The sequence below is a fragment of the Chiloscyllium plagiosum genome, unplaced genomic scaffold (assembly GCF_037043375.1).
Source record: "Chiloscyllium plagiosum isolate Xiang-an unplaced genomic scaffold, Cpla_swu_hap1 HiC_scaffold_5, whole genome shotgun sequence".
NCBI classification, from domain to species: Eukaryota; Metazoa; Chordata; class Chondrichthyes; order Orectolobiformes; family Hemiscylliidae; genus Chiloscyllium; species Chiloscyllium plagiosum.
The window spans coordinates 19,099,512-19,171,600 of record NW_028270143.1 but is presented as its reverse complement, the minus strand read 5'-3'; the positions used below and the strand labels follow the sequence as shown (position 1 = coordinate 19,171,600).

The following is a 72,089-nucleotide window of genomic DNA, read 5'->3' as shown; positions in this document are numbered from 1 at the left end:
TTTCTCTGAATTCTCGTTATCTCATTTCTAAAGGCTTCCCATTTTCCAGCCGTCCCTTTACCTGCGAACATCTGCCTCCAATCAGCTTTCGAAAGTTCTTGCCTAATACCGTCAAAATTGGCCTTTCTCCAATTTAGAACTTCAACTTTTAGATCTGGTCGATCCTTTTCCATCATTGTTTTAAATCTAATAGAATTATGGTCACAGGCCCCACTGACACCTCAGTCATCTGCCCTGCCTTATTTCCCAAGAGTAGGTCAAGTTTTGCACCTTCTCTAGTAGTTACATCCACATACTGAATCAGAAAATGTTCTTGTACACACTTAACAAATTCCTCTCCATCTAAACCCTTAACACTATGGCACTCCCAGTCTATGTTTGGAAAGTTAAAATCCCATACCATAACCATCCTATTATTCTTATAGATAGTTGAGAAAAATGCTGTTCTTTTAAAAGTCATTTTTAGAATCAAGCTGAACTCGAATCTTTTGTTTTCTAGCTTTCTCGCTGTAACACCAACTAAATCAGACATGGAATGTGGTTCTCACCTGTGTTATGTTGCTTCCCACCAATTTTGCCTTCCAGTCATTCTGCCGTTATGGCATTCGATTGATGGAATTCTGCAAATCAACTTGTGATTTAATCACAACAGTTGCCTGAAGGAGAGGTAGGAGAGTCTGAAACAACATGACTGTCTATTGACCAGCACAAAATATATAAACGTTTCAATTTTCATCTCTTCTTAGTTCTTTGTATTCCCTAAAATAATTGTTCAGAAAAATTTGTCTTTTTTGCAATTACAGATGTAAGTATTAGTTGTCTCAGTAGATATAAAATGTTCTTTTAAAATTTAATTGTTATTAATTAATAAGTCATCATTAGCTTCAGAGTCATAGAGTTGTATAGCACAGAAACAGACCCTTTAACCCATATAATTTTGGTCTTTCTGCTTAGAGAATCATCAGGCTGGCAGATGCAGTTTTACTGCTTGTTTTCATTGCCTCTCAAGAGATGAATCAAACTTGTAAAAATGCAGAGAGCTCCATTCATCAATATTTAAAGGTCTTTGCACCTAACTCCTGCATCTTCAAGAATAAGATTAATTCAAGATTAATTTTTCCTCAACTTTGCTGGCATACAAATAATGGAGCTGAAAATGTGTTGCTGGAAAAGCGCAGCCGGTCAGGCAGCATCCAAGGAACAGGAGAATCGACGTTTCGGGCATAAGCCCTTCTTCAGGAATGAGGAAAGTGTGTCCAGCAGGCTAAGATAAAAGGTAGGGAGGAGGGACTTGGGGGAGGGGCTTTGGAACTGCTATAGGTGGAGGGAGGTCAAGGTGAGGGTGATAGGCCGGAGTGGGGTGGGGGCGGAGAGGTCAGGAAGAAGATTGCAGGTTAGGAAGGCGGTGCTGAGTTCGAGGAATTTGACTGAGACAAGGTGGGGGGAGGGGAAATGAGGAAACCGGAGAAATCTGAGGTCATCCCTTGTGGTTGGAGGGTTCCCAGGCAGAAGATGAGGCGCTCTTCCACCAACCATCGTGTTGCCATGGTATGGCGATGGAGGAGTCCAAGGACCTGCATGTCCTTGGTGGAGTGGGAGGGGGAGTTAAAGTGTTGGGCTGCGGGGTGGTTGAGTTGGTTGGTCCGGGTGTTCCAGAGGTGTTCTCTGAACCGTTCCGCAAGTAGGCGGCCTGTCTCCCCAATATAGAGGAGGCCATATCGGGTGCAGCGGATGCAATAGATGATGTGTGTGGAGGTGCAGGAAGTGAGCCTCATCTTCTGCCTGGGAACCCTCCAACCATAAGGGATGACCTCAGATTTCTCCAGTTTCCTCATTTCCCCTCCCCCCACCTTGTCTCAGTCAAATAGCACCGCCTTCCCAACCTGCAATCTTCTTCCTGACCTCTCCGCCCCCACCCCACTCTGGCCTATCACCCTCACCTTGACCTCCCTCCACCTATCGCATTTCCAAAGCCCCTCCCCCAAGTCCCTCCTCCCCACCTTTTATCTTAGCCTGCTGGACACACTTTCCTCATTCTTGAAGAAGGGCTTATGCCCGAAACGTCGATTCTCCTATTCCTTGGATGCTGCCTGACCTGCTGCGCTTTTCCAGCAACACATTTTCAGCTCTGATCTCCAGCATCTGCAGCCCTCACTTTCTCCCATACAAATAATGGAATTTTCTTTGATTCCCTTAGTACTTTATGCACTTATCTTTGATTGCATTAATTTCCCTGGCAGATGCCTAATGCTGTCTCCAGTTGAGCTCAAATCCTAGTTGATGATATTCCCTCATAGCCATTGTGTTTGATGAGAGGAAGCTCTTCTGCTTATTGAACATCTCCTCACTGCAGCCCTACATTCCTTATGACTGCAAAAGTCTTAGTTCACCCATTTACGCCACAAAACTCAATTGCTCACACATCTTTCAGGTTGGTTTTCCTGCGCCCACAGAATTAATCCAAGGATATTGTACCTCTGTATTCAACCACATAAGACACTCTTGAAACTAGACTGGTTTCTAATGGAGGCTATCTCTAGCATTGTTTCACAATGCCAGTAACTAACATGTTATAGAGAGGGAACGTTACAACTGAGGCAGTCCTCCTACTACTCCATGGGTCACAATACAAAATCAAACTTCCTTTTTCTCCAAGACTGAGATGGCTAACCAAATCCCTTATTCATTGTGCTTTAAATACAAGGATCTGTCAACCAGATTTCTTGAAAAACACAATTATTGGTTTGTTATCAAACAAAACTGTTTACTGAAGATCCAACAGTCGGTTAACATCCACAGTTGATAATATAGAAGTTCAAACACTTATCCCTCTAAATATTCCCCCAAACACACACCCACACCGCTTAGGAAAAGAGAACAAAACCGACTTTCTCTGGAGAGATTGGCTTTCTGAATAAAAACCCCACTTTGTTCATGGTTATTCTTGAAGACACGCGTAAAATGTTCTGGAGTCTGTGCTGTGATGTTCTGACACATGTGGTCAAGTCTTAAGTTGTATGTAATTATCTATCGGATCTTGGCAGACCCAGCTTGCTCAGACAGTACAATATTGAGAAGTTCCCGCAGTCACTCTATCAGAAGAACGATTAAGCTTCACCTGAATTCAACATCAGAGTTTTATTTTCAGAAATTAGAGTGATCAATTGGGCAGTCCTTCCTTGCTGCTTCTTGTCCCCCAGTGGCAGATCAGATACAAACCAGAAACCTCGCACTCCAGTCACTATTCATAAATAGCTGCAGCAGAGGTCTACAGAAAAGCTAGCAGTTATATGATTTCTAGAAAGCTTTGTTTTTAAAAAATCTCCAATATTCAAAAATTCCCTGTTTTATAGTCTTAGCAATGGCTCAGTGGTGCCTCGTAGTGCCAGGGACCTGGGTTCAATTCCACCCTCAATTGATTGTCTGCTTGGAGTTTGCACATTCTGCCCGTGTCTGTGTGGGTTTCCTCTGGGTGCTCCAATTTCCTCCCACAGTCCAAAAAGATATGCAAGTTCGGTGGATTGGCCATGCCAAATTGCCTATAGTGTCCAGGGGTGTTTAGGCTAGGTGGATAAGTCATAGGAAATGCACAGTTAGAAGGATAGGGAGTGGATCTTGGTCAGATGTTCATCAGAGGGTTGATGTAGACTCAATGGGCCCAATAGTTTACTTTCACACTGTAGGGATTCTATGATAAATCATTTAAGGTATTTCCACAAAAATTGAAATAACTCAATTTTCCACACTAAGTCAATTTCCCTCAAAAGTCAAGTCCTTCAAGAAATACTAAATTTGAAGCACATGCCTATTTGATATTTGATTTGATTTGATTTATTATTGTCACATGTACCTAAGGACAGTGAAACATGTTGTTTTCTGTGCAATACAGGCAGATCATAACATACAAAGATTGGAAGATGATTGAACAGAGCGAGGAATACAAAGTTACAGATGCAGTAAAGGTGCACGAAAAACAAGATCAACATTAGGTTTGAAATTTAAAACGTTTAGCAGTCTAATAACTGCAAGGAAGAAGCTGTTCTTAAACTATTGGTATGTGTTTTTAAGCTTTTGACTCTTCTGCCTAAAGGGAGATTTTTTTTTAGATTAAATTAGATTCCCTACAGTGTGGAAACAGGCCCTTCAGCCCAACAAGTCCACACCAACCCTCCGAAGAGTAACCCACCCAGAACCATTTCCCTCTAACCAATGCACTTAATACTATGGGCAATTTAGAATGGCCAATTCACCTGACCTGCACAGCTTGGGACTGTGGGAGGAACCCGGAGCACCCGGAGGAAACCCACGCAGACACGGGGAGAATGTGCAAACTCCACACAGACAGTTGCCCAAGGCTGGAATTGAACCTGGGATCCTGGTGCTGTGAGGCAGCAGTGCTAACCACTAAGCCACTGTGCGGAAGAGGTGGAAAAGGCTATAACCAGGGTGGGAGGGGTCTTTGATGATGTTGGCTGCCTTTTCATGGCACTGAGAAATGTAGATGGAGTCAATGGATGGTTGGCTTGCGTGATGGTCTGGGTTGTGTTCACAACTTTCTGTTGTTTCTTACAGTCTTGGACAGAGGAGTTGCCGTGCCAAGCCATGATGCATCCAAATAGAATGCTTTGTATGGTGCATCTGAAAAGGTTTGTGAGAGTCCTTCTGGACATGCCAATTTCCTTCGCCTCCTGCAGAAGAAGGGGCATTGTTGTGCTTTTTTGACTGTCGCATCAATGTGGATGATCCAGGACAGATCGTTAGTGATCGTCACTCTAAGGAACTTGACATTCTTGACCATCTCCACCTCAGTTCCATTGATGTAGATTGTGGAGTGCTCTCCTCCTTGCTTCCTGAAGTTGATGATCAGCTCTTTAGTTTTTGCTGAAATTGAGGGAGAGATAGTTTTCTTTGCACCATGTCACCAAGTACTCTATCTCTTTCCTGCATTCTGTTTCATCATTGTTTGATACCTGGCCTACAAGGTCACGTCATCAGCAAACTTGCAGATGGAGTTCGGACAACATTTGGCCACAGATAAAACCTGAGTTATTCCTGGTCTCCACAGTTAAGCTATTCACTGGATTGTGTATCAGAGCCATTGTATGAGCAATTAAAAATATTTTAAATGATTATTTTCAAGTCTATTTTTCACTTTTACAGCTACTGATGTGAAAAAAAAGCAATATAAATTCACCTTTTCAACATGATTTCATTACGATTGTCTAGATTTGATTGAGGCGATTGCACATTCAAATTAACTGCACATTGTGCATCCCTCTGAAGCTAAAATCATTGGTTTTGATATATGTTCTACAAATGTCATATAAATGAATAATTCTAAATTATTGTTTGGGAAAATATATTTGCTGTTGCCCTTGGCCTCTTCCTAGAAGAATTGATGTCATGATATTGGCAATGCTTGCATTATGGTATTAATCATGGTGTAGGATTAACTTGAGATTATTTGATATAATTGTCTAAAAGTTAAACAATAAAGTTGTGATATGAAACAACCTTAAGTCAGGCAAGTATAATAAATCCTAAACCACCAAACCTGCCCAACCAACCCACTCCAAACCACACTAACAACCACCACTGCACCAAGTAAGCCTAGACACAACATTTTGATAGAATAATCAAAATTGGTTCTCTCGATGTAATTTGTAAGAAAGTATTATGGTGAAGTGGATAGCAACCTTACCTCTCAGCTAGAAGGTTTGGATTCATTACAGGATGTTGGTACCATTACAGGATTTAAAGCCAAGGAAACTGCATGCATAATGAGATCATCATAATCACCAGGTTGTAAATCTGTCAAATATAAGGGAAGTAGTAAGAGACTTCTGTTCAGCCATTGGATGGAGACAGATTGGAGCCTCTAATATTGCAATTGATATCCAGTGCTATGTGCTAGTGAGGCTAAGAACAGGACAATATAGCAGATGAATTCATGGCTGAAGAATTGGTGCAGGCGGCAGGAATTAGATTAGATTCGGCGGGTCGGTGTGGAAACAGGCCCTTCGGCCCAACAAGTCCACACCGACCCGCCGAAGCGCAACCCACCCATACCCCTACATTTACCCCTTACCTAACACTACGGGCAATTTAGCATGGCCAATTCGCCTGACCTGCACATCTTTGCATTGTGGGAGGAAACCGCAGCACCCGGAGGAAACCCACGCAGACACGGGGAGAATATGCAAACTCCACACAGTCAGTCGCCTGAGGCGGGAATTGAACCCGGGTCTCTGGCGCTGTGAGGCAGCAGTGCTAACCACTGTGCCGCCCACAAAGTTAGATTTTTTTTTAAGATTACTTACAGTGTGGAAATAGGCCCTTCGGCCCAACAAGTCCACACCGCCCCGCCGAAGCGCAACCCACCCATGCCCCTACATTTACCCCTTACCTACGGGCAATTTAGCATGGCCAATTCACCTGACCTGCACATCTTTGGACTGTGGGAGGAAACCGGAGCACCCGGAGGAAACCCACGCAGACACAGGGAGAACATGCAAACTCCACACAGTCAGTCGGGAATTGAACCCGGGTCTCCGGCGCTGTGAGGCAGCAGTGCTAACCACTGTGCCACCGTGCCGCCCACAAGTTCAATTCAGAATTTTAGATCATTGGATTTTTTTATGGGGCAGAGGTGACCTATTCAAGAGTTGCACCTGAACTGGAGGGGGACCAATATCTTGATGGCCAGGTTTGCTAATGTCACAAGATTGGCACGGGAATGGGATTCTCAAAAGCAGGTATCATGTGCCAGGCTGGAAGGAGATTTACATGGATGTTGCCAGGGTTGGAGGATTTGAGCTATAAGGAGAGGCTGAACAGGCTGGGGCTGTTTTCCCTGGAGCGTCGGAGGCTGAAGGGTGACTTTATAGAGGTTTACAAAATTATGAGGGGCATGGATAGGATAAATAGGCAAAGTCTTTTCCCTGGTTTCGGGGAGTCCAGAACTAGAGGACATAGATTTAGGGTGAGAGGGAAAAGATATAAAAGAGACCTAAGAGGCAACTTTTTCACACAGAGGGTGGTATGTGTATGGAATGAGCTGCCAGAGGATGTGGTGGAGGCTGGTACAATTGCAACATTTAAGAGGCATTTGGATGGGTATATGAATAGGAAGGGTTTGGAGGGATATTGGCCGGGTGCTGGCAGGTGGGACTAGATTGGGTTGGGATATCTGGTCAGCATGGACGGGTTGGACCAAAGGATCTGTTTCCATGCTGTACTTCTCTATGACTCTATGATTCTATGTCTTAACTGGGCAACCCTTTGTTTTTAAAAAGGTGACCCTTAATTCTACATACTTTCACAAGAAGAAACATATTATCCACATTGGCCCTGTCAAGACCCCTCAGAATCTTACCTTTTTAATCAAGTCACTTCTTACTGTGATAAAATCAATTTTCTCAAACTGAATATTAATCCTTGAGACTGTTCAATAAAATACCAGTAGCAGTCGTCAGTGTATTTCATCATAAACTAAATTAATTCACAACATGGAATCATGGAAACAATAGCACAGAAGAAAATAATTTGTCTCATCATATATAAACTGGTATTAGTTGTTCAACTTGAGCTACCTACTTTCATCTTGTTCCCTTCTCCTTTCCTTACATACCTGCATTTACATATTGATGGAAATATAACTGAGCAGCTGCCTGATTCAGTCAGCAATCCAGATCTAATAGAGATAATTATAAACTCGCTGACGTTGGGATAGAAATGCAGGTTTGATTCTTCTGTGCATTCTCCAACCTGCCAACTTTCTTTCCTCTATTTTGATGAATACTTGCTTTTCCCACCAAATGGGAACAAGGATGTGTTTTTGCCCTGTCTGACTTCACTTCCCTTTGAGTTAACAGCAGATAAACCCTGTCATACCACAAATGAATGTTTGCCAACCAAAACAAGCTAAAGATCCCTTAGTTTCAAAATAATTAGGGTCCCAGAGTGTTGTCTATTATTTAACAATGGATAAGCTATTATGGGTCTGTTCATGTGTAGAAATCTAAAACTTCAGTTGTGGAATTATTAGATTCAAGCCTCTGCAAATACCTTATAATTAAAAATTTACACCTTGAACATTTAACTGTTTTGTAAAGACTGAAATATTTTTACCATAGCCCTCTATTAATATGAAAACATCCTTTTTGCAATGAAATAATGTAATAGCTTACAGTGCAAATGGTTAAAAAATGATCAGGGTACAAGGGAGGAGAAAAGTGGAAGAAAAGGAAACCGAAATAAGTTAAAAACATGAATAGATACATTTGTTTTAGTAAACTTTTGAAGACCATAGAAAAGCAGAAGTTTAAAAGAGGGTTTCACAAACAGATGACAATTATGACTGAAAGATCAAACTTTGACAGTGGAATGAAGGGTGCAGAACGAACGGTAGTTGTGAGACAGCGAAGGAACAGCAAGCTAGTGGTTCTGGTCCAGGATTAAGGTGTTATATGTGTGCCACTTTATGAGGGAAGAATTAGCCAACCGGATGAATTATGTGAGGAGTAAAATTGCTGGAAGGATCCTTTAAGAAATTGCACTCAAAACAAAAAATGCTGGAAAGCAGAGTGGGTCAGGCAGCATTCATAGAAAGATAGCCAACTAATGTTTCAAATCTAGATGGCTTTTCATCAGAGTTCTGATGAAGAGACATCTAGATTTAGAATGTTAGTTTGCTGGCTCTCCACAGATGCTGCCTGACCTGCTCTGCTTTCCAGCATTTTTTGATTGCAGTACACGTTCCGACATCTGCAGAAATTTGGTCCTACTTTGGGAGATTGCCCTCTGTACAGAGGAATCTATGAACTTAGGATTTTCACAACAGAAAGAGTGGGGTACATGGTTAAGCAGACAATTATCTGGATTTAAAAAGAAAGTCCTGCTGTCAGATTACATGTGAGATAGGAAATGATAGTGAAGGGCAAGTTGCACATTGACATTACTTGCCACGATGCTCAGCCTGAGTGGGTAGCCATGGACATTGATGGAATTTGCACCAGCAGCATACAGATCTTGCCGAGAGCTAACCTAGGTAATTTCAATTTTGCTAACACTGACCAAGTCCAGAAAGTTACAACTGCATTCAGGACTTGAGGACAGGCAGATGAATTTGCTATGCAATGCTTATTCAAAAGCAAATGTATGTTTTATATATGATGTAATCTCATAAAAATGATAGCAAAACAGCATAGTCACAAATTCAACGTATAAGAAGGGAACACAAGAATGATGTGATTAATTGTCTGATAATAAGTTATTATTGCCCATTGATTTCCTTAAATATTTGGGTACCTAACTACTGTTCATTCATTCCCATAATCTTTACAGGTAAATCCTTTTTCTTATAATACTAAGGCCTTATTCTCCAAAAATAACCCACTTTAATTTAAAACAGCATGTTAGAATGAAATTCATTCCCATGATGACTATCAATAGCAAGCACATTGCAATAAATTCATTTAATAGGTTATTTTTTTAATGGTTGCAGCTGCTGGTTCTATGAAGTGTGGAAATAGCTAACATTTTTCACCGTGGTTTGTACGGCTCTAGTCAAGCATTATGCCCTTTCTAATGATCCCATCTAGGAAGCGTGCATAGAAGTGGCTGTGCCTTAGGTAGCTTTGGTCAGTATACAGTAAGGAAGCACTAGAGTACAGAGCAATAGGAGAATAATTGGACTAACTCACAGACTTAGGCATGAGAGCTTTTTATTTGAGGAAAAAACCAATTCATTATAAACAAAAAATGCATAACGGTAAGATGGTGTAGCACTGGTACATCTTGCTGTTGCAAATCATAGTTTGTCAATAGTTTCTTTTCTTAAACTTAACATTTTGATAAGTCTAATTGGCTACAGATATATATCAGAAATTACTAAATGTCATGAACAATCAAATATTCCAGTGTGACTATTAGCAGACATTAAAAGCTTGTTTTCCTTATAATTTCTTTATTTACCTTTAATTTAATCTATCAAATATTTGAGTGATTTTGCTTTTGGAATTTTAGAAATTTAATGGAACAATTTTTTTTTCCAAAATAAACAAGTTATTATAGCTATTTAAAAATCTTTGTAGTCATTAATATGCTTTGGGAGAAACAAAGGAAAAATAATTTTAGCGTTTAATTTGTTGTAATAATTTAATTGCAGTAATGCATTTAATTCCACAAGATTGCTTGCCATAAATTTGTTCTTTTATTATTTTAAAGCAAGTATTTGTAGACTAGAAATGATGCATTTTTTTTATGAATGCTATTTATTTATATAAAGTTAAGGCAATGATACCATTAACACCAAACGTTAGGTAATGCCATTAGCAAAGTCACAAAGCTAATTTAATGTCAGGATAAACAGATAGGGCTTGGTCTAGTCTGATATACTGCTTCACACTGCTGGTAGCTATCATGACCCTACATTATGATGGACTGTGTGATTTTCTACACTTTGTGTCAATGATGATGTATACTGTAGGAAAGCAGGTAATGCATATGTAACCTATGGACCTGATGAATATACATTGCAGGGAGCTAAACCTCTGAGTGAGTTTCTTCTTATCTGCATTTGCAGGTTGGTCAGATCCATCACACTCTGTAATGTAGAGATGCCATCCCATTTTGTTTTATGAAAAATAATAAAAATGGACTCGGCAGAAATACTGTCTATTGTGTAGTCAAACGGTAAAAGTTTCATTTAGAAGTATCTGTCCATAAGTATTCATGATAATTTTAAGTAGTTTTTCACACATTTATTTAGATAGACGTAGATAACAGTAAATTCTTAAACCTTGCTACAGATAGCTGTTTTTTTATTAATGACCTGCCATATGCACTGGCTGGATAATTAAAGTCCTTCAGGAAGAGGAGAGTGGACAAATTTATTTGATCATTTGATAGCACAGTATGTTAGCAAACTATCAGTATCATCAAACTCTCTTCAATTTGTTCACTGCAGCCACTCCTATCAGCTAATTGCACCTGTTAATGTTTAATTGTCCATTTAATGCATAGTGCCAAGTCATTAATAAACTGCACCCATATCATTGGTTTTATCAGGGAGAAGTGATGCACGTGTCCTGAGGTGGAATTTATCTTAAGAAATCAGGTTTAACATTAAAAACACTGATGTAACTATGTAGAAATTCTTGTTTTAGTAGTCTGGGCGAATGTGTTTCATGCATTAAAGATCTAGCCAATTCTTCCCACAGTCCACAGAGAAATTAATCAGGAGTTTAAGTATAGGGGTTTGGTATAACTACAATGAACAATAAGACATCTGAATTACAGAAGTTTTGTGTGACTTATATTTATTATTAATTCACTTAAATCCTTGAATGACACCGTACATATAAATCCTTTAATCTGAACCACTGCACAGATTATTTCGTAAACATGTGGTTAATGTTTCCATATAATTTAAAAAGGATGGAAAAATGTGTTCCTCTCTAAAGACTTGCTTAAAATAGAGAACCAAAACACCTGGAAGATTCATTTATTGGGCTTTATAAATGCAGCTGTTGGCAAAAGGCCTGTCAGATATAGCGTTCAGTTATGTTTTAACTAAAATGAGACAACTGTGACCCTCACACAATAACAGATGCCTCGCTGCAGCAACTAGAATCATAAACTAAATCTTTTCAGACAGAAATCAATACATTCCATATGAGAATGTCATTTTATCAGCCTGAAAACTTCCTTCTCACTGTTAATGACTGGAGGGTAGACATTGTTTTGAAGGAACAGTTCCTTAATTTTTTTTGTTTGGGGACAGTTTTCCAAATTAAAGGAAAGGGATTTGTGAAAAAGATAGAAAAAGTGAGATTGAAACATTGCTTAAGGCTTCCAAAGCAATGGAAAATGTAAAAAAATTTATTAATGTTCTGGTATTGTCTTTCTAACATGTGACTGAGGGACTGGCCCTGTCTCTAAGCTGTGCCTCAGTTAATAGCATTTGTACTCTGAGCCAGAAGGTTGTAAATCCAAGACTCACTCCAGAGACAACAGCACATAATGTAGGCTGCTGACTTTTCAGATATGCTGGGCCATATTTAATGGAGGTGACTAGAGAGACAGATTGCTATATTATGTACCAATCACCCATTTAACGTGGCAGTGGAAGGCCTCCCAGCAATCAAGGATTCACATCACAAGAGCTGACCATATAATCAGGAGCCAGCACCAGAACCAGGAGGACTGCTGGCTGCTGCTGGTAATGTACCCATGCAAGACCCAAGATCACAGTAGGATCCCAGAAACACTAAGGGAGGATGAGAGTCACGGAGTGGACATTGAGAGGAATCGTAGAATCCCTACAGTGTGGAAGCAGGCCATTTGGCTCATCGGGTCCACACCAACTCACTGAAGAGCAGCCCATCCAGACCCACCTCTCCCCCTGCCCTATACCTGTAACCCTGCATTTCCCATGGCTAATCCATCTACCCTGCACATTCCTGGACACTATAGCCAATCCACCGAACCAGCATAACTTCTCATGGTCGGAAGAAACCGGAGCACCCGGAGGAAACCCATGAAGGCATGAGGAGAATGCACAAACTCCACAAAGACAGTTGTCCGAGGGTGGAATTGAGCCTGGGTCCCTAATGCTGTGAGGCAGCAGTGCTAACCACTGAGCCACCGTGCTGTCCCAAATGATGATGGGAGTTAACAGCAGGGAAAGGGAGAGACTCCTTGCAAGACCCCTTTTCTGATGCCTGCTGCCATGATCAGGCACTGAGTGCACTTGAACAAGGGCACTTCGAATCCCTGACGAGCCTTGGTTTTTGCTGTTCCCCATGGAGGTCCTCTGCTGGCTGCAAGGTGAATAGCAGTGTTAGAAGGGTGAGGCCCTCGAAGTGAGCATGAATTGTCCACAGAAACACTTCAGTTGGTAGTGTGATGCAAAAGCTGTCTCTGAGCCTTCCCACCTTGAACTTCATCAGGGAAGGTGGGATGGGGATCCCACCCACCATCTTCCTGCCCAATGAAATGCTCTAGCCTAAATCAAATTCATGCTGGGGGAAGTATTGATTTCCAGCCTATCTTTTGGATAAAAGTTAAAACAATGACGTGTTTGCCTGTCTGCTTCTTCTAGCAAAAGATCCTACAGTACCATTTCAGTGAGGTGTGTCCTCGTCTATTTTTATCCCTCAATCAATGCCAATGAAACATATTATTAACATTTACATCGACCTTGCTGTGTCTGTCACCTACATTACAATAGTCGTTTAGATTTCAGAATTACTTCATTGCTTTAAAATGTTTTGGGAGATTGTGGAAGATGCTGTATAAATACAAGTTTTCCTTTCTTGAGAATTTACAAATATAATTGATTCATCTTTTCTAATATTATCTCTTCCTTTTTTCATCCCACTTCCCCAGTAAATCAGTTCTCTTCTATGTAAAGCTCTTGACTGAGACAATCAAATGCAGGGTGAAAGAATCCATTTTACAATAAATGTAAATTTAATTTGATCTGCAGCCAACAGCTGGTATAAAGGCTGAATAGTGTTATGCCCTATTGTGCTTTATGCAGCATCTTCATCGTCTGAACATTGCTATTTGTGACTTATGACATGCTATCACAATAGGACAAAGCAAGGAAGCAGGCTCAAAAGATTTCTCAGCATGTACAGGCCCTTCGTTTATGTTATTAGCATGATTCTGCATCACACACGAGGCAACAGACCCTTTGCTGACTTTAAGAATTCTATAAAAATTTTGATTAAGAACATAATCTCAACACAACTTACACATTTGACTTTTATCTATATAACATAATTTTTTAAAATTCACTCGTGTGATATGGGATTCGCTGGCTGGTCAGCATTTATTACCTGTCCCTAGTCATCCTTGAGGAATTGGTGGTGAGTTGGCTTCTTGAATTTGGCAGCTCGTGTGCTGTGCATTGACCCACAATGCCCTTAGGGAGGAAATTCCAGGATTTTGACCCAGCAAACAGTGAAGGAATGGCAATATGTTTTCAAGTCAGGGTGGTGAGTAGCTTTCAGGGGAGCCTGCAGGTGATGGTGCTCCTATGTGTCTGCTGCACTTGTTATTCTAAATGGAAGTGGTCGTGGGTTTGGAAGGTGCTGTCTAAGAATCTTTGGTGAATTTCTGCAATGCATTTTGTAGATATTGCGTTTTGGAGACTGCTGCTACTGAGCGTCAGTGATGGAGGGAGTGGATGATTACGGATATGGTGGAATCAAGTGGGTTGCTTTGCCATGGATGGTGTCAACCTTTTTGAGTATTGTTAGAGCTCCATTATTGGTGGCATAGTGGCTCAGTTACTAGCACTGCTGCCTCACAGCTCCAGGGACCTGGGTTCAATTCTAAGCTTGGCTGACTGCGTGGAGTTTGCATGTTCTTCCCATGTCTGTGTGGGTTTCCTCCCAAGGACCAAAGAGGTGCGGGTTAGGTGGATTGACCATGCTAAATCGCCCATAGTGTCCAGGGATGTGCAGACTAGGTTGATTAATCATGGAAAATGCAGGATTACATGGATAGGATAGAGGGGTGGGTCTGTGTAGGCTGATCTTCAAAGGTTTGGTGTGGACTTGATGGGCTGAATGGTCTGCTTCCACACTGTAGAAATTCTATGATTCTATACCCATCCAGGCAAGTGTGAAGTATTCCATCTCACTTCTGACTTGTGCCTTTTGAATGGTGGACAGGCTTTAGGGAGTCAGGAAGTGAGTAACTCACTGCAGTATTCCTACCCTCTGACATGCTCTTGTAGCCACTGTGTTTATGTGGTGAATTCAGTTGAGATTCTGGTCAATGGTAAACTCAGGATGTGATAGTAGGTGATTCAGTGATGGTAACACCACTGAATGTCAAAGGGCAGTGATTAAATTGTCTCTTATTGGAAATAGTGATTGCCTTTTTTATATGTGTGAATGTTACTTGCCACTTGTCAGCCCAATCTTACTTCAGTATCTGAGGAATTGTGAATGATGTTGAACATGGTGCATCATCAGCAAGCATCCCCATCTCTGACCTTATGATGAAGGGCAGGTCATTGATGAAGCAGATAGTTAGGCCGAGGGCACTACCCTGAGGAATTCTTGCAAAGATGCCCTGGAATTGAGATGACTGTCCTTCAACAATCACAATCCTCTCCCTATGTGCCAGTGGCTGAAGTGTTTTTCCATTATCCAACTTGAACACGGCTAGCAAAAAGAAGAAAATTTAAATTCACAATGGAGCTAAACATACTTATAAATCAAATACAGAAAATGTTCTCATACTTTACTTTGTTCGTTGCTTTGATTTTAATGCATTATTTTTGGGTCTTGAGCTCAGGGCAGGTTTCTTAACAACCATTAGACACTTTTTTATTATTACATGTACTTGATGAGCAGGTATGGAACAGGAGGCTCTAAACTGTACAGTGCACAACCTCTCGGCAGAACACTAACACGTGACTACAGTGGGCAAGATGACATCACAGGTTAACTCAGAGGTTCATCTATATGTTCATTAAAGGTTATCTCTAAATCTCACCTGAGTACTTTTCTAGGTCTCAACTAGAAATACTTTATTAACATGATCTAAAATGTTTAATTTAAAGAATTCCCCTAAAATTTAATATATGGTTAATGAGAGAAAAGTGTTGGATGTCGTCTGTTTGAACTTTAGCAAGGCCTTTGACAAGGTCCTTCATGCCAGGCTGATGCAGGAGGTGAAATTACCTCGGACCCATGGTGGAAATAATGGAGAGAGGCGCTCATCCTGTTGCCAAGTCACCCTTTATTTACATGTGCACAGTACAGTGGCTGTGGTCAGCCAGCCAGCTCAGAGTCAGTCCCTGAAGTGAGGAGACTGAGTCCCCTGTTTGTTTTTGTTTTTTTTTCCCTATGTTGTGTGTGTGCAGGAGTGAGACACAGTGAAAGATAACACGTGTACAAATCTTTATTCATTTCCCACCACCAGGAAGAAAGGAAACACCAATGTGGCCAGTGACAAGCAGTGCCCTTCACATCAAAGGGTAATGCTGCGTGATCAAAAAAGTAAAGGGGAGGGCAGGGATTAAATCAAAATAGAGTTGGACGGGGAAATAAAGCACTCCACTCCCTGTGGTGCCCACCTCTTCCTGAACAGCTCCAGGGTGTTGGTGGACACCACGTGCTCCTTCTCCAGAGACACCCGGGCCCTAACGTAACCGCAGAAGAGGGGCAGGCGGTCAGCCCTAACGACCCCCTCCACGGCCCGCTGCTTGGACCTGTTTATGGCCAGTTTGCCAAGGCCCAGGAGCAGAACCATGAGGAGATCCTCTGACCTACCCTCCCCGCTCTGCACAGGGAGCCCAAAGATCAGGAGCGTGGGACTGAAGTGCAGCCAAAACCAGAGGAGAAGGTTCTCTAGAAAACAAAAAGGGAGTGTCTCCATTTGCATTTGTCTGCCAGAACTCCCTGATTAACCCATGTTAACAACCCCTATCAAGGATCTCATAGTCAATAAGATCCACCTGGTTCCAATCACCACACATGATAAGTGATAAAATGGATGTAAATCTAGCTTGGTCTTAGTAAACAGAGAGTAGCTTGTGAAACTGGGATTTGAGGTTTGTCCTCATATCCCTGTAAACTGTTTGAATGGTAGGGTTTGGGACCTGGCTTTGCTCCTCTCCCTTGTAAAATTGCTGTCTCTTGTATGCAGCTGTAAATGTAACTGTTTGTTGTAAACTGTTTTTGTAATTTGTTTAATAAAATAAAGTAAACAGAGAGTAGCAGTGGAAGGGTATTTTTCTGATTGATGATCTGTGACCAGTGGTGTTCTGCAGGGATCACTGCTGGGACTTTGTTTTTTGTAGTATATAGAAATGATTTAGAGAAGAATGTAAGTGACCTGATTAGTAAATTTGTGGATGACACAAAGATTGGGGGGGGGGTGCCATTAGTGAGGAGAATTGTCAAAGGTTATAACAAGATAGAGAGAGGCTGGAGACTTGGGGGAGAAATGGCAGATGGAGTTTAAACCAGATAAATGTGAGGTGATGCATTTTGGAAGGTCTAATGTAGATGGCAGAACTCTTAGAACCCAAAGTGATCTAGGTATACAGGTTCACAGTTCCCTGAATGTGCTAAGTTGGTGAAGAAGGCATGTGGCATGCTTGCCTTCATTGGTCAGACGTAGAATAGAAAAATTGGCAAGTCTTAGTTCAGCTGTATAGAACTTTAGTTAGGCCACATTTGGAATATTGTGTGCAACCACACTACCAGGGGGTACAGAAAAAGTTTACCAGCCTGTTATTTGGTCTGGAGGGTATTAGTTACAAGGAGAGATTGAACAAACTTGGTTTGTTTTCACTTGAACATCAGAGGCTGAAGGGCAACCTGATAGACGTTTACCAAATTATGTGGGGCATGGAAAGAATGGCTAGTCAGAGTCTTTCTAACCCAGGGTAGAAATGTCATTTGCTCTGGCACATAGATTTAGGGTAAAAAGGAAAAAGTTTAAAGAAGATGTGAGAGGCAAGTTTTTTTTAACAGAGGATGGTAGGTGCCTGGAATGTGCTGCCAGAGGAGGTGGTAGAAGCAGATACAATAGCAATGTTCAAGAGGCATGTAGACAGGGAATAGAGGAAAAGCACTCCGAAAAGCATTGATAATCCACCATGCCCTCAGTGACACCATAATGGCACAGCAGCCACACTGCTCATAGCACATACGTGTCATGGCTGACATTTCCTTGCATGTAAAATCCCATTCACTCACTCTAGTCACTGTTTAACTACCAGCCTACAGAATTTACCCTGTCCAGTTCTAAATCTTGCCTAACTACCCTCTGTAAGTCACCAGTACTCAGTCTCCAATGCCCACTGGAGACCCATAACTAGTCATTGTCTTTTGGGGAATGCCATCACATGAAAGTAAGCAACTGGACATTTCCAAACCTGAGCTGTTGTTTATAGCCACCAAAGGTGAACACAGACAAAACCAATGGTTTGTCCCTGCAGTGCAAACCCAAATGTTGGCATCATGACCAATAACTTTATTATCTTGCATAACAAACATAGAGCATGCTGGAGAAACTCAACAGGTCGAGAAGCTTCTATTCTGCAGAAGAAGCATACTGGACTCGAAACATTAAGCCAGTTTCTCTCTCCACAGATGCTCTACTGCTGCTGTGTATCTCCAGTTGTTTTAGATTTCCAGCATCTGCTGCATTTTGCCTTTATTACATATCATGATGGACAGCTCTGATCTACTGGAATTGAGTGTTAATCAGGTCCCATCTGCCATGTAGTGACAAATTATGGTCAAGAAGGGCTTCTTCCTCTTCAGTTTTCTTATTATCTCCTGGAAGACTGTTCCAGTTCCCTCAGCTCCTCAATCTACCACATCACCGAAACATCAATTTTCCTGCTCCTCAGATGCTCCCTGACCTGTTGTGCTTTGCCAGCACCACTCTACCCTTGACACATCACCTCATCATCAGTCCTGATGAAGGGCTTTTGCCCAAAATGCCGATTTTCCTACTCCTCAGATGCTGTCTGACCTGCTGTGCTTTTCTAGCCCCACTCTAATCTAGACTCAGATTTCCAGCATCTGCACTCCTCACTTTTGTCTACTCTGAATGTGCAGAGCACAGGATGATGTGGCATGCTCTGTCCAGAATATCATGAAAATTCATCCTAAGACTAGTCTAAGTAGTGGAAATGCACCTTCAGCAGTCCCATACTCTTTTCCATTAGGGCCCTGGTTGAGGCATTGGCAGCATTATATCTTTGTTCTGTATCAGGAGATTGTGTAGTGGCGTCATGAGCCATGGTCACAGTGGGTAGCCCCTGTCCCCAGGAACTAGCATTGCAAGACATCTGGACCCTCAGATCTACCAGCTACACATGAGTGCTCCAGAATTTAGAAATCATGGCAGTTACTTCCAGGAAGTGGTAATGGTGATCACAAATCACTTGGACATTAACAGAATGGAACCTATTTCTGTTGAAGAATTCTGCAGCATTGTGATATAGCCCTCTTAGTGCCACGTGTGAGCTGTGTGATTCCATCCTTTTCCTGGGGCTATCTAGCTATGTTGCCAAATCCCACTGTTGCAGCACTAACCATTTCATCAGGAATGAAATGAATTGGTGTAATCCTGCACAGATGACATTGATCACTGGTCTGTTTCATTTGCGGGTGCATGACTGAGAACTCCCTGGAATGAACCAGTCGTTGGAGGTTCAAAGCGTCTGTCACCATCACAGCCACTGGGAGAGAATGGCCTTCCACTCCTGCATCCCTCAGGTCTTGTTCCAGCATTCGACATGTTACATCATAAGTGTGAGTCAGGGCTGAAAAATTCCAATCCTGTGAGATCCTGCAGCTCAATGAGCCTTGGGGCTATGACCTCTCCCTGAGTCTGGTGCAGCTTGTCAGGCCTGTGCGTGCTGTTAGCCCTACCCCTCCAGCATCCCCCTGCACCTTCTTAGGACTACAAGCCCAATGACCAACATCTCTCCAGCAGCTGCGTGTAGGACTCTGCTCAAATTGAGCTACTTTGATAACACAAGGACTGAAACAGGTTCTCGTGTCTCAGAACAGTCATTTGTGGCATATCCTGCCAATGAGGGAGACATGCGGTTCCCCAACAGGGAGGGCCATGTCTCCATCATTCATCTATCTTCAGCCTCAGTGCGTGCACCAATCTGGTGAAGTGAGCAAAAAACGGAGCGCCTGCTGTGCTCTGACCCCTTTACCATTCCAAATCTATATCAAACGTTCAACTTTTCATTTCATTTAGTGCAGGCCATGGTTAAGTTTGCCTGATAAATGATGAAACAATGTTCCTCTGCTCTTACTGCACTCAGGGACATTACACAAATAATGGGTCATGTTCGGCCAGTAATCACCTCTCTTTAAGTCATTGCTCCCTAATCTCTGTATCATTGTGTTGCCAGTGTTCAATTTGCAAGGGTCAAAGGCATGGTGAAAACCACCTTTGACCAACGTTTGAACCTTAAATATGTTTACTCCTTATGTATTGAAAATGGAAGATTGCAAATTATATGTACCTAGGGTTTATAAATGCCTACATCATATATTTGCCTCTTCAGCATCTTAGCCTCCAGCAGAAGTGGATCTTCACTCTTACCCCTCAAACAGACACTGACTCTGCTTACCCTGGACCCTGTCACAGCTACTTGCGAGTTGCATTTCACAACTATAGAATGTCAACTGATGGCAGGGCATGTTGATCACAGTGGACATCTCTAGCACCAGTCTCCTCCTGGTCACCAAGTATATCACCCAGAACAACTATGTCTCCTTATACCTCACACTACCAAACAGCCCATTTTCACCTATATCTTTCCCACCACATTGAATTTCGCATCCAACTGTCCTTCCTGTCATTAAATCCTATTGATTTCTATGCTGGCCCACTGTGTTTCCCCTGTGGAGGCCACAGTGATAATTCCCTCCTGCTGCCTACTAGGTCCTCTGATATCCTACCATCCATACACAGTAAGTTTCTCCTCATCACCATCCTTGTCCCTACTTTTACTCATGTGTTGCTTTCACCCCACACCTAGCCGTTTTGGTAGTGATCCCTCAACTGCTCCTAAAGTTCATTCTTGCATTCTTCACAATATTAAATGAATGACACCCAGATCTACTTGCCCCAGACCCTCTGACTGACTTTGATGAGCCATCTCCACCATGTCTGATGAGAACCTTGACCACTCTGTTTGCAGCTCCACAAATAATGCTACACAATTCCCCTGACTACTTGTGCTTTCCCTGCAGGACTGACTACTGCTCTTTTCCTGGACTATAGTCGAATTTTTTCCCCTTTCTGTGCCCAGCTTGAACAAACCAAACACCTGGACAGTGCCTGTGATTGTGTCTGTGACAAATGGTGCTGGGACTCCCCACCAACAGTGGCTTCCCCTCCCTCTTAGGGACGAGTCCCCACCCACTCATCACAAGGCCATTTGGTTGAATAAGTGTGCAGTATGTTTGCCACACACTGGCACTTGCAGGAGATGTTCGACTGATGTCTTGGTGGGCTGTTCAGAAACGCATCATCTGTTTGATTCTCTAATGACAAACAGCCTGTCTGTGTATCCGTAGTAAAGAGAATGCCGATACCGCAGTACTGATAACCTTTGGCTCTGGCTGAAATGCCAATGTATAGCATGGCGATGGCAAAGCAAGGCAAGACATGGATGCTGTGAGCATGCACTAAGTGATCAAGCACTGAGAGAGGAAGTGAGCAGCCTTGAGAAGCTGCCTGGTCCAATCCATGAGCTCAGAGGCTTTCTCTGCATGGAAAGTATCCTTACAACAACCTTTCAATGTTAGTTTCTGGTGTGTCTGCCATGCTTCCAATGTAAATGGATCAGAGAAGTGCCATGAGGATTGAGGTTTGTCGGTATCAGATGCTAGTATCTGTGGATGAGAGATGTATGCATCTGGTGCCCATGGAATGTACCATGCGATGCTGTTTGGTGCTGAACAACATGATGCTCCTTGCAGACAGCAGTGAACTGAAGTCACCAGGTATCTGGACCTCACTTCTCAATACTAAATTTTCTCATGAATTAGCAACAACATTAATTGAGTTGGAATTAATTGAGTTCTGAGACCCCATGCTGGACTGAACAAAAAATAATACTTAAATTTCTGGGTTTGAAATCTCCATTGAAGGCTACTAGGATTGACTGGAAATCTATTCAAGTTTCATCCATACCTTGACTGAAATGGATCTGTTGGGAAATGGGGTCCACACTGGATACAAAGTTATTCACCTGTGATATTGCTGCTTCAATTGGAGATAGAACATAGAACATAGAAGAACATAGAAGAATACAGCGCAGTACAGGCCCTTCGGCCCTCGATGTTGCGCCGATCCAAGCCCACCTAACCTACACTAGCCCACTATCCTCCATATGCCTATCCAATGCCCGCTTAAATGCCCATAATGAGGGAGAGTCCACCACTGCTACTGGCAGAGCATTCCATGAACTCATGACTCGCTGAGTAAAGAACCTACCCCTAACATCTGTCCTATACCTACCCCCCCTTAATTTAAAGCTATGCCCCCTTGTAATAGCTGACTCTATACGTGGAAAAAGATTCTCACTCTCGACCCTATCTAAACCCCTAATCATCTTGTACACCTCTATCAAGTCACCCCTAAACCTTCTTTTCTCCAATGAAAACAACCCCAAGTGCCTCAACCTTTCCTCATACGATCTTTCTACCATACCAGGCAACATCCTGGTAAACCTCCTCTGCACCCGTTCCAGTGCCTCCACATCCTTCCTATAGTATGGCGACCAAAACTGCACACAATACTCCAGATGCGGCCGCACCAGAGTCTTATACAACTGCAACATGATCTCAGGACTCCGGAACTCAATTCCTCTACCAATAAAAGCCAGTACGCCATATGCCTTCTTCACCGCACTATTTACCTGGGTGGCAACTTTCAAAGATCTGTGTACATGGACACCAAGATCCCTCTGCTCATCCACACTACCAAGTATCCGACCATTAGCCCAGTACCCCATCTTTTTGTTACTCTTACCAAAGTGAATCACCTCACACTTAGCTACATTGAACTCCATTTGCCACCTTTCTGCCCAGTTCTGCAGCTTATCTATATCCCGCTGTAACCTGCTATATCCTTCCTCACTGTCTACAACTCCTCCGACTTTCGCATCATCCGCAAACTTGCTCACCCAACCTTCTAACCCCTCCTCTAGGTCATTTATAAAAATGACAAACAGCAATGGTCCCAAAACAGATCCTTGCGGAACACCGCTAGTGACGGCACTCCAAGATGAACCTTTGCCATCAACTACTACCCTCTGTCTTCTTCCAGCCAGCCAACTCCTAATCCAAACCTCCAACTCACCCTCAATGCCATACCTCCGTATTTTTTGCAGTTGATCTGAGATACCTGGAGAACTGTCTTCTATGCTTCCTATGTAAATGTTTATATTGGTCATGTTATCACATTGAAAGGTCTGAGAATGGGCAGGTAATGCTGAACTGGTCTGGATATGCAGCCACTAGTGATGGCACACTGTACCTCACTTGGGGGCCGATCATCAAAAGGTTTACATCACTTTGAGTGGTCAGTCAGGTCAGAACCTTTGAGAAATCTTCTGACGACCATCTTGTCTGGGAGTTGCTCAATCTTGACTCATGGTTCTTCAGGTTAATCTGTGAACTCTTTAGACTGATACATCTGTGGCTGCCACCATGTTTGTGTGGGTTATTCAGGTATTAATACAAGCCCAGACCAGCCTTCATAGAAGCTCTTGAATGATGCTTATTGTTACACTGTACATGATGGTAAGATGGTGGAACAAGAGGCTCTGAGCTGTACAATGTCCATCTTTGTATTAGAACATAAACACATGGCTACTGAGGTTACAATGGCATTACAACTTACCCCAGAGAATCACTTACATATTCATTAAACCATATTTCTACATCCATAATGTTATTGGTTTTAAAAACATATTATTCATACCTAAAGATAAATTGTGCTAATATACATCTGAATGACAAAAGATCAAAAAGCCAAATGTTTCCACAGGCTTTCTCTGGGTTCTCTTCTTGGACAGCTGTGCTTTGTGGTTCTCTTTGACTTTTGCAATAGCCTCAAAATAATCAACCATCAGAGATCATGTTTGGACATGACTATCTCCCAGTTGTGAGCATTTTCATACCTATTTTCATATCTTGCTTGCACGTGTCCTTGGAGCAGAGATATGGACATGCAGCTGGCTACACCTCAATATCCAGTTTACAATGCAGAGAGTCTTAGGATATACAGCTGACATCATCTAATGAATGTGGCTGATCCAGTTCAGGTGCATTTATCTTCCAATGAACACAGTGAAGATAGAAATTTTTCAGGCTCTTCTCTCTAGAGTATTTTACTCAGGTCTTACCACAGTGGAGGAGTGCACTGTGGACTCAGGTTCAGTGGCCTTAACCAGGTTGCTGTTATTGTCACTCAGTTTGATCATAATGGGTGCAACCTTTACAAAGCATCTGTCGATTTCAGGATCAAGTGACAGATTGCTGGAGATGGCGAAGCCTAGATACGTGAATTCATCAACATCTTCAGTGTCACATTGTCAATACTGATTGATGGTGGTGCAGTAACCACCCAGGACCATGATATTTTTCTTCTTGATCCTAGTGGTCAAGCCAAATTATTTACAGGCATACGAAAGTCTAACCAGTCATATAATGTTATCAGTGTACAGCAATTCTCTGATGAGAACTTAACAAACTTTTATCATATTTCCCAGGCAGACAGAGCTGAGCAGCTTTTCGTAAGTGCTGGTATGTAATAGAAACCCTATCCAGTCAACTTGAGGCATACGAGAGCAGCAACATGAAAGATTTGCCAAAGAGTGTCAAGACTTGAACACAACGCTTTCTGACTTCACCGTAGATCTCAAAAGGCTGCAACCACTGCAACTGACTTTATTCATCACAGCAAGAGGATCACTGGCTGGCCACCAAAGAACAAAGAACAATACAGCACAGGGACATGTCCTTTGGCCCTCCAAGCCTGCGCCGACACATTTTGCCCTTCCATACTTAAACTGTCTTCACTTGAAGGATCCATATCCCTCTATTCTCTTCCGATGCATGTATTCGTCCAGGTGCTTCTTGAATGCTGCTATTGTGTCTGCTTCCACCACCTCCTCTGACAACCTGGTCCAGGCACTCACCACCCTTTGTGTGAAAAACCTGCCTTGCACATCTCTTTTAAACTTCCTCCTTGCACCATTGAATCTGTGTCCCCTAGTATTTGACCCTTCCACCCTGGGAAAAAGATACCAATTTTCTTACATGATCGAATGTCTTTGTGGGGTTGACACAGGTACCTAGTGGTCTCCTTTGTTCACAGAACGTCTACTGCAGCTGCCAGACTAAGAAGGTCACATCTGTTATGAATTCTATAGTTCTGAAACCACATTTGGATTCAGCGTAGTTCACCTAGACTAGCAGTCCCCAGTAACATGGGCAAATATCTTCCCATGATGCTCAATAGGAAGATGCCTCAATAAATCATGCAATTTCACTGGTCACTCCGACTTTTAACAGAGTCACAATTTCTGCATCATATATATTCAGGAACATTACTCCCTCCTTCCAGGAGAGGAAGTAGATTCCATGTTGATGCTGCTGGAGTACCAGTTTCCTGTGCTTGAAGAGTTCAGTATGACAGCATCATTAGTTGCCAATAAGTGCTTTCTCCTCCATTGAAGTGAAGGCATGCAACCAGGCCTATCCCTTGCTGGCTATGCACCACTGCCTTTGTTTGCACATCACCTTATCCTGTAAAGGGATGATTAGATTAGATTAGATTCCCTACAGTATGGAAACAGCCCCTTCGGCCAACAAGTCTGCACCGACCCTCTGAAGAGTAAACCCCTATCCTATATTTACCCTGACTAAAACACCTAACACTATAGATAATTTAGTATGGCCAATTCACCTGATCTGCACATCTTTGGACTGTGGGAGGAAACTGGAGCACCCGGAGGAAACCCACGCAGACATGGGGAGAATGTGCAAACTCTACACAGACAGTCGCCCAAGGCTGGAGTCGAGCCCAGGTCCCTGGTGCTGTGAGGCTGCCGTGGCGAACCACTGAGCCACCATGTGATGCAAAGTGTCTGGATGATATGTCAGTCACGGTTGATGTTTTGCTAGCATGTGCAATCTGAGATGTGGGTATGATTCTTGCAGCAGTGCTCTGTGTGCATAGGTGAGGCGAAGAGTTTGCATATTATGTATAAGATGTGATCGATAGAGAATTTTGGTCAGAGAGTGGTGCATATATGGAATGAATGGCCAACGAAAATGGTAGAGGCGAATACAATTACAACATTTAAAAAAAACATTTGGACATGTACATGAACCAGAAAGATTGAGAGGTACATGAGCCAAACACAGGCAAATGGGACTAGTTCAGTTTAGAAAACATGGTCGGCCTGGACCAATTGGACCAAAGGGTCAATTTCCACGCTGTATGACTTGATAACTCTATGAACCCAAGACTCGTGGATTGTTTCTCCCAAGTCTGTAACCTGTTGTCCCTTGCTACAAACATCAAGAAAATTGGTTTAGGGACAGGTGCCATACCTCCACCTACGATCAGGCCTAACAAGTAGTCCTCTGTAGTGAGGTGGCAGATAATCTGACTCTTGATGTAAACTCTATTCACACATACCACCTTTGAACAACTCACAAAACGTGCTTGGAAGAGAAAGAGGCTGACCCATAACATTAGGATTCTGGATTATGAAAGCTGCATGATCTCAGTCACTTGCTGAGAAGCATAGTTGATTAAATCTACCATGAAAAGAAGTTCAACAATTTTTAGTTTTGATGTCTCCAATACACTTTTTGTTACTGCATTGATGGAAAGAAATCACAAGTGGCAGTTCTCTTAAATAACACTCTTCAGGCAGAAACAGTTGAGGCATGCAGATTAGAAGATGCATGCATTTTCAAAATTATTTTATGGGAATGTAGCTGGAAGGCAGAAGACTATAGGGTGCCTCTAGGATGCTCTCATGTGTGATTATGAAATCACTGAGCATTGATTTTCGCGTGTGGGAGACAGAACCCAACAACAGAGGGGGAAAAGGTAATGTTACATGTGGATCCGAATGCATCACCCTGATCAGTGGCTGTAACAGCTTGGCAAAAAGTGCAAACACCAAAACCAGGTAACCATAACAACACCCAACAATCTCCTCAGGAGCAACGTATGGGAAACCCTTATCTCCTCATGTGTTGGTCTTTTCAGCCATCAACTAAAGTGCAGCATGTGAAACTATTTTGTCACCAGTAAATTTGCTGCAGAGGTGCATTAGCTTTCATGGATAGAACAGTGAACACCATTGAACTCAGGTATGCAGCTAAACAATGTTGGTTGCATAATGCAAACATAGAAATAAATAGGTAGCATGAAGTTTGCATGCTGGCTGTATCACAACAAATGGATGTGGGTTAATTTTGCATCATAAACCTAATGCCCACTGTCAAGTTTTATTCAATTTTCATCCCAAAGTTACTGCTAAATATTTGTTAAGGATACTGTTTCCTTTCAGATATACTCATAGAACATCTATGACTTTTGATAGGAAGTCCTGTGAGCTTTAAGATACATAACTCCTGAACATGGATATTTAATATTTAAAGGCAATATTATTCATAGCTAATTTCCAATTGACTGTAGAGAGTCGAGAAAGTTGTACAGTCCAGAATATCATCTTGCATTAACAGACTATCACTCAATCAAGTACTGCTGTGTAATTCAACCATAGCACATGACCTAAGCACTTAATCTTAAAAGCTCCATAGCCTTAGTGTGACCTCTTTTTGGCTCAGGATTAGGAGATCGGGGTCAAGCTGTACTCTTCATTTTCTGAATGTTTTATTAACATAGTTGGTGTTAGGGAAAAAAATCCTGACAATTTTCTTGAAGTGCTGAGTGTGAGCTATCAGGTAGGAAATATAGAATGATTCAATGTGAGTTAAATAGTTACGTCTATGAAGAAAGACATATATTACTGTCAAAATATTGCAGCATCTGCTCTGCATTACTGACAGTAAACCAGGGCAGAACAACTAAGTGCAGAGAAGGTTCTGTAAAGTTAAAGTAAGGTTAAAATTAAGGTTAAAGGAAACAAATGTTCCCCTTAACCAGAGCTTCAGATCTTATATGAGCTTTACAATAGCTCATGGGATTTCAAAGAAAAATCTTAGTCCTTCTCACATTATTAGTGACGAAGTCAATATGGAGTGTATATTAGGCAGATGGTGGGCTGCATGTGCAATGTTCCTCATGAGGAAGCCAGCATGGGTTGTATTATGTTTTATTGCCAGCCTCATTTATATTGTTTAGGCAAGCTTCCAACATGAAACACACTCCTACAAGACAGCTCCTGGATTTGGGATTGCAAAGTCGGACAAGGAGGCTGATTTTGAAGGGCCCAGAATAGCAAAATGAAACGGGTGGATGGGAGTATTGGGAATCAACACAGGCACCAGATATGAGGAACAGGCATGGTCTTTGTAAGACTGTAGCAGCAAGGACATTCTTTGTGACTGCTTATAAGCCTCAAAATCCTCAAGAGATTTCAAAGAAAGCTGCCAAAACTGTTTGCAGCTATCCCTAATTTGCATCCAATATACATTCACAATGGCCTGTTTACAACTTCTACCTCATGTACAGTTGTTTGGGACAGAAATTGGCATTAGCCTGCTGGGTAGAGATAAAAAATATAATCAGGTTTATAATTCATCATTGACTGTCAATAATATATCGTTTCTGTCCCTTTCAGGCAAAGGCTTTTGACCACCTAGGTTGAGATGCATCCGAACTTATTTAGCCAGTGGTTATTGTGCTTATTTACCCGCAATTATAAAAGCTAATTACAATACACTAGAAAACCTGAGTTCAGTTTACAAAGTGAGGCTGGGAAATAAAAGAGCTGATTATTACAATGCTGACACAGCACAGACTTCAAGTAGAAATAAGAAGCCTTCAAAGGGGTACAGATAGATTCAGTGAGCGGGCAATGACCTAGAATATATAGCATAATGTGGGAAAATGTGAAGTTGTTCACTTTGGCGGGAATAATTTTTTAAGCACGAGAATTGAGATTCGCAGGGATCTTGATGAGCTAGTACATGAATTGTGAAAAGTTATTATGTAGGTACAGTAAGTAATTAGGAAAGTTAATAAAATGATACTTTTTATTGTGAGAGGAATTGAATACGTAAATAGTGAGGCTCTGGTTCTGTTATAGGGACATTGGTGAGACAGTATCTGAAGTACTGTGTCGAGTATTGATCAACTCATTTAAGAAAGGCAGCACATGCGTTGGAAGCATAAATAGCTGGAATGAATGGTTACCTTCTTAGGAAAGGTTGGACGGGCTAGACTTGGGTCTGCTGGAGTTCAGAAGAGTAAGACAACTGAATGAAACCAATAAGATTCTAAGAGGTCCTGACAGAATGCAATGTAGAATGTACTTCCTCTTTAGGAGAATTTAGAAATAGGATCACTTTTTAAAAATAAGAGGTTGCCCATTTAAGACAAGGTAAGGAGTAAAGAGAAATTGTTTGTAACGCGGGGTTGAGAGTTTTTGGAATTCATTTTCTGAAAAGGAAGTTGAAGCAAATCTTTGAAAATGTTTTAAGGCTGAGATAGATAAATTCTTGATAAGCAAAGAGGTGAGAGGTTATTGGGTTAGGCAAGAATGTGCAGTAACCAGGTCAACCTTGACTGACTGAATGGTAGCTGAAAATGTGTTGCTGGAAAAGCGCAGCAGGTCAGGCAGCATCCAAGGAACAGGAGAATCGACGTTTCGGGCATAAGCCCTTCTTCAGGAATCCCTTCTTCAGGCTTATGCCCGAAACGTCGATTCTCCTGTTCCTTGGATGCTGCCTGACCTGCTGCGCTTTTCCAGCAACACATTTTGTGGGCAGCATGGTGGCGCAGTGGTTAGCACTGCTGCCTCACAGCGCCTGAGACCCGGGTTCAGTTCCCACCTCAGGCGACTGACTGTGTGGAGTTTGCACGTTATCCCCGTGTCTGCGTGGGTTTCCTCCGAGTGCTCCGGTTTCCTCCCACAGTCCTAAGATGTGCAGGTCAGGTGAATTGGCCATGCTAAATTGTCCGTAGTTTTAGGTAAGGAGTAAATGTAGGAGTATGGGTGGGTTGCGCTTCGGCGGGTCGGTGTGGACTTGTTGGGCCGAAGGGCCTGTTTCCACACTGTAATGTAATCAAATCTAATCAAGTAATCAAATTTTCAGCTCTGATCTCCAGCATCTGCAGCCCTCACTTTCTCTGACTGAATGGTAGCACAGGTTCGAGGGGTCGAGTGACCTACTCTTGCTCATAACTTGCATGATCGTTTGACAATGAAACTAATGAATGCATGTGAAATTAAGAATACCCACTTCACCAGTTTCCTTTTGGGATGGAAACCAGCTGTCCATACAGAGTCTGGTATATATGGGACTCCCCACCAACTTGGTTAACTCTTAAATGAAACAACAAACTTTGGATGCTGGAGATTTCAAACAAAAAACAGAAATTGCTGGTGAAGCTCAATAGGTCGAGCAGCATCTGTGGGGTTTAAGCAGAGTGAACATTTTGAGTCCAATGACTATCCACCAGAACCTGGTAGCAGACAGGACAAAGTGGTATTTATGCTAAAAAACAAAGTTTGGTGGGTGGGGAGAGGACAGCTGAGTGGATGGGTGGAGCTGGACCTGAGAGAGAGAAAGATGAGAAAATGGTAGGCAAACAAGGGGATTGTTGAATGTAAGCCAAAAAAGAAAAGAAACTGAATAGGTGATAACGTGAGGTTAGAGCTGAAGAGAATGGGTAGGCTGTACTGACCCGAAACGTTAACTTTGATTTCTGTTCATAGATGCTGCTGGACCTGCTGCCATCACCTTAGTGATGGCCATTAGATTCACCTCTGCTCCTTGATTCTCTTGAAGTTTTGGTATGTGAAGACTGATGCAAAATAACAATTCAGTACCTCTGCCATTTCTTTGTACCCCATTACTACTTCTTGAACTTCATTTTCCAGTGGTCCAATGTACACTCTTGCTTCTCTCTTACCTTTTATATATCTAAAAAAAAACTCTTGTAATCTTCATTTATATTACTTGCTAGCTTACACTTATATTTCATCTTCTCCCCCCTTATTGCTTTTCCTCATTATCCTCTGCTAGCTTCTAAAAGCTTCCCAATCCTTTGCTTCCTACTAATCTTCACCATCATTGTATGCTTTTTCATTTGCTTTTATGATGTCCCTTGCCAACCATGGTTGCCTTGTCTGCCTCAAATATATTTCTTCTGTCTTGGGATGAATTTCTGCTGTGTCTCCCAAATTATCTAAACTCCTGTCATTGTTGCTTCACTGTCTTCCCTGCTAGGCTCCCCTTCCAATCAGCTCTGGCCAACACTTCCCTCATGTTACCATCACAGAGTTGGAATATGGTTACATCTGATTCCAACGTCTCCCTCTCAATTGCAGAGTGAATTCTACCATATTGTGGTCACTGTCCCTCAGAGGTCCCTTCACCTTAAGCTTCCTCATCAAGCCTGCCTCATTACACATCACCAAATTCAGAATTACCTTTCTCCTAGTTGGTTATAACACAGGCTGCTCCAAAAAGTCATTTCATAGACATTCCACAAATTTCTTTTCTTTGGATTTGCTACCAACCTGATTTTTCCCAGTCCACTTGCATATTGAAGTCCCCCATGATTATTGTAATAGTGCCTTTCTTACATACCTTCTCTATGTGTTGATTTATCTTCTTCCTCCCATCCTGACTACTGCTGGGAAGCCTGTAAATAACTCCCATCAGGGTCTCTACATTGGGAAAACAAAATGCTGACTGGGCGACTGCGTTGCAGAACACTTATTTTCCGTAAAAATGACCCTGAGCTTCCAGTTGCCTGCTGCTTCAACACACGACTCTGTTCCCCTCTACCATTTCTATCACAGCCCTGTTGCAATGTTTGAAGAACTACATTTCATTTTCCTCTCGGAGACCCTACAGCCTCTGGGACTCAACATCAAGTTAAATAATTGTAGATAAATAAGGAAAAAAATAAGTGATGTAAACTCTTCCAGGATACCCTTTTTAGGATCTATACAGCCTTTAAATACGTGAGAAGTGGGACCTAGATGCAAAGCCTCATTTCTTATAGAAATGCATTGGAAGACACCTTGATAAAGAGGTTCACCTGCACGTACTAAATGTTTGCTTGCATCAGGGTTGCGCTTTCAAAAGCTGGCGTTCGACATTGCACAGCTGAGCGCTGGGTCAAATCAAGTGAAGAAGTCTTCATCACCAACTTTGGTGCTGTGCTTCTATGATCGAGAAGGGGCCATGAATAAAGTAAAGTTAATGGCTGGATCATCTCTTCATTATGCTCCTGAAACTGTACGCTTTTTGAAGCTTTGCTATGTTTGGTTAAAGTTTCAATCGTGCAGGGAGTAAATTAGTTGATGGTGAAGTATTTTGTTATTTGTTTATAAACTTGTGCTTAAAATAAAATTGCTTTGAAGCATTGGTAGCCTTCTGAGGGCTTTCTCTTTGAGTTGAGCACGACTGGGAGACTGAGGTGAGAGTGTATAGACCAGGACAAATTGCCAGAGGAGGAAGGTGGAAGGTGGGAGAAGGGCTTTCAGCAGGATACAAGTCCAGCAAAACTGTATGAGGAGGTTCTATTATCGCAGCTTTAGTAAGGATGGCATTTTAGATTGCTATTGACATCTGCCAATTGCTTTGAACACAAGTGCAAAGTCAAAACGAGGCAAAGTTAACATTATCTGTGGCTGTCAATGTGACCAAAGTGACTCTTAATGATTATACATTGGCTCCATTCAAACTGCAGACAAAAGAAACATCTCAACTGTAATAAAGGACACCGAATCTCTCAATACATAGAGTCAGCTTTACCTTGTTCGTTCTTGCTAGAGCCAATCGAATAAAGTAAACATGAAGTTTAACAATAAATCGGAGCTTCCACATGGTGTAGCATGCCACTGACTGCATATCTGTGGCTGGCTACTGGCGGAAATATCTGTTCTTTACATGGTTCTCAACTTTGGGGGGCAATCTGTGCTGATAGGAATGGCAGGTTTAATGATTAAAATGCAGAAATGTAGCAAATAGGTGCAGGAATAGGCCATTCAGTCCTTGGAAACTGCACAACCATTCAATATGATCATGCAATTTTAGTATCCCATTCCCGCTTTCTCTCCATACCCCTTGATCCCTTTAGCCACAAGGACCACATCCAGTTCTCTCATGAATGCATCTAACAAACTGGCCCCATCAGCTTCGTGTGGTAGAGAATTCCACAGGTTTAAAACTCTCTGAGTAAAGAAACTCATCCTCAATTCAGTCGTGAATGGCTTACACCTTATTCTTGGACTTTGATCCCCTGGTTCTGGACTTTCGCAACATCAGGAACACTCTTCCTCCATCTAGAATCCCTTCAGGACTTTATATGTTTTCATGAGATTCACCCTCATTCTTCCAGATTCCAGTGAGTGTAAGCCCAGTCGATCCAGAAGGAGTCACAAGGAACATTATAGAGTATACAAGGATCCTCAAGCAAAAGCTCTGTTGTCTGGACATCTCTGGAGAAGCCAACTGTATCCAGATTTATTCTGGTAAACTGCATACTATACAACCTGGCCATCGTGAGGAAACCACTGTCTATTAGCAAAAACATTGAGGTGTTGGAGCATGAGGAGAAGATGAAGCAGAAGGTGAAAAGTGGAGGACCTGGTGTATGAAGTCCAACAAAGATTGGAGAAACGCAAACAGGAAAGTGCTTTGTCACTTTCTGTACAAACTGTAGCTGATCGAGTAACTCGATTTGTGGAATGCCAACCAATCCTCCCCATTCATTAAAGGTCACATGTTCTTTCACCTTTATCCGTCATTGGATCATCACATCATTTTCTTTCCACAAAAACAAAAGTGTTTTTAAAAGATACATCCCAAACTCAACAATGACATAAAGCACACTGAGTAAACTAATCACTTCTCATGCACTTATCTTAGAATTCTTGCAGTATGGAAGCAGACCATTCAACTCATATCAACACCCAGACCCACCCCTCTATCTATCCCTTTGCTAACCCACCTAACCTGCACATCCCTGAACACTACAAGCAATCTAGCATGGCCAATCCACCTAACCTGCATATCTTTGGACAGTGGGAGGAAACTTGAGCAACCAGGGAAATCCACACAGACACAGGGAGAATATGCAAATTCCACGCAGACAGTGACTCGAGGGTGGAATCAAACCCGGGTCCCTGGTGCTGTCAGGCAGCAGTGCTAACCACTGATTCATCAAGCTCCCTCATGTTCAACTGTGATCTCCAGCAATTTTTGCTTTCACGACAGATTCTATTATCTGCAGTAATCTGCTCCCACCTCTGAATGCATCCTTGGCAAGCTGATTGACCTATAGGACAACAGACTGCTGAGCTGCTCAAGAAGCTCCTATGCACTGTAGTATTCAGAATCCTCCTAACAACTGAGTCTGATATTAAACCCAAAGATGTATCATCATATCAGATTTATCCTCTAGGGTCGGGAGTGTGGTGCTGGAAAAGCACAGCAAGTCAGGCAGCATCCGAGGAACAGGAGAATCGAGGTTTTATGCAAGAACCCTTCATCAGGAATGAGGCTGTGAGCCAAGGGGGGGGGGGGGGGGGAAGGTGGGGGTTGGGGGGAGCTGGCGGGGCAGGCAGCTGGAAGGTAGTGTGAAAGGTAGATGGAGGTGGGTCAATGGTGATAGGTCGGAAAGGAGGGTGGAGTGGACAGGTGGGAAGGAAGATGGACAGGTAGGACAGATCATGAGGGCGGTGCCAAGTTGGAAGGTTGGAACTGGGATAAGGTGGGAGAGGGGATATGAGGAGACAGATGAAATCGCATTGATGCCATGTGGTTGGAGGGTCCTAAGGCGGAAGATGAGGTGCTCTTCCTCCAGGCATCAGGTGGTTAGGGTGTGGCGATGGAGGAGGCCCAGGTCCCGCATGTCCTCAGCAGAGTGGGAGGGGGAGTTCAAGTGTTCGGCCACAGGGCAATGGGATTGGTTGGTGTGGGTGTCCCGGAGATGTTCTCTAAAGTGCTCTGCAAGTACACGTCCTGTCTCCCCAGTGTAGAGGAGACCGCATTGGGAGCAACGGATATAGTAAATTACATGTGTGGAAGTGCAGGTAAAATTCTGATGGACATGGAAGGCTTCTTCGGTGTGTTCTGTGGTGGAACTGGTCCTCTTGGGGACTGATGTGGCAATTCTCTTGTCAGGTCCATGCCCCCCACCAACCCACCCTCTCCTCCTGGCACCTTCCTCTGCCACCCCAGGAATTGCAAAACCAATGAATGCATATGGAGAAGGAAGACTGAGAAGCAGCTTTCTGATCAGCACTACAGCCATCTCAACAGTTCCACTGAACTGTTTTCCCAATTTTCCCTCTGTCCATTACACCCATTTATTTTTCTTGTCTATGTGTTTTTATACGGGGAAACTCACGAGGTTGGAGGGTTAAGGTTAAAGTTTGCATTATGGCTAGTTATATGCCAACAGTTCATGATTGTTTACTTTTTTTGTAATAAGTAAGTAAATAAATAAATTCTGGTTAAGTACAGAAACCTAGTCTGTGCTTTCTGCCAATCTAGGCAGAAAAGACAGGTAAATTGGGGAATTCTGCATATTTATTAAAAACCTATGTCTTTTGTGATGACTCCAGTCTAGCCAGGGCTTGATTTCCAGAGCACTAACCTATGAAGCACAGCAGTAGTGTTCTTATGCCCCATAATTTCTCTCAAATTAACAGCAGTATTAATAACAATAGTACAGTTTAAGTGCATTTGCTTCAGGTACTCCAAACAAGGACGGGGGTATACTGAAACATAGAAATCCAAAAGATGCTGCCCAAAGTCTTCCACTGTTAGCATAGTAACTTGCTGTTTGACTTTCCATGCAAAACCATGGACTAACATAAAATTCCTATACTTGCAAAACACAAACTAAAATTGTCAGATTAAGTCTTATCTATTTCAGCTTCAGAAGTCGCAAAACACCAAGTTATAGTCCAGCAGGATTGTTTGAAATCACAAGCTTTCGGAGTGCTGCGCCTTTGTTACTTCACCTGATTTTGTCTACCCCAGTCCAACAGTGTCATCTCCATATCATAGCTATTTCAGCTTAAATTATCTTTATTCCGTATAATAAGTGTTCATGACTGTCAATCAATAATGCTGGCACTGAAAATGAACTATTACAAATGTGGAATCTTGTCTTTCCAATTTTTATTTTTTAATATGTAAACATTTTTAATATTTGCTTTCTGATTCTTGTCTTTTTTTTCTCCCTTATGATGCCATCTTTCTTTCCTTCTTTTTACAACTCTTTCTGACATAATCTTGAACGAGTCCATTTTGGCAAGATGAATAGGAATCCACTATTTAAATAGAGATAGATTGCAGAACTCAAGGGTACAGATGGATCTGGTTGTCATGGTATACAAATCACACAAAGTTATGATGCAGATACAGCAAGAAATTGGGTGGGCAAATGAAATATGGCTGTAGGGCTCAAGTGATTAAGTAGCAGATGAGGGACCTTACATAGCAGAGGCCATGCTGAAAAGACTGTGAGATTGCATTTGGTGCCATATTTGTGCAGGAAGTAATGCACGTGCTTGCAAAGATGTGAGGCACATCAAATCATTAGTTCTGTCAGTTAATAAAGTCAAATGCATTTTTTAAAAATTTGAAATACCCTTTACCTATTAATTAATGTTCAAGTTATTGTGATTTTAGTTGGCTTATTACAGTAAATGTTTTAACATGTAACATTATACTGAGTGATGTTTTTTATTCGCTGGTTTCATGGGGATTCCTCTCTTTTAAAAGTTATTCTTCTTTTATGGGATCCGCAGGGCATAACATCTAGCAACAATCAAAGAAATATTATCTGGGGCATACTTCAAAGTGGCAGTAGGTTGAGCAAGACAGTGAATTCTGAACTATTCTTGTAGTTGTCTTTATGGTGGAAGCACAGAATGGAGGCACATTCTTTTCCACTTGTAACTACCAAAAGTCACCTCTTTAACAGGTGTCTCTGGGAGTATCTGATGGTGTACACTCCATTTGATCGAGCTGACCTGCCATCTTGAAACTTTAAAAATGACTTCTTGTTATTAAAATGATAGAAAAACTTATTAGCTCTTATCAAAACTTGCTATTCAGCTTTGCAGTGAGGTTAGAACAAACAACAGAAGATAATCCCCATTATAGACTGCCTTTTGCACTATGTTCAGTCTCTTGGATCACTCCTTTTTTCAAGGTGATGCTGACTACTTGTCTCCGGTCCTGACTTGGCTTCTGCTCTTAAAGTACCATTTGCAAGAATGTCGGGATAGGTGCCCTTGCTGAGCTCAGTTGGCCAGGTGCCAGATTTATTGAAACCCCTTTGTTTCTCAGTGTTGTTATGTCTTTTATTTATATAGGTAAAGGAACTCAATGTCAACATTTACAATGTAGTAATGTGTCAGACAGTATACTTCCAGTTTGTAAGGGATGCATTCAGTATGTCAAACGCTGTGGAGGTTTAGACACTAGATTTGTGGAACACCATCAAATGTGTAAGCCAATAAGTTCACTCTGCCTCTTATAATGGTATTTCAAGTATATAAATATTTCATAGCCTTCTTAACAACTGACTAAAGTAACAACTGTGTTAAAACCATTCTCAATGTTTTATTTGATGGCATGTGAACCTATGTACTTGCAGATACAGACAAAAATTAGTTTTTTAAATCATTTACACAATCCATTTTGTCTGCATTTGAAATCATTCTCAGAGCTTTGTGAGCCAATTTTAAAAATGAAGTGGCATCATTTTTTAATTAAAATCTCAACTTCTAGACTTATCGCACAAATTCTTTTCGCAAGAGCAGCTGGGATTTCAAAACATAATCTGCAGAAGTTCTCCAAAGCTTTTCAGCATGGTAAGGTGCCATGATGTCAGGGGATGCTGTGCCATTTTGTGTACAATGCTGAATGCCTTTTTAATGAGTGTTAGTGTGCACAGAATGATCATCCTCTGGAAATAAAAGTAGGCAGATTTGTGTTAATTTTACCGATAATGCTGATTTGATGGTAATGCTGGCATTTTGAATACCATTTGACACTATCTCTCACCATCATGTTTAGCACCAAAATGTCTGCCCTACTATCATCCCGACCCCCCATCAATAGTATTTAAAATATCATCGAATATTTATTATTTTCTGCTTGATTTCTATGGCCTCATGCCATGATTGCAGTAGGGTTTGGTTGTTGCCAGAGTCATTTGAAGTGACTGAAGTCTACAGGGATCGATATAGAACATGGTGAAGAAATCTTTCTGACTTCAAGGTTTAATCCCAGACATGCAGTAATTTCCATTTGCCTTGTGATGCAACATAAATGGAGGTAATACAGAGGGTGATATGCTGCTGGGAGATAGTGAGGACTGCAAATGCTGGAGAGTCAGAGTAGATAGAGTGTGCTGCTGGAAAAAGCAAAACAGGTCAGGCTGCATCTGAGGAGCAGGATCTTTCCTAATGCTTTTTCCAGCGCCACACTCTATCTACTGTGGGAAACTGCTGGAAAGGTGAGGGAGATGTGCTGTCTGCCGGAAGTCAAATCCATCTGGGATGTTCAGGAAAAAAGTTTCTCTCCTGAATGTCAGTGAGGAACATCATGAAAAAGGAAACACTCACTAAAATCTGCAGTCAAAACTATCATCTTTGAGCAAAATGAAAACGGCAATGGCACTGGTCATGAAGGTGACTACAGCCATGAAATTTAACGTTAATATTTACAAAATCTGCTAACATTGAATTAACTGTTACAAAAGGGAGGTCACTACAACTCTGCATTCCAAAAGGATAGATATATTTTATTTCTTCTCACCAGAGAGAAGGAGGTAGAGTGAGCACAGGGTTTAAAATGGATCATAATCATCTGCATGTGGAGGTTGTCATTAACTGCATATTTTTACATTTGAGCACCACATATCAATTCTGAAGTATATCACAGCTGAAAGGGATTCCACTCCCTGAATGTCAAGCTGGTGTGTGAGCAGATGCAGTAGATCATGCTGTTCAGTGCTCAGATTCCCGGCAGCTGTTCTGATATCTTCATTCTGCAGCGGGCAGCTGTGGTATTTACCTTGTTTTTAATTTCAAAAATATATTTTACTCAAAAAAAACATCTCTTTGTATTTGTACATTGTCACAAAAGCAGTTCAGTTATGTACAGTTGCATTTCAAGTAAATGAACAAAACATTGGACTTTGACTCTATCCAAAAACCAACGACCTCTCTTTTCCACACAACACAGTCGGTTCTGCTATAACATGCGAATAAGCTAGGGATAGGAATAGCTTCCCAACCACCTATGTGAAACTCAAAGGTCTAAATCTCTTCTTGAACAGAGGGACAACATTAGCTCCTTGCCAATCCTCGGGGACCTCTCAAGATTGGTGAAGGCCCCAGCAGTCTTCTCTCCACCTCTCTCAATATTCTGGGGTAGATACCATTGGGCCCTGGGCATTTTTTCACTTTAATGCTCTTCAAGAGATTCAACACTACTGTTTTCTTGATCTTAAAATGTCCTAGCATATTAACATGCTCTGCATAAATCTCACCAAGCTCCATATCCTTCTCCGGGATGAATACCGATGCAAAGTACTCATTTAGGATCTCGCCCACATCCTATGCCACTGAGCACAAGTTCCCTCCTTTATCCTTGAGTGATCCTATCTTCTGCTGAAAATGTGTTGCTGGAAAAGCACAGCAGGTCAGGCAGCATCCAGGGAACAGGAGAATCGACGTTTCGGGCATAAGCCCTTCTTCAGGAATGAGGAAAGTTTGTCCAGCAGGCTAAGATAAAAGGTAGGGAGGAGGGACTTGGGGGAGGTGCGTCGGAAATGTAATAGGTGGAAAGAGGTCAAGGTGAGGGTGATAGGTCAGACTGGGGTGGGGGCGGAGAGGTCAGGAAGAAGATTGCAGGTTAGGAAGGCGGTGCTGAATTCGATGGATTTGACTGAGACAAGGTGGGGGGAGGGGAAATGAGGAAACTGGTGAAATCCGAGTTCATCCCTTGTGGTTGGAGGGTTCCTAGGCGGAAGATGAGTCGCTCTTCCTCCAACCGTTGTGTTGTTGTGGTCTGGCGATGGAGGAGTCCAAAGACCTGCATATCCTTGGTGGAGTGGGAGGGGGAGTTGAAGTGTTGAGCCACAGGGTGGTTGGGTTGGTTGGTCTGGGTGTCCCAGAGGTGTTCTCTGAAACGCTCCGCAAGTAGGCGGCCTGTCTCCCCAATATAGAGGAGGCCACATCGGGTGCAGAGGATGCAATAGATGATGTGTGTGGAGGTGCAGGTGAATCTGTGGCGGATATGGAAGTTTCCTTTGGGGCCTTGGAGGGAGGTGAGGGGGGAGGTGTGGGAGCAAGTCTTGCACCTCCTGTGGTTGCAGGGGAAGGTGCCGGGAGTGGAGGTTGGGTTGGTGGGGGGTGTGGATCTGACGAGGGAGTCACGGAGGGAGTGGTCTTTACGGAATGCTGATAGGGGAGGGGAGGGAAATATATCCTTGGTGATGGGGTCCGTTTGGAGGTGGCGGAAATGACGGCGGATGATGCACTGTACATGGAGATTGGTGGGGTGGTAGGTGAGGACCAGTGGGTTCTGTCCAGGTGGCGGTTGGAGGGGCGGGGCTCAAGGGCGGAGGAGCGGGAAGTGGAGGAGATGCGGTGGAGGGCATCGTCGACCACGTCAGGGGGGAAATTGCGGTCCTTGAAGAAGGAGGCCATCTGGGTTGTACGTTTTTGGAACTGGTCCTCCTGGGAGCTGATGCGGCGGAGTCGAAGGAATTGGGAGAATGGGATGGCGTTTTTACAGGGGGCAGGATGGGAGGAGGTGTAGTCCAGGTAGCTGTGGGAGTCGGTCGGTTTGTAGTAGATGTCCGTGTTGATTCGGTCGCCTGAGATAGAAATAGAAAGGTCGAGGAAGGGGAGGGAGGAATCTGAGACTGTCCAGGTGAATTTGAGGTCAGGGTGGAAGGTGTTGGTGAAGTCGATGAACTGTTCAACCTCCTCGTGGGAGCATGAGGCGGCGCCGATACAGTCATCGATGTAGCGGAGGAAAAGGTGGGGGGTGGGGCCAGTGTAGTTGCGGAAGATGGACTGTTCCACATACCCTACGAAGAGGCAGGCATAGCTGGGGCCCATGCGGGTGCCCATGGCTACTCCTTTCGTTTGGAGGAAGTGGGAGGATTGGAAAGAGAAGTTGTTCAGGGTGAGGACCAGTTCAGTCAGTTGAAGGAGGGTGTCAGTGGAAGGGTACTGGTTGGTACGGCGGGAAAGAAAGAAGCGGAGGGCTTTGAGTCCTTCGTGATGGGGGATGGAGGTGTACAGGGGCTGGATGTCCGTGGTGAAAATAAGGTGTTGGGGACCGGGGAAGCGAAAATCATGGAGCAGGTGGAGGGCATGGGTGGTGTCCCAAACGTAGGTGGGGAGTTCTTGGACTAAGGGGGACAGGACGGTGTCAAGGTATGCGGAGATGAGTTCGGTGGGGCAGGATTAGGCAGAGACAATGGGTCAGCCCGGGCAGTCAGGTTTGTGGATTTTGGGCAGGAGGTAGAAGCGGGCGGTGCGGGGTTGTGGGACTATGAGGTTGGAGGCGGTGGATGGGAGATCCCCCGAGGTGATGAGGTTATGGATGGTCTGGAAGATGATGGTTTGGTGGTGGGGGGTGGGGTCATGGTCAAGGGGGCAGTAGGAGGAGGTATCTGCGAGCTGGCGTTTGGCCTCAGCGGTGTAAAGGTCGGAGCGCCAAACTACTACCGCGCCTCCCTTGTCTGCTGGTTTGATAGTGAGGTTGGGGTTGCAACGGAGGGAGTGGAGGGCTGCACGTTCTGAGGGTGAGAGGTTGGAGTGGGTGAGAGGGGTGGGGGAGTTCAGGTGGCGGTTAATATCGCGGCGGCAGTTGGCTATAAAGAGGTCGAGGGCAGGTAGGAGGCCAGCACGGGGTGTCCAGGTGGATGGGGTGTGTTGGAGGCGGGAGAAGGGGTCGTCAGAGGGTGGGCGAGAGTCTTGGTTGAAGAAGTGGGCGCGGAGGCGAAGGCGGCAGAAGAATTGTTCGATGTCACGTCGTGTGTTGAACTCATTGATCCTATCTTCTCCCTAGTTATCCTCTTGTTTTTAATGCATGTATACAATGCCTTCAGATTCTCTTTAACCCTACTTGCCAAGGCCATTTCATGGCCCCTTCTTGCTCCCTTAATTGCATTCTCTCAGTTCTTCCCTCCTTTCTTTATATTCCTCACGGGTCCTGTCCAATTTTAGCTTCCTAAACCTTACACATGATTCTTTGTTCCTTTTGACTAAGTTCACAACCTCCCTCGTTACCCATGATTCCCCTACTTTGCCATCCCCTGTCCTTACTGGTACATGCCAGCCCTGAACTTTGATGAACAGGTCGTTAAATAACTCTCTCAAATGTGGACTTGCACGATAGCAGCTCCTCCCAATTAACAGTCTCTAGCTCCTGCCTAATACTGATGTAATTTCCACCTTCCACTCTCCCCCCAACAATGTAGTACCTTCCTGCAAGGTCCTGACTTATCCTTAATCATACTCATCTTAAAACTTAAGGAGATGTGATCACTGTTTCCAAAATGCTGTCCCACTAAAAGGTCAGTCATCTGGCCAGGCTCATTTATCCATACAAGGTCCTATATGGCCCGACCTCTAGTTGGACTATCCATAGGCTGTATCAAGAAATCCTCTAGGATGCACTTAACAAATTCTACCCATCTAAGCCTGGGAGTCCCAGTCAATACAGGGGAAGTTGAAGTCACCCATTAGGACAACCCTGTGTTTTTGCATTTTTCCAAAATCTGCCTACACATTTGTTCGACAATGTCTGGATAGCTATTGGGGGCCTACAGCATAATCCTATCAGAATGATTGCACCTATCTTTTTTTTTGCGTTCTACCCATCTTGCCTCAGTGGATGACCCCTCCAGTATATTCTCTCTACGTGAAGAAGTGACATTCTCCCAAATTAGTAGTGTAACTCCTCCACCTCTTTACCTTCCTCTCTATCTTGTTTAAAACAACAAAACCCTGGAATGTTGAGCAGCCAATGCTAACCCTTTCTCAACCAAGTCTCTGTAATGGCCAGAACATCACAGTGCCATGTACTGATCCAGGCTCCAAGTTCACCTTCCTTACTCCTTGCATGGAAATAAACATGCTTCAGCCAATTAGTGCCATTGTGTTCATTTACCTGTCTCTGCCTTGTCCTTTCTTTCTGCTTTACTGGTCCTAACATGTACCTTCAATCCCTCCACTTGCTGACCTGCTGCCTTGGTTCCCAGCCCCAGCCACCCTAGTTTAAACCCTCCTGAGCTGCACCAGCGAACCTGCCTGTGAGGATTCTAGCTCCCCTCCCGTTCAGGTGCACCCCTCCCCTAGAAGAGGTCCCAATGATCCAAGAACCTGAAATACTGCCCCCTGCACCAGCTCCTTAGCCATGTGTTCATCTCTCCTATCTTTCTACTCTTTGCCTTACCAGGACATGGCACTAGTAACCCTCGAGGTCCTGCTTTTCAGTCTCTTTCCTAACTCCCTATACTCACTCCCTCTCTCTACTTATATCATTAGTATCAATGGCTCTGGCTACTCATCCTCCCTCTTAAGAATTTCATGCAGCTGATCACAAATGCCCTTGATCCTGGCAGCAGAGAGGCCACATCAGGGAGGCCACATTCTGGAGCCTTGAACACGGTCACAGGAATGCCTGGCTGTGACCCTAACTAGCGAATCTCCAACCACTGTCACTTGCTTGGACGTTGCCTGACCCTGGCTGTTGCTGTCCCCCTGCAACACTACCCAAAACTGGATACCTGTTAGAGAGGGAAATAGTTGAAAAGTGTGGTGCTGGAAAAGCACAGCCGGTCAGGCAGCATCCGAGGAGCAGGAGAGGTGACGTTTCTGAGCAAGAGCTTATACTTGAAGCATCGACTGTCCAGCTCCTTGGATGCTGCCTGACTGGCTGTGCTTTTCCAGCACCACATTTTTTGGCTCTGATCTCCAGCATCAGCAGTCCTCACTTTCTCTTTGACAGGGGAATAGCCTCAAGAGAGTCCTGCACTACCTGCCTGCCTCTCCTCACGGTCACCTGACCGAACCTGTGGTGTGACCACCCTCCCTGTAACTTGTGTCAATCACACTCTCTGCCCCCTGTATGCTCCTCATTGTATCCAACTGCTGCTTCAGCTGAACAATAGGATCTGTGAGGAGCTGTAGCCAGTCACCCTTCCTGCAGACATTGTCGTCAGAGACAATAGACTGCTTCCTGATCTCCCACATCCAAGAGGAGGAGCACACCACTGCTCTAACTGCCATCACTGCCCTTTACACTGAGAAAGACTAAAGAATCTTACCTTGCCTTTACCTCACTCACTTTACTCAATGCATACAAAATCTTTGAGGAGAAAGTGAGGTCTGCAGATGCTGGAGATCAAAGTTGAAACTTTATTGCTGGAACAGCACAGCAGGTCAGGCAGCATCCAGGGAACAGGAGATTCGACGTTTCGGGCACAGGCCCTTCTTCAGGAATACAAAATCTTCCCCATTTACCTCAACCCCCATCACCACTCATCCTGCACATCCTCTGTGCGGCCTACTCATTCATTTGGGAAACTTTCTCACCTGCACCAACATAAAAGCTGTGCTACCACTTACATCCTTTTGTATTAACTATCTCTCTCTCTATCTCCCTCTTAATTCAGAGGAAAACAATCCATAATAGGGCAGAAAGTGTGATGTTGGGTGGCTGCTGTCCACTCTGTGCCTCCTTATCCCTTATGAGCAGAGGATCCTGAATCTGGCCAAACTAAGCCGGGCCTGGACTGGAATCAGAGACGGTGCTTGAACCACTGCGCCAGCATCCCAAGAGAGCTCAGGTTAACCTCCTTGATTGGACTGAGGCCTGCTGACAGCTTTGTGTCTGCGCCAAATGTTATGGTAAGACAATAGTAATATGAGTCTGGTGTCTCTGGCTGAGGGGGGAAGCGCAACAGGGCAGGGCAAGGCAAAGTAATGCAAGGCAGGATCTTTGCAAGCATTCAGGTATGGTCAGGGTGAGTGAGTGCTATGAAAAAGTGAGGACTGCAGATGCTGGAGATCAGAGTCAAAAAGTGTGGCATTGGAAAAGCACAGCCAGTCAGGCAGCATCTGAGGAGCAGGAGAGTTGATGTTTCAGACATAAGCCCTTCATCAGGAATGTTGCGGGTGCAGTGCCAAGGGTGCTGAGAGATAAATGGGAGAGGGGGTAGGGCTGGGGGGAAGATGGCTTGGAAGGCGATAGGTGGGTGAAGGTGAGGGATGATGGTGATAGTTTGGAGCGGAGGGTGGAACATTGGGAAGGATGAGTGCTATGACAGCAACCAGCAGCCTGGTGCAGTCTGTGAGCTGGGTCCATGTCCCTGAGAACATAACGTCCATCTGGCAGCATTTCAATGATAGATGCTGGTGGAGCCTAAGGTGCAGAATTGAAGTGCAAATGCATCCTGTAAGTAGGGTGAACATAAAGTCATAGAATCATAGCATCATCCAATATGGAAAAAGATCCTTCAGTCCAACTCAGCTGTGCCAACCAGGTTTCCCAAACTGAATTAGTCCCCTTTGCTTGTGTTTGGCCCATATCCTTTTCAACCTTTCTTATTCATGTAACTGTCCTAACCCTAACCCTAACCCTAACCCTAATTGTTCTCACCTTCACCACTTACCCTGGCAGCTTGTTCCGAATGTTCACAGAGATTGGCTCATGTTAGATGCCATGTCTGTGGTTAGTGCCAATGGAACATGACCCGATATGTTGGTACCCAGTGTCCAACATAGAGATCCTTTGGGGCAAGTGGGAAGTCGAGCCCCTTGAACAGCCTACTGTCAATTCCACATCAAGTTTTCCTGACTTTAGTTTGTATGGCCAATTTAGTAAGATCGCAGCCTGCGAGTAAACATTTAAAAAGTAATCAAGAGTGTTAGTTAGGAAGTCACTGTTCCTTGGCGAGAATCTCACTATGATGCTTGAAAAAAGTGGAGAAGTTGCAGAGAGGTGATCTCAATGTTGAGAGGATCATCTCACCCAATTCTACCACTCATCTCACCACAGCCCCACATCCCTCAATGCTCAATGCTTAATGTCTGATATAACACTTCAGAATTGAAAGGGGTTGTAAATGATGGTTTTTAAGCTATTGACAGTGGTGGAGGAGATGCACATGGAACAAATACTGTGTGCCCAGGTCAGAAGACAAAGGGGTTGCTATTGGTGGTAAAGGAGAGACAGAGATTAAAACAGCAATAAATGAAAGTGTAAAAAGGAGAAAATGGATCTCCTCTGCTGAGAGCAAGGCCAACAGAAACAAAAAAAGACTTGGCTGTTGTGGGGAGATGGTGAATGGTAGTCAATAATGTAACAAAAATGCAAGACAGAGATCATTATCTAAAGTTGTCGGGTTCAATATTGATTTCTGGAGGTTGTAAAGTGCCTAAACGGAAAATGATGTGTTGTTCCTTTGAGTTGGGTTGTTATCACATTGGAACACCATAGCAAGTCAAGGATGGAAATGTGGGCATGGCACCAAGATGATTTATTGAAATCGCAAACAATTGGAACTTCATTTTTATTTTTACTGACAAAGCAAGGTTGTTACACAAAGTGGTCACCTAGTCTGTGGTTGATCTTGCCAGTGTAAAGGAGACCATAGTTTAAGCAGTGAATGTAGTAGACTAAATTGAACAAAGTCCAAGTAAATCGCTGCTTCATCTGGAAGATGTGTTTGGGCCTTGGAGAATGAGGAGGGCAGAGAAAAATGGGCAAGTATTAATCTTCTGCATGGGATGTGCCATTGGGAATGAAAAGGAGGGACGGAGGAGTGGACTACGATGTCACGGAGGGAATTGTCCATGTGAAATGCTGACTGTGGAGGGGAAGGGAAGTTGTGTTTGGTGGTGGCATTCTGCAGGAGGTGGAACAAATGACGGAGGATAATCCTTTGAATGCGGAGCTGATGGAGTGGAAAGTGAGGGCAAGGTGAACTCTATTTATCGTTATTCTGGAAAGGGAAGGAAATAATGAGGGCAGAAATGCAGGAGATAGGTCAAACCTGGTTAAGGATCAACGACAATGGGGGAGCATCCTTAGTTGAGGAAAAAAAGAAGTCATGTTGGAAGTGCTTCTATACCTGCCTAATATGTATCTTTGCTTGTTCAATTGCTTCTACACAGTGCCACCTCACTATCTGTGGCAGTGCTTTTGGTAAGTGATCTACAAGGTAATGGCTCTGATGGAGTTAACTTTCATATTCCATAGAGATGCAGCCATTCTTTTGATGTCACATAAGTCTGTGGGTTAAGACAGTGAATTCTTCTTTAGCTTTCATGGGGAGTAGATGTAACCCTTCGAGCTCTCAAAGGCATTAGTAATTATGCTGGATGAATAATGTGGTTATACTTAATCCTATCATACAACAAACTAAGAACTGTGAAGACATTATGATAGCATATGCTTTATCATTGATCACTGGATTTGCCCTAGAGAAAGCATTCACAAAGAAAAATTTATGGCAGCAAATTCCTTCAAACATCCCTTTATCTGAACCACCTACTGTCAAAGGCAGCAGATACCAAAAGGTACCAGAAGTGGCAAAGTGAGTAATACTACAAAAGGCTTCAGACATTGCAGGTGACTTTGCAGAACAACCTTGAAGAGCTCTTGGATCACCTTAGTGTGGATGACAGCAGCCTGGGCTGGATTGATGACTGTCAGTGTGATGGGAGTATGAATACTTTATCCTGAGAGAGAACAGCACATTCATGATCCAGATTATGGGCTGCATACATACCCTTCAAACTCATTTGAACACTAGTGTTAATGGTCATGTTGTTAAATTGTTATGGAGCAACAAGCTGTGTTTGCAAGACTTCAGTCTGAGCTTCTACTACAGCATCAAGTGGATGTTAGGTAGCTCCTGGTAGCATTGCAATCAAAGCTGAGACATCACCCATTAGGTATGGCATCATAGTTGGGTCTGTCATTGACCTCATGGAGTTATACAACTCTTCCATCCTGGAAAGGAGCATTCCTTTGTGTTATGTTTCAGGGAACAGGAAGCAAGTAGTGTACACCAACACCATCCACAGCTTATAAATCATAAGATTTTGGAGAAGTGGGATGTGATAAGGAAAATGAGGTATGAGGACACTAGTGTGATGCTTGAGATAATGATGCAGTTGGTATGCTCGGGCATTTGAATATATTTACAGACCATGACTCTCTCTGCAATGTTATTGAACTTCATGTAGAATTGCATTCAAGTCCTCAGGACTACATCTCGACCACTGAGCAGTCTGGCTATTTGGTTACACTGCCTTTACATAATTTAAGAACAAAGAACAATACAGCACAGGAAGAGGCCCTTCAGCCCACCAAGCCTGTGCTAACACATTTTGCCCTTCCATACCAAAACTGTCTTCAGATATGGGATCCCTCAATTCCCTTCTTATTCATACCAAAACTGTCTTCAGATATGGGATCCCTCAATTCTCTTCTTATTCATGTATTTGTCCAGATATTTCTTGAATGCTGCTATTGTGTCCACCATCCAACACCCCCCCCCTCCCCCAACCCAACACTTGCACCTTAAATGTGTGTCCCTAGAAATTGATCCCTCCACCCTGGGAAAAAGCCTCATACTTTTCTCTCTCCCCACGCCATTCATAATCTTATAAACTTCTATCAGATTGCCCCTCCTAAATTTCAGTGAAAATAAACCCAGTCTGTTCAACCTTTCTTCATAACTAAAATCTCCCACACCAGGCAACATCCTGGTAAACTTATTCTGTACCCTCTCCAAACTTATTCTGTACCTTATCCACGTCCCTCTGGTAGCATGGTGACCAGAATTATACACAATATTCCAAGTGTGACCTAATTAATGGTGGCACGGTGGCTCAGTGGGTGGTTAGCACTGCTGCCTCACACTGCCAATGACCCAGGTTCAATTCCAGCCTCGGGTGACTGTCTGTGTGGAGTTTGCGCATTTTCTCTGTGTCTGTGTGGGATTCCTCCCACAGTCCAAAGATGTGCAGGATAGGTGAATTGGCTATGCTAAATTGCCCAGTGTTCAGGGATGTATAGGTTAGGTGCATTAGTCAGGGCTACATGCAGAGTAATAGAGTAGGGTTGGTATGGACTTGTTGTTCAAATAGCCTGTTTCCACCCTGAAGGGATTCTATGATTCTAAAGTTCTATAAAGCTTCAGCATAATTTGCCTACTTTTATACACATTGCCCCTTCCAATGAACAGAAGGATGCTATAGGCCTTTTTTACTATCTTATCTACCTGAACTGCCACCTTCAGTGATCTGTGGACCGGCACACCCTGATCCTTCTGCATATCAATACTCCTAAGTGTTCTGCCATTCACTGCATAATTTCCACCTGTACTTAACCTCCCAAAATGCATCTCCTCACACTTGTCTGGATTAAATTCCATCTGCCACTTTTCTGCCCATGCCTCCCACTGATCTATATCCTACTGTATTCTCTGACAAACTTCCTCACTATCCCCAACTCCATCAATCTTTGTATTGTCTGCTAATTTACTAATTAGACCACCTACATTTTCCTCCAAATCATTTATGTAGACCATGAACAGCAGAGGTCCCTGTGAAACACTACTAGTCACACCCCTTCATTTCACCCCTAACCTCTGTCTCCTATGACTAAGCCAGTTCTGCATCTGTCTTGCTAGCTCACCCCGATACCATGTGATTTCACCTTTTGTACCAGTCTGTCATGTGGGTCCTTGCTTCAGAAATTTGTTCTCTTGCCTCCCTCCAGATTCTGGAATAGATCCCATCAGGACCTGGGGACTTATGTACCTTACTGAAGTCCTTTGACAACAACAACCACTTTTCCCTCATTAATTATCTTTGTCACCTTCTCAAAAATTTTGATGAAATTAGTAAGGCATGATCTCCCCTGCACAAAACTGTGCTGTCTATTGATAATAAGTGTATTTGCTTCTAAATGTGTAATACTCTTGTCTTTGAGAATCTTTTCCAACAACTCCTTACACCGATGTGAGGCTCCCAAAGCTATAATCCTTCAACAATGGGACAACTTTGGCTATTCCTCCAGTCCTCTGGAACTCACCTGTGGCCAAAGAGGATACAAAGTTGTCTGTTAATGCTTCAGAAATTTGTTCTCTTGCCTCCCTCCAGATTCTGGAATAGATCCCATCAGGACCTGGGGACTTATCTACCTTAATATTTCTAAGACGCACAACACCACTTGCTTTTTAATAGCAACTTAGTTTAGAAATTCAACACTCCCTTCACTGAGATCATCCTCCATCAATTCCTTCTCTCTGGTGACTACCAACACAAAGTATTCATTTACAATCTCACCTTCCTCTTCTAGCACACATAGGTTCCTCCTTTGTCCTTGAGTGAAAGTATTTTGACACCTCTGATCTCCTGCTGTTCACCTCTTCCATCAAGGCATTTAGCAGAGAATTGGAAAAAGCTTGGAACAGGATCTCTATTAAATCATATTTAAGGGATCTTCTTGATCATGAACTCTCCTGCAACCAGTTCCAGCACTTTCTCCAGTTAGACTGCATCACCTCTTTCAGTAATGCAAGCTCGCTGGAAGTGGTGCAGGCTACGTTTAAGAAATACAGGCTGGTCTCAAGTAGCGCAGGCTGACTTTAAGTGAGTCAGTTGGCGTTATGTAGAGCAGACAGGCTTTTAGTGGTAGGATCACTGCGCAAAGGTGAGACCCAAAGTAGCAGGCAGTATGTATAGGAAACAATAGGTACAGGTTAAGTACGCATTGTCATTACAGGCCTTGTCCAATTTTGCAATCAATTAGTTATGGTTTAACTTTACCAGCACTTCCTAATATTCTTCCACAGTATCAGAGCACGAGTTCCTAATTGATTGCCTCATCCACTGCATATTTTGTCTTTGACTTTGATTTTGACTATCTCAGGATGTTTTGGTTCTTTCATAACTCCGTGCTGGTTTTAAATGCACAGAAAGTGGTTCAGGAGTTTTTAGTAAAGACTGCGAACTTGGTCTGTTAAAGAAATCATCTTGAGTGGGTCAAAGTTTTGCAGGAGTGATTCCCTTGTTAAACATCACAAACAAATGTATTGTCAAATAGAAATCATAAGTTTAATGGGAGACAGATATATTATTAATGTTTCATGTACAATTACATGAGGCTTCATTAGAGGAACCACGTCAGATTAAATGTATTTTCTTGTATATGGTCAAATCCCAACAGAAACCATTTCAATTTGCTTTGCCTTACTGAGAACAATAATATCCCAGTAGACCGCAACACAAAGGGCTGTTAGGAAATGCAATTTATATTTAATAAGTGCAGTAAAATTCTGAATGCATTATAAACAAGTTACATTGCAGTATTTATATTCTGTTAGCATCAAGTTATATATAAGTAATGCAGAAAACCTTGGGAATAGAGCCGTGTTGCAACTGTTCACATTGATGGTATAGTATAAAACAGTTCCAATAACATTCAGAAAGTTAAACCTTTTCTGCTTTATCACCTAAGAAGCTCATCTTTTATCCTTCTTTAGAGTTCAGGAATAAATACACTGCATTCCAATAACTCATCCCTCACCAAAACAAAAATTTGGTGTACCATTTGGTAGAATTAAATCTAAGCTTACATTCTCTTTATTGTAGAGTAAGGTACTGAGAAAAGCAATGTTGCTTTTAAAAAAGGCATTAGAACAAAGAACAAAGAAAATTTACAGCCCAGGAACAGGCCCTTCGGCCCTCCAAGCCTGAGCCAATCCAAATGTACTGTCTAAACCTGTCAATCAATTCCTAAGCATTTATATCCCTCTGCTCCCCACCTACTCATGCATCTGTCCAGATGCATCTTAAATGAATCTACCATGCCTGCCTCTACCACCTCTGCTGGCAACGCATTCCAAACGCCCACCACCCTCTGTGTGAAGTACTTGCTGCGTGTATCCCCCTTAAACTTTCCACCTCTCACCTTGAAAGCATGACCTCTCGTCATTGAATCCTTCACCCTGGGAAAGCAAGGTAAGGATTTTCACTCAAAATATGAGAGTGAGAAAAAGTACATGCACTCTTCGAAAAATTGTTTCCTTGGATTGTTTGCTGTGTCCCAATACCATCAGGACGTGCTGGAATTTGCAAAATCAACACAGGGAAGTAGGAGTACTTGGCGGTATTATAATTGAGTAAAGCTAACAACAAAGACATGAGGGAGGATCTGGAAGGGAAGCCTAGCAGTGAAGACAGTGCACCAGCAATGGCAAGAATTTCTGGGGGCAAATGAGAAGGCAATTGAACAGAAATTCATTCCAAGGAAAAAGACACATGTTAAGAGGAAGATAAGTCAACCATGGCTGACAAGGAAGGTCAGGAGCAGCATAAAAGCAAGATAAAATGCATACGATAGGTGAATATACTGGGAAGCCAGAGTAAAAACTGGCAGAGGATAACTAAAAAAAAGCAAAGGAGGTGGAGAGGATGAAATACGAGAGTGAGCTAGCTAGTAATATAAAAAAAGCAAGTTTTTTTTTCAATATCTGAAAGGTAAGAGAGAGGCAAGAATGAACATTGGACCATTGGAAAATGAGGCTGGAGAAGTACTAACAGGAAATAAAGAAAGGGTGGAGGAACTGAATAGGTACTTTGCATCAATTTTCACAGTGGAAATGCCAGGGCTTCAAGAGAGTGAGGGGGAAGGGGTGAGTGCAGTGGTCATCACTAAGGAGGAAGTGTTGGGGAAGCTGAAAAGTCTAAATGTGGATAAATCACTCAGATCGGATGGGCTCCACCTCAGACTTCAGAAGAAGAGAGCTGAGGAGATTATAAAAGCATTGATGGTGATCTTTCAGGAGTCACTGGAGTCAGGAGGGTCCCAGAGGAATGGAAAGTGGCTAATATAACACTCAGAATGGCAGTTGGTGACTATTGGAGTTCCACAGAAGTCAGTTTTTGGGGCCACAAATATTCATGTTATACATTAATGCTTTGGATAAAGGAACTGAGATACATTGTTGCTTAGTTTGCAGATGACACAAAGTTAAAAATCACACAACACCAGGTTATAGTCCAACAGGTTTATTTGGAAGCATTAGCTTTCACAGTGCTGCTCCTTCATCAGGTGGTTGCAGAGAATAAGATTGTAAGACACAGAATTTATAGCAAACGTTTACAGTGTGATATAACTGAAATTATATATTGAAAAAGACCTGCTTGATTATTAAGTCTCTCATCTTTTAGAATGACCGTGTTGGTTTCAGTTCTTTCATTTGTAAATCGCAAAAAATCTCGCACAAATATCTCACTTGGGAGTCCTAGTTCAGGATTCTCTTAAGGTTAACATGCAGATTCAGTTGGCAGTTAGGAAGGCAAATGCAGTTTTGGCATTCATTTCAAGAGGACTAGGATACAAGAGCAGTGGTGTACTGCGTAGGCTGTATAAGACTTTTGTCAGATCACATTTGGAATATTGTAAGCAGTTTTGGACTCCATACCGAAGGAAACACGCGCTGGCATTAGAGTAGCTCCAGAGGAGGTTTACAGGAATGATCCCAGGGATGAATGGCTTGTCATATGAGGAGCAGTTGAGGACTCTCAGTCTGTATTCATTGAAGTTCAGAAGGATGAGGTGGGATCTGATTGAAACTTACAGGATAATGAGAGGCCAGGATGGAGAAGATATTTCCACTAATAGGAGAGGCTAGCCTCAGATTGAAAGAACTGAGATGAAGAGGAAATTCTTCAGCCAGAGGGTGGGTGGTGACTCTGTGGAATTCATTGCTGCAAGAGCTGTGGGGGCCAAGTCATTGAGTGTATTGAAGACAGAGCCAGATAGGTTTTTGATTGGTAAGGAGATCAAGGGTTATGGGGAGAAGGCAGGAAAAGGCAGGGTTTGAGAAACATATCAGCCTTGTTCAAATGGCAGAGCAGACCCAATAGACTGAATGGCCTTATTCAGCTCCTATTTTGCATTGTTTTATGGCTCCAATGAACAGCCTGTTAGCTTTTTCAGGAGCTGGTAAATCAGGCCAGGAAGAGCCAAAAGATATTTTACAAATCATAACTTGCCAAACCTGAGAAGGAAGAAGTATGTTCATACACAGTTATTGGGTTCAATACAGGGAACAACTAAGTGACTTATTTTCAGGTATAACTTGTGCCCCCAAAAAGGTTTGTTCAGGATTTGGTGCAGTGCATTTCAGTTGAAGTTTGGCCAATTTAGTTCACGAATGAAGCTGCTGGCCCTCTCACCTGCTGCAGTTTGCCTTTGACCCTCATGCACAATGGATAGCTTCCATTCCTGGTAACACTTGGCACCACTGATTCAGTGCAAAGCTTGTCACTTGACTCCTCTAGCTTGAAAGGTTGTGTGTGGGGGAAGGGTGGGGGGGTGGGGGGGGGGGGGGTAATGTCTGTAAAATAACGTGGCTAACCATCCTGTCACATTTTTTGCCCACCCCTCATAGAGTCATGGAGTCATAGAGATGTACAGCATGGAAACCGACTCTTCGGTCCTACCTATCCATGCCGACCAGATATCCCAACTCAATCTAGTCCTACCTGTCAGTACCCGGCCCATGTCCCTCCAAACCCTTCCTATTCATATACCCATCCAAATGCCTCTTAAATGTTGCAATTGTACCAGCCTCCACCACTTCCTCTGGCAGATCATTCCATACACGTACCACCATCTGTGTGAAAACGTTGCCCCTTAGGTCCCTTTTATATCTTTCCCCTCTCACCCTAAACCTATGCCCTCTAGACCCCAGGGAAAAGACTTTGCCTATTTACCCAATCCATGCCCCTCATAATTTTGTAAACCTCTATAAGGTCACCCCTCAGCCTCCGACGCTCCAGGAAAACAGCCCCAGCCTGTTCAGCCTCTCCCTATAGCTCAAATCCTCCAATCCTAGCAACATCCTTGTGAATCTTTTCTGAACCCTTACAAGTTTTACAACATTTTTCCGATAGGAAGGAGACCAGAATTGCACGCAATATTCCAACAGTGGCCTAACCAATGTCATGTACAGTTGCAACATGACCTCCCAACTCCTGTACTCAATACTCTGACCAATAAAGGAAAGCATACTAAACGCCTTCTTCACTATCCTATTTACCTACGACTCCACTTTCAAGGAGCTATGAACCTGCACTCCAAGGTCTCTTTGTTCAGCAACACTCCCTGGGACCTTACCATTAAGTGTATAAGTCCTGCTAAGATTTGCTTTCCCAAAATGCAGCACCTCGCATTTATCTGAATTAAACTCCATCTGCCAATTCTCAGCCCATTGGCCCATCTGGTCAAGATCCTGTTGTAATCTGAGGTAACCCTCTTTGCTGTCCACGACAATGGCACTCCATTGGTCACAGGCCTCCAGTCTGAAAAACAACCCTCCGCCACCACCCTCTGAGCCAGCTCTGTATCCAAATGGCTAGTTCTCCCTGTATTCCGTGAGATCTAACCTTGCTGCTCAGTCTGCATGGGGAACCTTGTCGAACGCCTTACTGAAGTCCATATAAATCACATCTATCACTCTGCCCTCATCAATCCTCTTTGTTACTTCCTCAAAAAACTCAATCAAGTTTGTGAGACACGATTTCCCACATACAAAGCCATGTTGATTATCCCTAATCAGTCCTTGCCTTTCCAAATCCATGTACATCCTGTCCCTCTGGATTCCCTCCTACAACTTGCCCACAACTGACATCAGGCTCACTGGTCTTTAGTTCCCTGGCTTGTCCTTACCTCCCTTCTTCAACAGTGGCACCATGTTAGCCAACCTCCAGTCTTCTGGCATCTCACCTGTGACTATCGATGATAGGATTAGGGAGAATCCAAAGGCATTTTACACGTATGTGAGGAATAAGAGAATGATCAAAGAAAGAGTAGGGCCGATCAGGGATAGCATAGGGGACTTGTGTATAGAGTCTGAGGAGGTAGGGGAAGCCCTAAATGAGTTTTTTACTTCTGTCTTTACTAAAGAAAAGGACCTCGTAGTGAATGAAACCATTGAGGAGCAGGTAAGCATGCTGGAACAGATAGAGATTGAGAAAGCTGATGTGTTGAAAATTTTGACAAACATTAAGATTGACAAGTCACCAGGGCCAGACCAGATTTGTCCTTGGCTGCTTTGGGAAGCGAGAAAGTGATTGCTTCGCCATATGCGAAGATCTTTGCATCCTCGCTCTCCACCGGAATCGTACCGGAGGACTGGAGGGAGGCAAATGTAATTCCTCTCTTCAAGAAAGGAAATAGGGAAATCCCCGGCAATTGCAGACCTGTAAGTTTCACGTCTGTCATCTGCAAGGTGTTAGAAAGGATCCTGAGGGATAGGATTTATGACCATCTGGAAGAGCATGGCTTGATTAAATGCAGTCAGCACAGCTTTGTGAGGGACAGTTCATGCCTCACAAATCTTATTGAGTTCTTTGAGGATGTTACTAGACAAGTTGATGAGGGTTGAGCGGTGGATGTTGTGTATATGGACTTCAGTAAGGCATTTGCTATGTTTCCCCATGGTAGGCTCGTTCAGAAGGTCAGGAGGAATGGGATACAGGGAAATTTAGCTGTGTGGATACAGAATTGGCTGGTCGACAGAAGACAGCGAGTGGTAGTGGAAGGAAAGGATTCTGCCAGGAAGTCAGTGGTGAGTGGTGTTCCACAGGCCTCTGTTCTTGGGCCTCTACTCTTTGTAATTTTATTAATGATTTGGATGAGGAGATTCACGGATGGGTTAGCAAGTTTGCAGACGACACAAAGGTTGGAGGTGTCGTTGACAGTCTCGGGGACTGTTGTAGGCTGCAGCGTGACATTGACAGGATGCAGAGATGGGCTGAGAAGTGGCAGATGGAGTTCAAACTGGATAAATGCGAGGTGATGCATGTTGGAAGGTTGAACTTGAAAGTTGTGTACAGGATTAAAGACAGGATTCTTGGCAGTGTGAAGGAACAGCGGAAAATTGGTGTGCAGGTACATAGATCCCTTAAAATTGCCACCCAAGTGGATAGGGTTGTTAAGAAAGCATATGGTGTTTTGGCTTTCATTAACAAGGGGGATTGAGTTTAAGAGCTGTGAGATCTTGTTGCAGTTCTATAAAACTTTGGTTAAACCGCACTTGGAATACTGTGTCCAGTTCTGGTCGCCCTATTACAGGAAAGATGTGGATGCTTTGGAGAGGGTTCAGAGGATGTTTACCTGGAATGGAGGACTTATCTTACGAAGAGAGGTTGACTGAGCTCGGACATTTTTCATTGGAAAAAAGAAGGAACAGAGGGGACCTAATTGAGGTGTACAAGATAATGAGAGGCATAGATAGAATTGATAGCCAGAAACCTTTTCCCAGGGCAGAGATTGTTAACACGAGGGGTCATAGTTTTAAGCTGTTTGGTGGAAAGTATAGAGGGGATGTCAGAGGCGGGTTCTTTATGCAGAGAGTTGTGAGAGCATGGAATGCGTTGCCAGTAGCAGTTGTGGAAGCGAGGTCATTGGGGATATTTAAGAGACTGCTGGGCATGCATGTGGTCACAGAAATTTGAGGGTTCGTACATTAGGTTTACCTTACATGAGGATCAATGGTCGGCACAACATCGTGGGCTGAAGGGCCTGTTCTGTGCTGTACTGTTCTATGTTCTATGTTCTAAATATCGGGTTCCAAGAGATCAATTGTATTCGGAGATCCTCTAGTCCGAGATACAGACAGACGTTTCTGTGACCAGCAGAGAAAAAGCAGAATGGTGTGTTGTTTCCCTGGTGCCAGGATCAAGGATGTCTCAGAGAGGGTGCAGAATGTTCTCACGGGGGAGAGGGGCCAGCAGGAGGCCATTGTACACATTGGTACCAACAATATAGGAAGGGAAAAGTTTGAGATTCTGAGAGTTAGGCAGAAATTTAAAAAGGAGGTCCTCGAGAGTAGTAATATCTGGATTACTCCTGGCGCTACAAGCTCGTGAGAGCAGGAATAGGAGGATAGAGCAGATGAATGCATGGCTGAGGAGCTGGTATATGGGAGAAGGATTCACATTTTTGGATCATTGGAATCTCTTTTGGGGTATAAGTGACCTGTACAAGAAGGACGGATTGCACCTAAATTGGAAGGGGACTAATATACTGGCAGGGCGATTTGCAATAGCTGCTCGGAAGGATTTAAACTAGTAAGGTGGGACTCAGGGAGATAGTGAGGAAAGAGATCAATCTGAGACTGGTACAGTTGAGAACAGAAGCGAGTCAAACTGTCAGGGCAGGCAGGGACAAGGTAGGACTAATAAAATAAACTGCATTTATTTCAATGCAAGGGGCCTAACAGGGAAGGCAGATGAACTCAGGGCATGGTTAGAAACATGGGACTGGGATATCATAGCAATTACAGAAACATGGCTCAGGGATGGGCAGGACTGGCAGCTTAATGTTCCAGGATACAAATGCTACAGGAAGGATAAAGTTAAAAATCACACAACACCAGGTTATAGTCCAACAGGTTTAATTGGAAGCACACTAGCTTTCGGAGCGAGGCTCCTTCATCAGGTGATTGTGGAGGGCTCGATCGTAACACAGAATTTATAGCAAAAATTTGCAGTGTGATGTAACTGAAATTATACATTGAAGAATTGATTGTCTGTTAAGCCTTTCATCTGTTAGAATACAGTGATAGTTTCACTTCTTTCATGTGTAAATCACAAAACCCTTTTTTTTAAAGTTGCATTCTCGGGTTAACTGTTAACAACGGTGATAGCTAGACAATGTGTTGAAGGTGTTAGCCCCCTGTGTTCTCTGTCTATGACCTGATGTTTAGATTGATTCCAATCTAAAATGTGAAATAACAGAGTTTTACATAAATTCATGCAGTTCTTGAGCTCAGAGTTCAACATGAATCTATGTGGTTTTTGAGCAAAGTGCAATGTAACTTGTACCAAAAAAATTCACCACACACAATATATATGTGTGCATGTGGGTCTTTGTCTGTCTGTGTGTGTGTCTGTCTGGGGTGGGGGTTGTGAGTGTGAGAAAATGTGTGTGTGTGTGTGTGTGTGTGTAGTGAGTGCAGAGTGTCTTAAGTCTGTGATGGGGTGTATGTGTGGGAGTCTGTGTGTCTATAAGGGTGTGTGTGGGTGTCTGTGTGCGCGTCTGTGTGTATCTGTGTCCGTGTGCATGTGAGAGTGTGTGTGTGTGTAGAAATATCTGTGTGTGTGTGTGTAGTGCAATGGTGATCATCTGTAATGTGACATGAACCCAAGGTCCTGGTTGAGGCCCTCCCTATGGGTACTGAACTTAGCTATCAGCCTCTGCTCAGCCACTTTCCTCTGCTGCCTGTCCCGAAGTCTGCCTTGGAGGATGGTCACTCGAAGGTCCGAGGCTGAATGTCCTGGACCACTGAAGTGTTCCCCAACTGGAAGGGAACCCTCCTGTCTGTTGATTGTTGTGCGGTGCCCATTCATCCGTTGTCGTAGCCTTTGCTCAGTTTCCCCAATGTACCATGCCTCTGGGCATCCCTGCCTGCAACGTATAAGATAGACAACGTTGGCTGAGTCACATGAGTACCTGCCATGCACACGGTGGGAGGTTTTCCCACGAGTAATAGTGGTATCTATGTCCACAATCTGACACGTTTTGCAGCGTCCACCGTGACAGGAAGGATAGAAAGGGAGGCAAGAGAGGAGGGGGAGTGGCATTTTTGATAAGGGATGGCACTACAGCTGTGCTGAGGGAGGATATTCCCAGAAATACATCCACGAAAGTTATTTGGGTGGAACTGAGAAATAAGAAAGGGAGGGAAATAGTTAGAGGGAAATTGAGAAACAAACTTGTGAGGAGATCTCAGCTATCTGTAAGAATAATAGGGTGGTTATGGTAGGGGAGTTTAACTTTCCAAACATAGACTGGGACTGCCATAGTGTCAAGGGTTTAGATGGAGAGGAATTTGTTAGGTGTGTACAAGAAAATTTTCTCATTCAGTATGTGGATGTACCTACTAGAGAAGGTGCAAAACTTGACCTACTCTTGGGAAATAAGGCAGGGCAGGTGACTGAGGTGTCAGTGGGGAAGTACTTTGGGACCAGCGACCATAATTCTATTAGATTTAAAATAATGATGGAAAAGGATAGACCAGATCTAAAAGTTGAATTTCTAAATTGGAGAAAGGCCAATTTTGACAGTATTAGGCAAGAACTTTCAAAAGCAGATGTTCACAGGTAAAAGGACAGCTGGAAAATGGGAATTACGAGAATCCAGAGAAAGTATATTCCTGTTAGGGTGAAAGGAAAGGCTGGTAGATTTAGGCAACGCTGGATGACTAAAGAAATTGAGGGTTTGGTTAAGAAAAAGAAGGAAGCATATGACAGGATAGATCGAGAGAATCCTGAGAAGAGTATAAAGGAAGTAGGAGTATACTTAAGAGGAAATCAGGAGTGCAAAAAGGGGACATGAGACAGCTTTGGCAAATAGAATTAAAGAGAATCCAAAGGGTTTTTACAAATACATGAAGGACAAAAGGGTAACTAGGGAGATTAGGGCCCCAGGCCAGGCAGCATCAGAGGAGCAGGAGAATCGACGTTTCGGGCATAAACCCTTCTTCAGGAATGAGGCTGGTGTGCCAAGCGGGCTGAGATAAAAGGTAAGGGGGGGAGGGGGGATTTGGGGGAGGGGCGCTGGGAATACGGTAAGTCCTCAGCAGAAGCCTCACCTTCATCCCCCTACGCTCCCGGATCAATGAGTTTGACACGCGGCGAGACATCGAGCATTTCTTCTGCTGCCTTCACCTCTGCGCCTACTTCTTCAACCAGGACTCTTGTCCACCCTCTGACGACCCCTTCTCCCGCCTCCAACACACCCCATCCACCTGGACACCCCGTGCTGGCCTCTTACCCGCCCTCCATCTCTTCATATCCAACTGCCGCCTCGATATTGACCACCTCAACCTGTCCACCCCTCTCACCCACTCCAACCTCTCACCCTCATAACGCGAAGCCCTCCACTCCCTCCGCTCCAACCCCAACCTCATCATCAAACCGGCAGACAAGGGAGGCGCAGTGGTAGTTTGGCGCACCGATCTTTACACCGCTGAAGCTAGACGTCAAGTCACGGACACCTCCTCCTACTGTCCCCTTGACCATGACCCCACCTCCCACCACCCAACCATCATCTCCCAGACCATCCATAACCTCACCACCTCAGGAGATCTCCCATCCACCGCCTCCAACCTCATAGTCCCACAACCCCGCACCGCCCATTTCTACCTCCTGCCCAAAATCCACAAACCCGACTGCCCTGTCTGACCCATTGTCTCAGCCTGCTCCTGCCCCACCGAACTCATCTCTGCAAACCTCGACACTGTCCTGTCCCCGTTAGTCCAAGAACTCCCCACCTACGTCCGGGACACCACCCACGCCCTCCACCTCCTCCATGATTTTCGCTTCCCCGGCCCCCAATGCCTTATCTTCACCATGGACATCCAGTCCTTATACACTTCCAATCCCCATCACGAAGGCCTCCAAGCCCTCCGCTTCTTCCTCTCCCGTTGGCCCAACCAGTACCCTTCCACTGACACCCTCCTTCGACTGACTGAACTGGTCCTCACTCTTAACAGCTTCTCCTTCCAATCTTCCCACTTCCTCCAAACCAAAGGAGTAGCCATGGGCACCGGCATGGGCCCCAGCTATGCCTGCCTCTTCGTTGGATATGTGGAACAGTCCATCTTCCGCAGCTACACTGGCACCATCCCCCGCCTTTTCCTCCACTACATTGATGATTGTATTGGCGCTACTTCGTGCTCCCACGAGGTGGTTGAACAGTTCATCCACTTTACTAACACCTTCCACCCCGACCTCAAATTTACCTGGACCATCTCAGACTCCTCCTTCCCCTTCCTAGACCACTCCATTTCTATCTCGGGCAATCGACTCAACACAGGCATTTACTACAAACCAACCGACTCCCACAGCTACCTAGATTACATCTCCTCCCACCCTGCCCCCTATAAAAATGCCATTCCATATTCTCAATTCCTTCGCCTCCGTCCCATCTGCTCCCAAGAGGACCAATTCCACTACCGAACAACCCAGATGGCCTCCTTCTTCAAAGACCGCAATTTCCCCTCCACCATGGTTGACGATGCTCTCCACCGCATCTCCTCCACTTCCCGCACCTCCGCCATTGAATCCCACCCCTCCAATTACCACTAGGACAGAACCCCACTGGTCCTCACCTCCCACCCCACCAACCTCTGGATACATCGTATCATCCTCCATCATTTCCGCCACCTCCAAACGGACCCCACCACTAGGGATATATTTCCCTCCCCACCCCTATCAGCATTTCGGAGAGACCACTCCCTCCGTGACTCCCTTGTCAGGTCCACACCCACACCAACCCAACCTCCACTCCCTGCACCTTCCCCTGCAACCGCAAGAAGTGCAAAACTTGCGCCCACACCTCCCCCCTCACCTCCCTCCAAGGCCCCAAAGGATCCTTCCATATCTGTCGCAAATTCACCTGCACCTCCACACACATCATTTACTGTATCCGCTGCACCCAATGCGGTCTCCTCAACACTGGGGAGACAGGCTGCCTACTTGTGGAAAGTTTCAGGGAACACCTCTGGGACACCCGCACCAACCAACCCAGCCGCCCCGTGGCTGAACACTTTAACTCCTCCTCTGACTCCATCAAGGACATGCAGGTCCTTGGCCTCCTCCATCGCCAGACCCTGGCTACACGACGCCTGGAGGAAGAGTGCCTCATCTTCCGCCTAAGAACCCTCCAACCACACGGGATGAATGTAGATTTCTCCAGCTTCCTCATTTCCTCTCCCCCCATCATATCTCAGTCCCAACCCTTGGATTCAGCAACTCTTCTTCCTGACCTCTCCGCCCCCACCCACTCTCCGGCCTATCACCCTCACCCTCACCTCCTTCCACCTATCGTATTCCCAATGCCCCTCCCCCCCCCCACCTTTTATCTCAGCCCGCTTGGCCACCAGCCTCATTCCTGAAGAAGGGCATATGCCCGAAATGTCGATTCTCCTGCTCCTCAGATGCTGCCTGGCCTGCTGCGCTTTTCCAGCACTACACTTTTCAACTCTGGTCTCCAGCATCTGCAGTCCCCATTTTCTCCTAGAGAATAGGGCTCCTCAAAGCTCAGATCAGCCCTGAAATGTCCCATTTATAATGGACGGCAAGTAAGGCATCAGGCATTCACCATCCTTAGACCTTATAAGGTCCTTAAATGGACAATAAACCGTCTCATTCAACTTCTGCTATGATTTCTTGCATATGGAGCAAGGCAGAATCAAGGTCACTAGCAGCTTTGACAGCTTGGCTTGTTGTCAGGCAGGAAGGGTTAGTTTCTTCAGGAGGACTCCTATGCTGATTGGAATCACCATCTACAGGATGATCTCCCCAAGATTCTCTGTCCTTCTGCCAGCCTCTTTCATGTGACTCCTCCCCACCATTGCTAGTGTTTCCAGCCATGGCCATCAAAATGTCTTAAGCTTACCTGAAGTCCCTGAGATATCCTTATTTCATTATAGGAATACATTGTAGTCTCAGCAATGGACATTCATCTCTTCAGATGCTGCTAGGACTGCACAGCTGCCAATCAATTGCTCCAGAGATTTTCTCCAAGAGGAATAGATGTTCCACTCCATAATAATTAAGATCCACGCAAAGTTCTAATTCTCCTCTTATGATGCATAATTAGAACTTCACTGCATTGATTAAAATGGAAACCTAAGATACATTGTTCTAATTTCCATGGTATTATACATTTTTGGAAATTGTCAGAGCATTTCTGAAATTTGACTCATACTGATGTGGAACAGTTTATTGAAAAGTGTCATTATAAGATTGATGTCACAGCCAAAACTAGTAAACAAAAGAAATTACATGTTTTGGTTGTGGGATTAATTGTGGAGAAATTCCTTCATTCTTTCGATGAAGGAATCAATTGATAATTTATGTTGTAAATACCAGAATTCCTTTTGGATATCCTTACATCTTGGGTAATTTGTGAATTTTAACAGCGCGGGATATTAGGGCTAAAACTGAACTTTAGACCTTAGCATTGGTCAACAATTAATTGGCAGCCCATTTTTAAACCCTGACTGATCTGTTTATCATGGCCTACAAATCAAGTGAAAATGTTGTGGTCTGTAAAAAGGGGTCATGATTTGCTGTAGCTGTTTAGATTAGATTAGATTAGATTACTTACAGTGTGGAAACAGGCCCTTCGGCCCAACAAGTCCACACCGACCCGCCGAAGCGTAACCCACCCATACCCCTACATTTACCCCTTTACCTAACACTACGGGCAATTTAGCATAGCCAGTTCACCTGACTTGCACATCTTTGGACTGTGGGAGGAAACCGGAGCCCCCGGAGGAAACCCACGCAGACACGGGGAGAACGTGCAAACTCCACACAGTCAGTCGCCTGAGTCGGGAATTGAACCCGGGTCTCTGGCGCTGCGAGGCAGCAGTGCTAACCACTGAGCCACCGTGCCGCCCATTAAAGGCCAATCAGCAAGTGCTGGAAAAGACTAGTGCAGGATTCTTTGATAAATAGTTGCAACTGTATCAGTAGCACAAAACAACAGGTGTTGGCTTCATTCTTTGAACACAACATCTGAAAATGAAAACATTGAAGTCTCTATTGAGATTGTTTTGTTCCAGTAGCCAGGTAGCTATGGCAATGCTTCATGATGGAACTGGATACTGAAGAGAATCTAGAATATTGTTAGCTTTCTGCATCAGAAGGACAGGTACACTGCAATAAATATGCTGTATGGAAGGTTTCCTTCACAGCTTTTTGAGATGACAAGACTTTCCTGTTATATAACCACATACTAGCGATCGGTTCACATTCTAGTTTACACTGGTTAGTGAGCACATGCATCCTTTCAGAAAAAGTATTGGGTATGCAGAAGACTTCAGTGCTAAAAATAGATCTTTCTAAAAAACCCCTCTTCAGATCTGAAGGATTACAACTTGGACTGATGATAACATTGCTCCTAAATAATAGAACAGTCTCAATCCCTGATTCAGAGTACAGCCATTCATTTTTCTGCCCAATTTATTCAGCATTTTAGTGTTTTCATGAATCAATGCTGGCCACTTTAATGATTTTAGAATTTGCAAAATTGTGCTTTTAGGGAAACAATCGCAGGATATAACTTGCATCATTGTTTAACAGGCATATTTTTAGGATGTGGTTTTGAACCTTGATCTTGAAATGTAACACAGTTCAATGTTATTTAGCTTTGACCAGCCCCAAATATAGTTATATCAGTGTCGAAGTTAAGGCAACAATATAAAGGTTACATTGGATTTGCAGAAAAATAATACTCTGCTCTGGGGAGAATATTTATTCAAACAAATTGCAGTAGGTTGAGTTTCAGCCTTTAATGCATGGCTAAGGTGTATGAACCCTTCCAAAGGGCAGATGAAAGAAATTGCTCATTGTAACACTAAAGAAAAACAAATGTCAACAAGGTGTGTAGTATATTCAGAACTTGCTTTCTGTGGTAATAGAGAATCAGAATGTGATCTGATACTGAGATGTTTTCAATCTGACTATCTGTTATTTTACAAGTGATGCAAACTAAAAGCAGTCAAAAATCCATTCTGGAATATAAATGCACCACAACAGAACGAAATAAAAGAAAAGGAAAATATAATACACACCATATATCACGCAGCCCAAGGTCATCTACATATTAGTGGAAAGCGTCTCTTTATTTCCTTGTAGGGGGATTTACTATCCCTGTCTCGGCTTAGCATGACAGCATAACGATAGAGTTGGAAAATTGAGACCAAAACTGAGAGTGAGTTGTTATTTTTTGTTTGTTTAATTCTAAACCATCTTGATTCAGTCCATAAATATTAGCCAGAGTGCTTATAGATCTGTACCTAGTGACCCGTTAACAATGATATATCTCTCCTGTGAGCTAGATACTTTCTCACTGATGCAAATTGCTATTTTATATGCATTGGTGTAGCAATGTCATGTTTCACAGATGACTAGGATGCAGCAAATATTTGTCTCATCTTCCCTGGCTTTGGACTAGTGGGTTCTTTATTTCAGTCAGATAGCTCAATTGTAAGGACTCACCTCTATCTGCTTAAATCTACAGAGATTTTGATTTCTGTTTTATTGGGCTAATGTCTCAAGTTTCCAATTTCATAATAGAAATTGAAGATATCACTGTTTAAGAAAAATGAATATAATGGCTTGCAGAATAACTCAGTTTAAAATCATATTTCTAGATCAAGATTCTACAGGACTGATTACTATCGGAGAAAACCTGGATGAATGTTGCAACAACTATTTTAATCTTGAGCAAATCCCACTCCATTCTTTTCTCTCTCTCAGCTGCCCTTAAAACTGCATGAATTTATCTCTGCAAGTATATCCAAGTTGACAAAAGAAAAGATACACTATAGAAACATCTATACTAAACAAAACTTGGATCTTATTTATGCTGCCTCATACCCTGCAAAAGTAAGATAATCAATAACATGCAGTTATGGGGGATTTTTCAACTGAGAGTGTATGTAGGTGGGTGATGGGTGGGAAGGTTGAAGTTCATAGAAAACTGTGCGAGCATCAGGAAACTGGTTCCAGTCTTGTACATCTATGAGCATTTAAGCTTCGTATGCACAGCACCCTTGGGGCAGGGGAATGTCAGTTGATATATGTCAATGTTTGATTAGAATGATACTGACACGGGACTTTGACTTTAACTTTATTCCATGGGGTTTTCAGACTTCACAGGAACTACCAGTGAAAACAAGTGAAGACAAGCCATTACTGAAGATGCTAAAGCCATTACAGGAAAAATGCAAATAAAGACTTGAGCACCGTGAGCTAATAATCAGAGCAGAGGGCAGTCGAGATAAAAGGAGAGGTACAGCTAATAAAGCTAAAATGTCGGGCTGCATCTTACCGAAAATAAATTATTTTTAACAAGTTTCATAGATAGTTTCTCTTCATGAGCCCTTGAGATTTTTCTCGCACTATCTTCTCAAATGTTTTTCAGCATCATGTCCCAATGGTATCCTGCTCACTACCTTCTCCTACGTGCCACAGGTAGATATATTGGCCACTGCCAGGTCCTCCTGAGATTCTTGATGCCACGTGCAGCCATGCACCTGGTTAAGCATTGGTAGTCTACAGCTGCTGTGAATGCTTTATTTTATTTGACCAAGGTTGTTGGACAGAAGGTAAATGGCTCCCAGCCTTGCCTTGCTATGCTTGGCACATGGGTCAGTGGGTCGAATACTGCTGCCTCACAGTGCCAGGGACCTGGGTTTGATTCTAGCCTTGGATGACTGGAGTTTGCATTAAAACGCCATTCGATGAGCTGTTGCACAGATGTTTAAGTGCTTTGAACAAATACCAATGTTTATGGACTGGGCTGCTTTCAAAAACTTCAGCTTACATCATTAATCCCTTCATGGATGTTGTCCTCCATGGCTTCTCATTGGTGTTGGGTATCTGCACTGCACTTGAGGCAGTGGGCTGTTTCTATTCTGAATCTGCTGCAGTTTGTCTGATTCTTTCGAAGAGTAACTCTCCATCACCTTCAGTAAATCCTACCAACTCTTTCTTTACATTACATTATGGATGAAACTTAGGACAACTCTCTAGTAGAGTTTCCATTACTCTTTCCTTGGGTCCTGATAACATGTGACTGTTAATGTCACTTTGTCATTATCATGTATATCATCACCATTATCATATTTCTTTCCCATCATACTAAAATCAGGGGATGAGATAATATTTCTGCATGGATAAAGGATTGGTTAAAGGAAGGAAAACATTTTTGTGTTGACTGGTAGCTGCTAAAAGGTTCAGTGATGGATCTCAGCTATTTACAGAATTTATTAATTACCTAAATGAAGGGACCAAGTATGATGCATCCCTTTGCTGATTTTCCTGATGAAACAAAACTAGATGGTAAACTCGATGTTGAAAAGTACACAAAGTGAGCTTTGTTGGATAGCTCCCAAAATTAATCATGGAAAGCACAGTGACTGATTAACCCCCCAACCTCCTCAAAACTCCCTTCGAAGTAATGCTGGCAGCACACCAATATTGTACAACACTGAGCAGCAGTGAGGTTCGAACCTCAGGTGGACAATTACACAAAGCACAGAGCCTCTTTGGAGTTGAGAATTGCCAGATCAGCCACAGAGTCATAGAGTCAAAGAGATGTACAGCATGGAAACAGACCCTTCAGTCCAACCCATCCATGCCGGCCAGACATCCCAAACCCCCAATCTAGTCCCACCTGCCAGCACCAGACCCATTTCCCTCCAAACACTCCCTATTCATATACACATCCAAATGCCTTTAAAATGTTGCAATTGTACCAGCCTCCACCACTTCCTCTGGCAGCTCATTCCATACACGTATCACCCTCTGCATGAAAAGGTTGCCCCTTTGGTCTCTTTTATATCTTTCCTCTCTCACCCTAAGCTTATGCCCTCTAGTTCTGGACTCCCCCACCCCAGGGAAAAGACTTTGTCTATTTATCCTATCCATGCCCCTCATAATTTTGTAAACCTCTATAAGGTCACCCTTCAGCCTCAGACACTCCAGGGAAAACAGCCCCAGCCTGTTCAGCCTCTCCCTATAGCTCAAATCCTCCAACCCTGGCAACATCCTTGCAAATATTTTCTGAATCCTTTCAAGTTTCACAACATCTTTCCGATAGGAAGGAGACCAGAACTGTATGCAATATTCAAACAGTGGTCTAACCAATGTCCTGTACAGCCACAACATGACCTCCCAACGCCTGTACTCAATACTCTGACCACTAAAAGAAAGCATACCAAACGCCTTCTTCACTATCCTATCTGTCTGCGACTCCACTTTCAAGGAGCTATGAACCTGCACTCTAAGGCCCAGGGGTGGGCAGGACTGGCAGCTTAATGTTCCAGGATACAAATGCTACAGGAAGGATAGAAAGGGAGGCAAGAGAGGAGGGGGAGTGGTGTGTGTGATAAGGGATAGCATTACAGCTGTGCTGAGGGAGGATATTTATGGAAATACATCCAGGGAAGTTATTTGGGTGGAACTGAGAAATAAGAAAGGATGATTACCTTATTAGGATTGCATTTTCGACCTCCTAATAGTCAGAGCGAAATTGAGAAACAAACTTGTAAGGAGATCTCAGCTATCTATAAGAATAATAGGGTGGTTATGGTAGGGGATTTTAACTTTCCAAATATAGACTGGGACTGCCATAGTGTTAAGGGTTTAGATGGAGAGGAATTTGTTAAGTGTGTACAAGAAAATTTTCTGATTCAGTATGTGGACGTACCTACTAGAGAAAGTGCAAAACCTGACCTACTCTTGGGAAAATAAGGCAGGGCAGGTGACTGACGTGTCAGTGGGGGAGCACTTTGGGGCCAGCGACCATAATTCTATTAGATTTAAAATAATGATGGAAAAGGATAGACCAGATCTAAAAGTTGAATTTCTAAATTGGAGAAAGGCCAATTTTGACGGTATTCAGCAAGAACTTTCGAAAGCTGATTGGGGGCAGATGTTCACAGGTAAAGGGACGGCTGGAAAATGGGAAGCCTTCAGAAATGAGATAACGAGAGTCTAGAGAAAGTATATTCCTGTTAGGGTGAAAGGAAAGGCTGGTAGGTATAGGGAATGCTGGATGACTAAAGATAAGCCATGATCTGATTGAATGGCAGAGCAGACTGGATATGCTGAATGGCCTACTTCTATTCTTGTGTTTAATGGTCTCCTGGTTTCTGTGGAGACAGAAAATGATATCGGAAATGCACCATCAATCATGTACATTTCTGGCTGGGATGCCCTGATTATTACAGGGGTCGCTTGGGTTCCAACAATGCAATCATCTGCAAACCACATGCAAAAGCTACTTCTGTTTCCTGTCTTTCATTTTTGACATAGGGTAGAGTCACAATGGCTTCAACTCCAGCATAGTTCAGTGTCTTTCTGATGATTTGGATCATATGATGATACATGAGACATAATGATATCAGAGATGCAATAGCACAGGGAGTGAGGGGTGCTGAAATGGCATTGTAAATGAAAAGAGAGGACATAAAATTAAATATCTTTAAACTAAAACTACTTTGAAAGGGGAGACTTAAACTGAAAACTCCAGTACCACAATCCTGTCATGACCAAACATCATATTTCTAGCCATCAATTCCTGTCTTCCATTTTTCATAAACCATTGAAAAGGTAATGTTCCAGGTAATAACTGAGAATGGTCAAAATGGTAAAGTGGTAATAAAAATAAGGGTCTATCTACTTCAAATATTGAACAGAAACACAATATAGTAATACCTCATACACCCAGCATATATCCATATGTAATTACAAAACTTTCCATGTTGTTTTCCAAGGGTTTTGATGTGGAACAACGCCGGTGGCTTCACCAGAGGTAGAGAACAGCTGCTGACATCCCAGCTCTAACTGCTGAGCTTTTCTTAGATGGTGCTGTCTAGGATTTGAAGCTAATGAAAGCCCGTCTCCATTAATGTTCTGTCAAGTTCATGATAATGGTCTAATAATTAATTTCTTATCAAATGGTTCACTTTGTGGATGAGTTTAATTAAAACTGTTCAACACATTATAAGTTGTGAAGCAGTCAGCACAAAAATCAACTGATTTTGGTGTGCGCTTGTTGCAGAGTGACAACAGAGTAACTGCCTTTCAGCGTTGCAACATTGTATACGCACAGCATATGAAATCCTTAAAAATGAAATCGCCTAAAGTCAAGATACACATTCCCTCATTTTCAAGTGAAATGCTAAATATTTAAATAACAAGTGAGCTTACGAATCTCTGTAAGATATAGGCATTTTGATGATACACACAGATCCTGTGACGGTGACTTTGTAAAGATGTACAAGTCGCCCACATTCAGTGATACCTTCTGTCATTCCTGTTTATGTTTGTAATCTTGTTCATGATGTAACAGGTCCGGAAGACAGTTGGGAAACTGGAGCAGGCCTAATTTATCCTCAGTACTTACACAGCATTGCATGTTATTTATATGGCTGTCATATGATCTCAGATCTGAGTATGTTCTCATCACCTCAACTCTGTAGGAAGCAGAGTGCCACATGTGTGCTTGGCAAAACTGCACCTGCAGATGATCACCTTCTCTTCTGGTGTTGCAAGCTGCCTTTGAGTTTCAAAAGGAGTATTTTGTGTACGTGTCAGTGAATTGGTGGACAGTGGCCTGGCAAAAGTGAGCTTGGCAGTGATCGAATAATTGCACTCAGAGAGGTTGCTCTCAAATGTAACATTGCAATGTGCAGATCTTGCTGGAGGTGGAACCTCCAGGTCTCCTGAATTAGTAAACTCAGAGACTAGGGGAAATGGGATAGTGGTAAATATAATTATAATATTAGGAAAATAGCTTGGACTGATATATCAGTATGTAAAGACCTGAAACCATTTATTCTGAGGAATGTCTTAAGTGCATATGATGATGTGAGATGGGATTATGGGCTGAACAGCTTAGGATCTTGGAGAAGTAAGATAAAATATACCGGTCATTCTCCTAGTCTCTAGAACAATGCCTCATGAAACCTGTAACTAGTTACTAACATTCAATAAGCTACTTGTTCAATACAAGAGCCTCTTCCATTTAATATACCAAGTGGTTTTCCTTTATCACAATAGATCAATTAGACGCTATATATACTTACACTTAAAAAAGATGCTGGCAGCAAACATACCCCACTGTGGCATGTAGACCCAGTTTAACTGCATACACAATACTCTGTGCTGACTACTAAATTCAAACACTATTGCTATATACATGTGATATATATGGGATGCCCTTCGCAAGTATGGGCTGAATCTTATGTTTATTGGCTAAGTCTGACTTGCATCGAGTTTTATGAAAGGATTTTGCTGCAAGGCCTCACAGATTTTCTCACTATATTTTACCAAACACATTGCATTACCTACCTACCGCACCTCTATAGTGTGTGTCCTGTCAGTTCCAGCCCTATCTTCCCAAAACAACCCATCATTCAGCAGATGTTCCCTGAAAACCCCAGTGCACCTGCGCCATCTTTGAAACAAGGCCATGCACCTGGTTGGTTGGTTTGCAATGCAGACTAATGCCAACAGTGCAGGTTCAATTTCTGTACCAGTTGAGATCACCATTAAGGGCAAGCCTTCTCAACCTTGCCCCTTGCCTGCAACATGGTGACCCTCAGATTAAACCCACCAGCAGTCATCTCTGTCGAGGAGAAAGCAGTCCTAATCATCCTCTAGGACTATACAACTTTACCTTTACTCTGCTCTATCACAACACTAATTGTAACATGTA

The 72,089-nt window shown here is 43.3% G+C and overlaps 1 long non-coding RNA gene across 1 annotated transcript; it reads left to right on the top strand.

Annotated features, from left to right (window-relative positions):
* Nucleotides 1-30,459: 30,459 nt before the first annotated feature.
* LOC148149882 (uncharacterized) lies at nt 30,460-70,276 on the top strand. Its single transcript, XR_015757081.1, has 3 exons — nt 30,460-30,532; nt 44,422-44,656; nt 70,144-70,276. It is a non-coding gene; the product is annotated as an uncharacterized LOC148149882 (long non-coding RNA).
* Nucleotides 70,277-72,089: the final 1,813 nt, after the last annotated feature.